The 72,089-nt window shown below is 36.8% G+C and overlaps 1 protein-coding gene across 1 annotated transcript; it reads right to left on the reverse strand.

The window, feature by feature from the left end:
* Positions 1-10,715: 10,715 nt before the first annotated feature.
* SH3GLB1 (SH3 domain containing GRB2 like, endophilin B1) lies at positions 10,716-48,736 on the reverse strand. The gene is made up of 9 exons (XM_080801342.1): positions 48,277-48,736; positions 38,280-38,421; positions 35,066-35,194; positions 32,843-32,976; positions 31,272-31,364; positions 21,922-22,011; positions 21,426-21,526; positions 15,965-16,190; positions 10,716-15,572 (listed from the first exon to the last, which is right to left on the reverse strand). The coding sequence occupies exons 1-9, from the start codon at positions 48,346-48,348 to the stop codon at positions 15,465-15,467; spliced, it is 1,095 nt and encodes a 364-aa protein (XP_080657468.1). The 5' UTR covers positions 48,349-48,736; the 3' UTR covers positions 10,716-15,464.
* Between the last annotated feature and the right edge of the window lie 23,353 nt (positions 48,737-72,089).

The following is a 72,089-nucleotide window of genomic DNA, read 5'->3' on the forward strand; positions in this document are numbered from 1 at the left end:
TGTGGGCTCTGTTCCTGGCAAGATAATACTCTGAGCGTTTTCACTTGCTCACCAAATTACTCATTAGTAATTACCTATTTAATTGGTAGAATCAGTAAAATGGTATTACATTTCAGTTTAGTTTAATTGCTTGCAATAATATTTTGGGGACTGTCATTACTCCTTTTTACTGTTTCTACAGGTCTTTAAAGTGAAAGACAGAAAGAAGGTTTAGTCCTTTTGGTTTATTTAAATAAGTGGTTCTCAAACATGTGCGTCAGAAACACCTGGAGAGCTTGTTGAAACAAACACAAGAAGGCTAGATTTCACCCCCCCCAAGATTCCAAGGACTGCACTTTGAGAACCCCTGATTTAAGCCAAGGCTGATTTCTTTGCACTTTCAGGTGTGGTGTTTAATGAACGATCCCCACTTGGCTCGATGAACTTTGTAGATATTTCTTGAGTTGTTTAAGCAGTAATTTATAGCTACTTCATGTCAAGAATTTTTTTTTTTCCTGCCCCAAGAAGTTACCAACCTAGGGGTAATGCAGGAAATAATAAGGTATTGACCATTTTTGAGACACATTTAAAAAACAAAACAAAACTGGTGTCTGTGTTACACACTGATTAAGAACATGGGCTTTGGGGTGGGAGACAAGGAATGAGGCCAGCTCTGCCACTATCTGACTATGTGTCTCTCTGAACTTTGTTTCCTTGTCTAAAATGGGGTCAAGAATACCTTCTTGCCAGTTTAAAGAAGTCAATGTGTATACACTGCTCAGTAAATATTAGCAATATTTTTCAAAGCAATGTAAAAACTCAATAATGCCCAACAAAGACTGTTAGTACCACTGTTCATATTTGCTCATTAGAACCCTTTATAGGGGCGTCTGGGTGGCTCAGTCATTAAGCGTCTGCCTTCAGCTCCGGTCATGATCCCAGGGTCATGGGATGGAGTCCTGTATTGGGCTCCCTGCTCAGCAGAGAGCCTGCTTCTCCCTCTGCCTCTGCTGCCCCCCCCTGCTTGTGCTCTCTCTGTGTCTGGATCTCTCTCTGTGTCAAATAAATAAATAAATAAATAAAATCTTAAAAAAGAAAAGAAAGGAAAAAAGAAAAGAACTGTTTAGAAAGCCTGAGGACAAAATGAGTTCTTTCCCTCTGAGGTGACAGTTAGGCTCTGTCAATCCAAGTAGAGAGGGATTTCCAAAGGAATCTCTCACAAATTGTCATTCAATCTTTTCTAGAAAATTCACACTGAAGAGTTTTGTTCTCTAAAACTAAATATAGGGGTTTCTGGGTGGCTCAGTCATTGGGCATCTACCTTTAGCTCAGGTCGTGATCCCAGCGCAGTATCGTGGGATCGAGCCCCGAGTCAGGCTCCCTTCTCAGCAAGGAGACTGTTTCCCTCTCTCCCAGTCCCCCAGCTTTTGTTCCTTCTCTCGCTGTCTCTGTCAAATAAATAAAATCTTAAAAAAAATTAAATATAAATAAATCATTCCCATTGATTACCTATCAATAGAACAATCTATTTAAGTTAGTTGCTGTTTAAATTAATTAATAATTTGGAGTTTAGCTCAGTTACTACTAAAACATGAACAAGTTTGCCTTGTTTAGAGTATCTTAGGACTCAAGAGCTAGAAGGATGATAGAGATCACCAGGCTCAATCCTTTCCTTTTACAGATAAGAAACCTGTGGGTCTGCCAGGTTAAATGAATAATTTGCCTGAAGGGTACATAACCATGAATTTAATTTTTACTGGACTTGCTATCTAAATGCTCTCAGAAGGAATGAACTCAGAAGGATGAACTCTTCTAAAACCACAAGTATTTTAGTCTCCTGCAATATGTAATTGGGTTTATGTCCACACACCCTAAGTGGAAGGTAAATTAATTTAGTTTCTCAGGGCTGCATTATGAAACATTTATCTTGAGACATTCATCAGGATGTTACATGGAATAAAGTTAGCCATTTTATGATCACATCATTGAAATTATTTCATTTCCACAACATGCAATTGGCAACATATGCTTTCAAAAATATCAGGTCAAAATGATTTTGGGTGTATTCTATAATACAGAACATTGGAGCTTCAGTGCCTCTGTTTTCTATTCATATAAGTACACGTTGGACTGTTTTCCAAGAAAAATCTTGACCCTTTCTCCAATTGATCCCTTTTGCAGAGATAGACTGACTTTCTGTACTTCCAGTTGGTTAATTTTTGGTAGCGAAAAATTCAACTCGTGTTTCTTTCTCTCTTTTTTTTTTTTTTTTTAAGATTTTATTTATTTGTTTGACAGAGAGAGACAGCGAGAGGGAGGGAACACAAGCAGAGGGAGTGGGGGAGAAAGAAGCAGGCTTCCTGCTGAAGGCAGGAGCCTGATGTGAGGCTCGATCCCAGGACCCTGGGATTATGACCTGAGCTGAAGGCAGATGCTTAATGACTGAGCCACCCAGACGCCCCTCAAGTCATTTTCTACACAATTGGTTAACGTATAGGGATTTGTACTCCATATTTTCATCCAAGAACTTAGCTTCAAACGTTTAGCTGCTGAACTCTCATGAAAAGCTTGGTAATGAAAACATATATATGGAACTTGGCTTGAAGCGAGTGTAGTTCATTCATTACTTTAGAAATTCTGTTAGTGATAACAATAATAATAGTAATAAAAAGAATAGAAATTGTTATTTACCATGTGCCAATTACTAAGTCTTCTCATGCACTGTTTTTTTTAATCCTCATCCTCATAATCAGTGGTTCTCCAACTCCAGCATGCACTAAATCACCTGAGGGCTTGTTAAAACACAAATTGTTTCTGATTCAGTTGGAGTCTGAGAATTTGCATTTCTAATACATTCCTAAGTGATGCCAATGCCCCTGGTCTGGGGACCATGTTTTGAAAACTGCTGCTTGCTATACACCTATGACATAGGTATTTCAAACTTTACGGCTGAAGAAACAGGAATTGAGGTTATGTAACCTGCTCTATTCACAGCTAATAATTGGCAGGGATGGGATTTGAAAATTTATTTCTTTAATCCCAAAGTCTACATGTAGTCTTAATTTCTGTGTTAGGTGGTTTTGCAAGAAGACATACTGTCTGGGAAGAATGGTAATAGTAACATTTTTTAGCTTAGCAATAGGATAGGGAGAGGACTCTATTGCTCCCAATACTGAGGTTCAAATACAGGCACACTTTGGACATATTGGAGGTTTGGTTTCAGACCACTGTAATAAAGCGAATATTGCAATAAAGCAAGTTAAATGATTTTTTTTAGTTTCCCAGTGCATATAAAAGTTATGTTTCCAGTATACTGTAGCCTATTAAATGTGCCATAGCTTATGTCTTAAAAATGTACTTACCTTAATTAATTACCTTTATTGTTAAAAAAAAGCTAACCGTCACTTGAGCTTTCAATAAGTCATAATCTTGTTGCTGGTAGAAGGTCTTGCCTTGTTGTTGGCTGCTGAAGGATTCGGGTGGCAGTTGCTGAATGTTGGGGTGACTGGGTAAATTTCTTAAAATTAGGCAACAACGAGTTTGCCACGTTGATTGACCTCTCTTTTCAAGAACAACTTTTCTGTGGCACGTGGTGCTGCTTGATAGCATTTTAACACAGTAGAACTTGTTTCAAAATTGGAGTCAGTCCTCTTAAGTGCTGTTGCTGCTTAATCGAGTGTAACATTCAAAATCCTTTGTTGTCAACAATCTTCACAGCACCTACACCAGGAGTAGATTATATCTTGGGAAACCACTGAGATGGTTCAATGCTCATCCCTATGAAACAACTCCTCACCCATGAAAGTGGTTTTTTTTTTTTAAGATTTTATTTATTTAAGAGAGAGAGAAAGAGAGAACAGGCAGGGGGAGCAGCAGGCAGGGAGAGAACCAGACTCTCCATTGAGCAGGGAGCCCGATGTGGGGTTTGATCCCAGGACTCTGGGATCATGACCTGAGCTGAAGGCAGATGCTTAACCATCTGAGCCACCCAGGCACCCCTCATTCATGAAAGTTTGATCAGGAGACGGCAGCCGTCCAGTCACGTGTTCAGGCTCCTCTGCTGCTTCTAGTCCTCTGGCTGTTTCCACCACATCTGATCTTCTGGCCTCCGTTGGAGTCCTGAGCCCTGCAAGTCATCCATGAGGGCTGAGATCAACTTCTTCCAGACTCCTGTTCGTGTTGATATTGTGACCTCTCCCCATGAATCACGAATGTTATTAGTGGCATCTAGAGTGGTGGATCTTTCCCAGAAGTTTTCCCTGATCCATCAGAGGAATCACTATCTGTGCCAGGGATGGCCTTATGAAATATATTTCTTAAATGATAAGACGTGAACGTTGAAATGACTCCCTGACCCATGGGTTACAGAACGGATGTTGTGTTAGCAAGCATAAAAACATTACTCTCATTGTATATTGGCATCAGAGCTCTTGAATGACCAGGTGCGTTGTCAATGAGCAGAAATATCTTGAAAGGAATCCTTTTTTTTTTTTTTTCCTGAGCAGTAGGTCTCAACAGTGGGCTCAAAATATTCAGTAGACTGTATGGTAAACAAATGTGCTATCATCCAGGCTTTGTTGTTCCATTTCTAGAACACAGGCAGAGTAGATTTAGCATAATTCTGAAGGGCCCTAGGATTTTCAGAATGATAAATGAGCCTTGGCTTCAACCTAAAGTCACCAGCTGCTTTAGCCCCTAACAACAGAGTCAGCCAGTTCTTTGAACTCCAAACCCGGGCATTGATTTCTCCTCTCTAGCTAAGGATGTCCTAGATGACGTCTTCTTCCAATAGAAGTCAGTTTCTTCTACATTGAAAATCTGTTGTTGAGTGTAGCCACGTTCATGAATTCTTGCAGCTGGATCTTCTGGAGAACTTGTAGCAGCTTCTACATCAGCATTTGCCCTTCTCCTTGTGCTCTGTGTTATGGAGAAATCTTTCCTTCAATTTCATGAACCAACCTCTGTGAGCTTCTAACTTTTCTTTCTCTTTCTTTCTTTTTATTTATTTGAGAGAGAGTGTGTGTGAGCACAAGCAGAAGGAGGGGCAGAGAGAAAGGAGAAGCAGACACCCATTGAGTATGGAGCCCCAGCATGGGGTTCGACGTAGGGCTCCACCCAGGACCCTGAATCGTGACTTGAGCCAATGGCAGACGTTTAACCAGCTGAGCCACACAGGTGCCCCAGCTTCCAACTTTTCTCCTGCAGCTTCCTCACCTCTCTCAGCCTTCACAGAATTGAAGAGACTTAGGGTTTTTTTCTGGATTAGGTTTTGGCTTAAGGGGATGTTGTGGCTGGTTTGATCTTCCTTCTAGATCACTACAACTTTCTCCATATTAGCAAGAAGGCTGTTTTATTTTTTAACATTTATGTGTCCTCTGGAGTAGCACTTTTAATTTCCTTCAAGAACTTCTCCTTCGCATTTACAACTTGGCTAACTGCTTGGCACAAGAGGCCTAGCTTTAAGCCTACCTTGGATTTCAACATGCCTTCCCCATTAAGCTTGATCATTTCTGGCTTTTGATTTAAAATGAGACTCTGCCTTTCACTTGAACATTTAGAGGCCTCTGTAGGGTTATTAATTGGTCTAATTTCAGTACTGGTTGTGTCTCAAGGAAATAGGGAGGTCTGAGGAGAGGGAAAAAGACAGGGAAATGTCTTGTTGGCAGAGAAGTCAGAACAAACACAACATTTATTAATTAAGTTCCCTATTTTATATGCATGCACTTCATGGTGCCCCAAAACAATTACAATAGTAACATCAGAGGTCACTGATCACAACTTGACAGTTACCAGAGAGGAAGGTGATGGTGGGACAAGCAAAATGGGTGAAGGGGGGTGGGAGGTACAGACTTCCAGTTATGGAATGAAGAAGTCACGGGAATAAAAGGCACAGCATTAGGAAGGGAGTCAGTGTTACCGCAATAGTGTTGTCTGGGGACAGAGGGCAGCTACACTGGTGGTGAACACAGTATAACGTATAAACTTGTCGCATCACTATGTCATGCACCTGAAACTAATACAACATTGTGTGTCAACTATACTCAAATAAAAACATTTTATCGGGGCGCCTGGGTGGCTCAGTGGGTTGAAGCCTCTGCCTTCGGCTCGGGTCGTGATTCCAGGGTCCTGGGATCAAGCCCCACATAGGGCTCTCTGCTCAGCAGGGAGCCTGCTTCCCCCTCCCCCCCTCCGCCTGCCTACTTGTGATCTCTCTCTCTCTCTCTCTCTCTGTGTCAAATGAATAAATAAAATCTTTAAAAAAAAAAAAAACATTTTATCAAAAGTAAAAAAAAAAAGGTCACTGATTGCAGATCACCATAACAAATACAATAACAATGAAAGAGTTCAAACTCTTGCAAGACTTAACAGAATATGATGCGGAGACAAGATGGGAGTAAATACTTGTTGGCACGGACAGACTTGTTCAATGCAGGGTTTCCACAAAGCTGCAATTTGTAAAAAATGCAATACCTGTGAAGCACAATAAAACAAAGTACAACCCAAGAAGGTATGCCTGTAGACCGGGGAGCAGCCCCTCTCTACCCCCCCATCCATCCAAATGCTATGGGGTGAAGAGGAGCCTTGGTTCCAGGTGGACACTGCAAAGTGTAGAGTAGTGGAATTTGTCTTCCTCCACCATCCTCACCCGCGCTTGTTCCTGAAAGAATTGTGTGTATAAACTGAAATAATGCTTGAACTCAGGGAGGTTGCTTTGAGAGGTCCTCAGCTGAGCATAAGGAGGAAGAAATGGCTTATCAGGCCATAGCGCTCTGATTTCTACCTCTGAGGGAACAGGGAACCTGGCATGGGGGACTGTAGATAGCATTGAAGAGGGGGGTGGATTCGGGCTTAACGAGAAGCACAAGTGTCTGGGTAAGATCCCTGTCACCGTGTGTTGCCGAGGTAATGGGCCCCCATGAGCCGTAGAGGTGAGGGAAAAAGCTCTATCATGTAACAGCTAAGACTTCGCGTCATGACGACCAACTTCATTGCCTCCAATGAAATTAAATTAATTAAAACAGCATTCCCTACTCGATTCTGTAGAATGTTACACCAGAAGCCAATGGTGACCTTCCAGGTTTACCAATTTACAGCCCGCTAGACCGCTGCCACACTGGCTGCGGCCATAGTTTTCGAGGCAACTGGAATGGGGTGTGAGGCGGATAGAGTGCCGGAGCTACCCTGGAATGAGGCAGGAGGGGGTCCCTGAATCCCTTCTGCACTAGCAGCTAGAAAGATCAGTCTGTGGACATTCAGTGTCCTTAGAGAGGGCTTGAAATATGTAGGGACAAGGAATCCTTGACAGGGGAGGGCTCAGAGTCATTGCATTTCAGGGAGTTACATGAATCACTTTGTGCTCATTTATACTCCCAGGTTGATGAAAACCACAATATAGCAGTCCCATAACATTTAACTTTATTTAACTGCTTTGGTGCTTGATGTTGTCTTTGGTGTCACGTTGTTGGCTTTCTGAGCACAGTGTATTTCTATCGGTGAATGGTCGATTTGAAGTTTGATCTTGCTTCCTTCTTTTCCTTGGCTGCTAAGATCTGAGTCAGATTTGCCACTCAGGAAGAGTGATTGAGCATAATCTATCATACTTTCTAAATATTTTAATCATTTTTCTTTCCTTTTTTAAAAGATTATTTATTGTAGGTAGTGAGAAAAAAAGAGAGAGAGAGAGAGCATATGTAGGGTTGCAGAGGGAGAAGGAGAGACTCTCAAGCAGACTCTGTGCTGAGCAGGAGCCAGTCACAGAGCTTGATTCCCAGAACCCTGAGATCATGATCTGAGCTTAAATCAAGAGTCAGATGCTCGACTGACTGACTGAGCCACCCAGGTGCCCCTGTTCAGTCATTTTTCTTTTGTCCATTACCTTTTCTCTGTTATGTGGTATACATTTTCCTAACATCTAATCTTTTTGAAAGAAGGAAGAAGGAGTATGCACAGAAATAGAAAGAAAGGTAGGATGAAAAAGAGGCAGAGGAGAAGAGACAGGAAGGAAAGTTAACCCATTTTACAGAGAACATTTACATGGAAAAGTTAATGACATAAATAGCTCAATCTTGACTTGAGATGACTAATCCTAAATTTAACTTCAAGTATAGATCTAACAGCGAAACCTCCATTCCCTAATAAATTATGGTTTTGCAAAATACAAGTTAGTGATGAGCGTTGTTTAAGGTGAACTAGAGGGGCACCTGGGTGGTTCAGTCAGTTAAGTGTCTGCCTTCAGCTCAGGTTATGATCCTGGGGTCATAGGTAGGAGCCCTGCAACAGGCTCCCTACTCAGCGGGGAGTCCGTTTCTCCCTCTGCCTTTGGCCTTACCCCTGCTTGTGCTCTCTCCCTTTCTCAAATAAATAAAATAAGATAAAAATAAAAATAAAAATAAAATACCGGGGGTGCTTGGGTGGCTCAGTGGGTTAAGCCTCTGACTTCGGCTCAGGTCATGATCTCAGGGTCCTGGGATCGAGCCCCACATCGGGCTCTCTGCTTAGCAGGGAGCCTGCTTCCTCCTCTCTCTTTGCCTGCCTCTCTGCCTATTTGTGGTCTCTCTCTGTCAAATAAATAAATCAAATCTTTAAAAAAAATAAAATAACGTAAAATAAAGTGAACTAGAGTCAACCGGAAATAATAAAGATGATCAGTTCTGCAATTTATTCTCAAAGTAGACACGCATTTTCTATGATATTGATGTGCGAAAGGAGCAATGCTTCTTAGGGCAAAGACACACATAGTAGCGCTAAGTCTGAATCATTAGTACATCTTTTGTAGAAATTAGAATACTGGAAGCAGGTATGGGGATTGCTGAAACTCAGCTTCAGGTGTCTAGGTGTTAGGGGACACAGAATCCCTGTCCTTGAGCTCAGCCAGGTTAGCAAGTAATTGTAATTCAAAGCAATAAATGCCATAGTTGAGTCACACGTATATACATGGGTAATTAATTCTGCCTGAAGGAGTCCAGAATATCTTTGTAGAGTAGGGAGCCTCTGAACTTGCTCTTAACAAACGAGGGTCTTCAGACAGGTTGAATGGAGGAAACCACACAGAAGGCAAGCAGCCATCAGGGTATGTGGTTGCTGGGGACTACTTACCACTGCTCGAGTTTCAGACAACATCCCTACAACATGGGACTAGGCAGAAACATCTGCACTGTACCCTGGTGCATCAGACTTCCAAAAAATTGCTTGCAATAATAGCTCATTGTCTTTGGCCTCATAATCATTTAATATCTGCTTTGTTCTCACAAACCTGGAGCCTCCTCTAGGCTTCCTTCTTTACATCCCTCTTCAGTTCTCTTACTACTCACTTTTTATTGGCTGAGTGGCTCCCAGTTATAATCAACAAGCCAGAGGCTAATTTAAACTTCCTGGGGGTTCATCCAAATGTGATGAGTTGGTTTCTGGGGCTTTGCTATTACTAGTTGTTAACCCTGAGATACCTATCTTTTGGAAATACTGCTGAGCAACTTTTAGAGTTCAGATACGTGTCTAGATGAAGTTCTTTCATTAGGGATCAATTCTGGTTTCTTGTTGTGGAGATGCTATTGGGACTTTGCTAATTGCCGTTACCTTTCTTGAGCTGAGCCTTCTGTGCCAGCTTCTCACAGACAGGTGTGGGTTAGTTTCAGGTAGAAGGGGAGGTTTGGCATGGTTGGCATGTCCAGCTCAGCATTTTAGAATAATATGATAACCACTTTGATACATGGCCATAAAAGCACAGCAGTTGAAATCTGTTATACACCGTTATACACCTTGTCTGGGAGTTTTATCTGGTTAGATACTTGAACACCTGACTGTGGAAAAATTAGGCAGCTTTTTTTATGAACCAGATTTTGAAGGTATAGTAGGATATACCAGGCCATATCCATTTATTATGACAGATTCTGGGGAGATTTGGTAATGGCAGTGATATTTACTCTATAGAGGTTAATAACTGCTCTAACACTCAACTGGAAATCCTAATAAATTGTCTACTAGGTGCCAGCCACTTTGTCCATAACATGGTAATCCTTTCAGTCCTACAAAGGAGGTTTGTATTATTCTCATCCTAGAGTTGAGTGAACAGGCTCAAAGAGGTTGATGGACACAGAACCAGGAAACCAAGACGGAGATCAATGTTCTGCTTACCTTCCCAAGTTTCTACTTCCCCTATGATGGTTATGCTCTCTAAAACCAGTAAGAAGCATGTATCAGAGGGGCGCCTGGGTGGCTCAGTGGGTTAAAGCCTCTGCCTTCGGCTCAGGTCATGATCCCAGGGTCCTGGGATCGAGCCCCGCATCGGGCTCTCCGCTCGGCGGGGAGCCTGCTTCCTCCTCTCTCTCTCTGCCTGCCTCTCTGCCTACTTGTGATCTCTCTCTCTCTGTCAAATAAAATAAAATCTTAAAAAAAAAAAAAAAGAAGCATGTATCAGAGTTATCACAAGATTCCGGTCTACTTAAGATTGTTCTCCTACCATTTCAGCAAAAGTCAGAAATGTGATTGTGCTTCCAGGAGGCTGAATTAAAGTAAGGAGCAAGCTGGTAGGACAAACATTCCCAAAGGATCACAAAACAACTAAGATAAGGTAGAACAGTAAATGTCATGCTGGAATAACTTAAGACTGATCTTGTTTTAATTTTGTAGGGTCTCTTTATCTTCCTCTTGCACTTTATTTTTAAACTGAAAGCCCTAAGAATGTTGGATTGGAAGCCCTTCAAAAAAGAAACAGTATTTTTTTTTTTTTTTTTAACATACTACTGATAGAAGTGTAAACTGGTAAGTTTTCCAGGGGACAAACTGGCAATAACAAAAGCTTTAAAAAAAAAAAAAACTGGCATATCCTCTCCACTAGCAATTCCATTTCCAAGTATTCATCTTAAGGAAATATTAAGAACACACAAAAGATTTAGCAACATGAAGTTCTTTAAAGCGGTTTATTAGTGAAAAACTGGAAACCTAAAAATCAACAATAGTTTAATAAAATGTGGCACATATGATGGCATACCATGCAGCCATTAAAAAAGATGTAGAAATATATTTGACACAGCAGGATATTTATGGTATTGTCAAGTGAAAAAAAGTTACAAAACAGTATGTACAACTTGATTCCATTTAAAAAAATGTATAAATGCACAGAAGACTCTGGAAGGCTATACACCTCAATTACAGTTCTCCCAGATGGTGGGATTATAGGTGATTTTTCTTTAAGCTAAATTTTTATTTTTTTTTCCTTTTTACCAACACATCTATGACTTCTATTATTTGGAATAAAAAAAAAAAAAAAGCCTTAACAATTCTTAAAGAGTCTCCTGTGAAGTAGAAATGAAAGAGCTTAGCAACCTGAGGCACAAGGATGTAAACGTTAATCTGAAACCTTACTCGTGGTTTGCCAGGATGCTTTGATGTCAAATTGTCACTGTGTTAAGTGGAAATGTGCTTACCCTTCTTCAGACTACAGGATCCATTCCTAAGAAACCCTCCACAGCAACCAAGTCCTGGCATTCCAAGTACTATTTCCCTTGCTTACCCTAAGCATACCCTTATTCTGTCACAAGCACTCATAATACAGCCCAGCAAGGTGCCTCTACACTTGAGAGAGCAGTGCTGGGTGATGGTGCGGAAGCCAGGGAGAATTTCTCCAGTGATGTCAGGTAGTACCTGAAGGTGGAAAGCAAGTTTTTGTTTTCTACTGAAGTGGTTCTCAAACTTGTAAAAACAGATGGCTAAGCCCTACCCCCAGAGTTTATAAAACTCAGTAGATTTTGGATAAGGCTTAGGAATTGCATTCCTCCCCTTTCATTTGACAAGTATTTACTGAGTACATACAATGTGCTAAGTCTTGTACTAAGAGTTGGAAATTTAATTGTGATAAAAAAAATTATAAGCTTTACTCTAATCAAATAAATTATAGAACTATATAATTATGACAGTGTTAGAATACAGTAAAGATGAGAAGACAGTTTTTGTCTTCAACTATTTTTACAATGTTACATGGAAGAACTAAGACTAGTTCTATAGCCTCAAGACAAAAAAATTCAGTACAAATAAAGGTAGAAAGTACTTGGAAATATGAATTAACATTTGAAACAAGTCCCTAGGTGATGTTGATACTGCCTTTCCTCGGGTCTCACATAGAGAACGCTGCCCTACTGAACAGACTTTCTAATTAGGATAATGTGGGAGAAAGGGCACAACTCCCTCCTCCCCTTTAGAGTCTCACCACAAGGTAGGGGCCACTTAGTCATCTGGAGGAGAGGTTGAGGCAAAGCTAGCTAGCTATTATAGCTCCTTATTCAGGCCTTAAGTGCTACATACTAGGCAAGATATTTCAAAATTTCAAGCACTTGGGAGGTAGGGAAGAGATTTTTTGAGGAATCCAGTCAACGCATGGAGGTAAGCTGGGCCTCTCTGGGTAAACAAAGCTGTTGATTCCTGTCCTGCACTCTGTCATCTTTCCCACAGTGTATCTCAGAAATGCCCTCCCACACCAGCTCCTCCGTTCACATTCTGTTCCTTTGTTCTGGTGGAGAACGGCAGACTATGAGGATGGCCTCTCAGCCACTGGCGACCCCAGCCTCAGGTCTCTTAGCTCTCCTGTTACTCAAAATGAGGCACATTCCCATTTATGGGACCTAATGTCCTACGATATGAATTTTTCTGACTAGCACCATAAAAAACAATTTAACACCATGACCTCTTACGTTAGATTATTTTGAGAACAAATGTAGAAACAATCCCATCATTTTTGTCTGTCTACAAAAGTGCCTATAATTATTTCCAAGTTTATTATTTCATTCATATGTGCATCCCTCAAATGTTACTAAAATTTTAGGTTAAGCTCAGGGGCACAGAGCTTATTTAAATCATTTTAAATTGCACCATGTTACTAGCCTTCCTAAGCTTTTCTTCCATGCCTAAGAATCTTTATAGGTTTTTACCTGAGTAAAAATTAAATCCATGACTTCAGAAGTCAAAACCAAAATAAAAAAAAACCAAGCTAACCCCCCCACCCCCACAAACAAAACTCCTTTAAAGTAAAAAGCAACAAACATAAGAACAAGTCCACTATTATGGTGGATTTGTGGTAGACAAAGGCACAAGAAGCATTTCAATCTTAGTATTATTGAAGGCTGCTGCACATAGGGTTTTAATCAACATTCATTTGATGGAAAACAGGTTCTGATAAAAACTTATGCTGGCTGCAGTGAGGTTAAACCTAGATCTAGGTCTCCTTTAAAGTGGGGTGGAGGACAGCGTCGATGAGCAGAATAGAGCATGGGTATAAAAGGTATCTCTGGTACACAGTCATAAATAAGGCCTATGCTCTGGTTGGTCAGGAAGCTATAGGGGCTAACGATGGGAAACTGGTATTTACAGAATGTTTCTACCATGTGTCAAACCTTTCCCTAAAAATGACTTACCATACAAGTTAACATTTGCTACAGAATCCTCATAGTAACCTTAGGTGGCATAATTATTATCCCTATTTTACTAATGAGGAAACAACAGTTGATACAATGTTGGAGTCGAAGCTCAAAGAGCACAGGATGTGAGGAAGATTGGATTTGAACCTGCGGCCATTTCACTGCAGTCCTCTTACTTTCCCCCACTTTACTACTCTATTTCCCATAAGCCTAATTTATAGTTGCTGTTTGAGTTGACCTGGATTTTTTGTATGATCTTTTAATACCTAAACCTGAACTCATGTCACATGAAAGACAGTACTCCAGGCTGGCTCTGGAACTTCCTTTCTAGGAAAATAAGCAACTCACTCATTCACCTGGAGCTATAGCTAATTAACCAGCTTGAACAGCTTTTAAGGTTGAGTATGGTGATTCACGGTGTGAATCAAAGTGTCTTTGTACAATTATAAAATTGCAGAGGAATGTGTCTCAGCACAGAAATAAGAGGGTAACAACTACGGTTGAAGTCTGGACTGTGAACTAAATTATTATCAACATGTTTACAAAGCTCTTACTAGGAGCTCTTAAACACATTTTATAATACCTTTTTTGTGTTAAGTGTTCATCATTTTTTAAAGTACCAAAAAATATTTCAATACATTAACATTCTCTGAAGAAATCAACTATACTTTTGTACTTCGTGTGTAAGCCAGACTGAAATACTACTTGTAATTGTCAGAATATGCTACATTCTCTTGGCTCCAAGCCCTGCACATCTTTTTCCCTCTGCCTGGAACACTTCCTCTCCAAACCATCTCCTACTCCCCAAATCCGATTTAGGTGACTCCCAAAGTTCCCAAACACAGTACCCTGTATTTCTTCTATCATGACATGGATTCTGTTATATGGCAAAGGTTTATTTTTCTGTATTCTCCACTGGTCTTTAAGGTTTGCCGGGGAAGGACTGAGCACCTAAGTAGATCAGTATAGTGCCTGGCCCTCAACAATGAATGAATGAAAACGAATGCAGAAGTCCTAACATGGAAACAATCTATTTGGACAAATTGCTATTGTCCAAATAGCAATTTTCTGACTGCAAGTGTGGCACTAATGATTTCATTAGTGTGTTTCATAACCAGAGATCCTGATCAAGATAACCTAAGTTCATTAATAAACATTCAAAATTAGTAGGCTTAGAGTAACAAAAAATGTATTGTTTGTATACAATTTTTCAACGATGGGTGTAGTTGTACTAATCTATATTTTGATAAGGACTGTTGTTCCATAAGAACAAATTCTCTTTACTGAAGTATGTTCTTAACATATCTGATTCTGATTATGCATTACATTGTTCCAACTGAACAACCTTAAAAAAACATTGCTTAGCGAATTGAACTTGATCCAGATGTTTTAGAACCTTAACTGAAAATACACCAGAGTAATAATGCTTTTCAAGGACTAGTTTTTCTTAACTTTAGAAGAAATCATTTAGTAGTGTTTAATAAAAACCCCAAAACCCCCTAACCACTGAGATACAGTATTGAAATAATTCAATTTCTGTTGGAAAACAAGGTAAACATGGTATAATTGCATTTCTGTTTATGGAAACATTCAGAAATATTCTATTTTCCACAAAAGAGGATTATATCCTAGAGCTCTTTTTAAAACAACAGCTTAAAACAAATTTTAGTTTTATTCTTTGGCTATTAATTATACCTAATAAATGAGTCACTGATATCAATTCACAATAAATTTATTTTACATAAAAGAAAAAGCTTGCCATTAATGAAAAATTCAGTAGAAAACAGTTCTTCTGCTTTAAGTTGGAGCTCAAAAGTAGAAGCTGCTTATTAGTGAAACCTCAGTAGAAAGAGAATTTTGTAAGAAAACATTCTTGGCATGAAAGCACTAACATAAATTCTGTAATGAAATATGTACCATGCAATTTTATTGGCAGAAAGGCTGGCTTCTGGTGGTTGGTATTTTCTTTTCAGTCTCCTAAGAACATTAACATGGAAGATACTTAAACCTGCTTTATTTAGAGTTAATTGTATATAAATACTGGTGTCATGATGGGTAATCTTTCCAAAGTCCACCTATTTAATTGAGCAGTTCTAAGTAGGTAATTGGCACCCTGCCCTTCTGATTTCCCCTTTCCCCCATTAGCCAGTCTGAATCCATTCCAACGACACTGAACACAGTGATCACCTACAAAATAAAATATTTCCAGTTATTAACTATGTTACAAAATAAGCAAATAGAAGAGTAATCAGATTTGTAATCTGTTTATTCATTACTAAAGTTCTTTAAACATTTTCCTCAATTTTGGTAAAAGATAAAGGATTTTATTAGAGGTAGTTTTAGAAATCTTCTAGTTACTTAGCAGTTAAAAGCTTTAAATATTTCTGTGATATTCTATTTTGTTAAAGAATAGTAGTTAAATTTTTTTTAATAAAATGTTAATATAACCATCTTAAATCTATGAAAGTATTCACGATAAACTATTTCCAAAAAATTAATGAGGAATTTATACTTTATTATAATACTAGAAAATATGTCAATCTATGATACAGGTTTTCTTATACCCATATATTACTCACCTCATCTGCCAGAAGTGATAATTCACTACTGTTTGCAGCATCATAATCATACAGAACCCTGGCCTTCCTGCTGCCACTGCACTCCTTAAGGTCAATGAGGTTGGTAGGAGAGGCAATTACTAGGCCACTTGTTGAAGACAAGGCAGAAGAACCAATCACATTTGATGAAGCAGATGGCACGGGTGCCACAGAAGTTTGATTGTTGTTACAGTAACTGGATGGAAAACTGTTGAAAAGAAAATGTCCAATAAACCAGTTTACTAGAGCTTCTGAATACCACCACTTGGTGGCAGTGTTTATTTTCTACCAACTTCTACTGGATAAAGATTTACAGATGTCAGTAATATTTTAATGACAAAGGTTGCTAGCTAACTTATGCCTTTTGGGCCAGTTATACTATAGAAAATTCAGGTGTTTTCCAAATATAAGTCCTTCAAAGTTTTTTTTTTTTTCTCCCAAAGCTGTCTTTACAATTATAAAGTTAAAAAAAATGCCATTTTTTTCCTGAAAAAATTGAGTTTATCCTTAAAACACTTCCAAAAAACTTTTACTAGTATGTTTTATTAATCTTTTCCTGCCTTTAAGAGTTGTTAAACACAATGAAAAACTACTTCTATATTAGATACTATCACAAGAGTGAAATTTTTCTCAAGTTAATTCTTCGAGAAATATTTCAACAGCCATACTCTTTTTTTATAAAACTGATCCAATCACATTTTTCTACTTATTCAAATGACAAATATTTATGGAGCATCCACATGTCCAGAACCACTACCACAAGCTGAAGATACTAAGATGAAACAATATCATTCCTTAATGGGCATACAGACAGGTGATGACATGGGCATTCAAATATTACGCTATGACTAATAATTATCATAATGAAGACTCAAAGTGAGAATAGGGCAAATTTCACAAGTTCATTCTGTCTTCTATTTTTTAGGGGATAAAAATAAAAGTTTTATTAGAAATTCATAAAATCTCTATGATTGATGTGCTATAAATATATCTTAAATTTTAAAGATAATTAAAATTTTCATTCAATGTTTCTCCAATACTAAATGGAAAACAGCATAAAATGGCTGGCCTATATTCATTCTCACCCAACCATTTCTAAGGTTGAAAATTCATATTTAAATCTTAATAAATATAAAAAGACCTCACCTGGTAAGGTGGGTGAAATTTATCTCTCCATAAAATTCAATTTCCTTCTCTTTATGACCACTGTCCCATCTGGAAATCACAGTCAGCCAGCAGCATAAAGAAAGTAGTTAAATTCTAGCAATTATCCCCTAACCTTTATAATCAGCCAATGAGCTGTTTCCTTTTGAACTGAGTAGAAAAAGAACAATCAGCAAACATCTAAGCTTTTGTGATCATCTGTCCTCTTACTAGATGAGCTGTCTACACTTCTATGGTTAATTTCTTCACCTCTGCACAAAAATCTCACTTTCTTTTTCCTCTCAAGGACATCACACTAGCAATCTTCCTTTTCTTTCCCATGCTATCTTATTTCTCCATGTACTGTATCATTCTCATCAGCTTACAAATATGCTAATTTCTATCTTAAAAAATAAGAATCTGCTAGACACACTTTGACCTATAGCTACTGCTTCATTTTTCTGTTCCTCTTTACACTAGAACGCCTCTGAAAGACTTATCTAAATTCAACATCACAGTCCCTCTCCTGTTCTTTTACATTATAGACAAGCTTTTGCCTCCCCTGTTCCACTAGAACTACTCTGGTCGAGGACAGCAATGACTTTGGCGTTCTAAATCCAGCAGTCTATTAATACTCCTCATTTCACCTGGCCTATCTAGTGATCACAGTGGATCCTTTCCCTCCACTTTCCTCTATCTTCTTCACCCCACTTCCAGGTCACACTCTTGGTTTACATCTTACCTGTTACTCCATTCCACTGCTTCCTTAAGCTGTGTTGGGAGTGCTTCAAGGCTCAACCCTTAGCCCTCTTCTTTTCTCTACCTATACTTAGAGCCAGGCTTTCATTTGGTCTCAGATTTAAATACCCTTGATAAGCTGACCACTCTCTAATTTCTACCTCTAATTTATCCCCCAAACTCAAAAGCTGCATGTCCTACAACTGGGTATCTCCATATCTCCACTTAGATGTCTGATAGGCATTTCAAACTTCAGATGTCTAAAACTGGGCTTCTGGTATAAACCTGGGGTGATAAACCACCCCAACCTGCTCCTCCTGTGGCATTCCCTATTTTAACTAACTATAGCTCCATTCTTTTAGTTGTTCAGGCCAAGCACCTGCAGTAATCTGGACTCCTCTAAGCCCCATATAAATGAAGTCTGTCAGCAAATCCTGCTGGTTCTACCTTTAAAATACACCCAGGGTTTGACCGCTTCTACCACATCTACCACATCACCCTGATCCAAGCCACTATCATCTCCTGACTGGATTTTAAGTTCTAAACAGGTCTGTTAGCTTCCACCCATGCCCCCTAACATTTACGTTTAACAGAGGAGCAAGAACGATTCTATCAAAGGTCAGTGTAAAACCCTCCAAGGGCTCCTCACCTCTTGAGTAAAGGCCAAAGCCCTCTCTCTCCCAGCTTCCTGTTTCCTCAATTCATCTCCAGCCAAGCCCTCTGTACTGCTGCCTGAATGTCAGGGCTATTTTCCTGCTGCAGGGCGTTTCTACTTACTATACACTCTCCTGGAGTACTTTCTCTCAGATGCCTGCCTGCCTGCTTTGCTTCCTCTCATCTTTCAAGTCTGTCTTCCCTAACTAGTGTAAACCTCTACTCCTAACCAGGAAGTATTTCCCTGCTTATTTTTCTCTGCAGTATTTACCATCTTCTAATACCCTACGCAGATCACATACATATTGATTTTCTACTTCCCTCTGCCCCCAAACAGAATGTAGGTTCAGTGAAGATAGGGATTTGGTCTGTTTTGTTTACACTGTATCCTTCCTGACTGGAATAGTGCATTTTTAAAAAATTAAAGCAAATATTTCTCTGACAAATAACAGGGTTCTAATGACAAGAAACCCTAATTTCTAATTCAGGTTTTACTCTAAAGTTAGGAACACCTTTCCTAGCATCTCTTCCTCAGTGAACTGAGGAACTTAGCTGTGACTAAATATATACATTTCTGAAGATTAAAAAAAAAATAAGCTCTCATTCCCCACATATGTGGGGTTTTGAAAGTCTCTAACCATGGAATTTTACTTTCAAATTTACTAGTATAATTAGCCTTTGTTTACCACTGAGGTCCACCTATGTCAATTTTGAGGAATTAATGGTAAAAACAAAAACAAAAAACCCCAACCAAACAACAAAACCCTGAAAGACCATTTTTACCTTCTAAGAACTTTTACTGATATATTTTAAAAACTACAGACTTTTTGCCACTGTAGCTTGATATAGTAAAACCTTCTGATTATTTAAAAATAAAATACATTTACAAATTTTGTGACTTCTGTTTCCTCATCTGTAAAATGCAGATACTAGTACCAATACCCTTACTGGTGTGAGGACTATCACATTACATATGAGGTGTCCAGAGGAGTGCCTGAGGACAACTGGAGCCCTTCCGAAGTGACTGCCACTTACGACTACTACTACTACCAACACTACTATAACCATTAACATGACAACCTGGTTCTACTCTTTAGAAATAGCTTCTGAATTAGAGTGTAACTCGATGATTTGTCCAATACTGCATTTGAATATTTCTATATACTCTCTTAAAAAGCATAACTTGCAACATTAAAGACTTAAAAATTCCCCCCACACTCTATCATTGGTCCTTACCAGTAATCTAATTCTTTGCAGGTAGCGAGATAAGCCAGACTTCTTCCCTAGAACAATAGTACCCATTTCAGTCTGTAATGTTTGAGCTTATCCAGAAGTGCAATTCTAGCATTTTGTTTGAATGGCAGAGTTCCAAGCATTTGTGTGGCTTTAAACGGAGTACAGGTATGAATGGTAACAACAGCTATCCCTTTGCTGCACTCCCAGAGTAATAGGAAAAGTGAAAAGGAAGTACTAAGGCTTCCTGGGCTTAAAATAGTTGTAATGAAGTGGAGATAAAGTGGTATTCTGCTTTCAGATACTGAATACCATTAACAAACTTCAAATACACAGAAGTATGAATCTTCTATAAATCTTATTGGAATAACCAGTGGTATCAGGCTACAGTTAATCTTTAGGATCTAAAATTGGTTTTGTGGATGTGCCTAATTTTGTTCTAGGTCTAGTTTTAAAGGATTAATATGCAGAAAGGAACATCAAAGTGGTTTTTAAAAAAACTTATTCCTTGAAAATAATTTCTCTTTATATTTCTCCTTAAATATTGTATCACTCCCTTGCCTTAATGGCTCTTCACTATGTAAGTCTCAAACTCCTTATCACTACTTATTTTACATGGTATTGGTGACATGACCCTGCTTCACTCTTGTAGTCTTATCTACCATTCCATTCTTAACTCAAACACTTTGTATGCTCCAACCAGAACAAACTACTGCCAGTTCCCTCAACTTGCCACTATCTCTTTTCTCTGGCCTTTTCATATATGTGTTCTTTCTTTGTCTGGAAAATTTGTCCCGGCTACTTTTATCTAGATTATTCCCACTAGAATAATTTCATCTGTGAAATTTTGTCAGACCCACCTGAGTCACAGCTAGTGGTCCTTCACAGAAACCTGCACTTCTACTTTCCACTTACTGCCTGGCCTATCTGCCAATGGCCTATTATTTCTATCCAGACTTTAAATACCGAGGTATTTCTATCTAGACCTAGCAGAGACCATGTTTGTCCTATACATCGTTTTATTTCTAGTGTCTCCTTACAATGTGAGCTCCATAATGGAAAGCAATTTTGCCTGTTCTGTTTGCTGATATAATCCTAGAGTACAGAACAGTGCCTGGTATATGACAGGTATTCAATAAATATTTGATGAACGAATGACCAAGCTATGCGTGTTTCATGCTATCATTTTGCTTTAAAGTATATTAAAATATAATTTTTAATAATTACATCATGGGCTTGAGGTCTTATAGACTATTCTAAAAAATATTTTTTTTTTAAATAGTGGACAGGTAAATAATGATGAAGTATAAATTAGCTTATCTTTAAGGGCAAAAAAGTGTCAATGTAATCTTCCTCAACTAACTGGAAGGTATTTTAAGAGAGAAGTAAACTTCAAACACTTAAGTTTTCTCTACATAGCACTAAAAAAGTATTCACCTAAACTATGTTCTCATCCCTGTTAAGTTTTTGGGTGCCAGAAGAGCACACAAAGTTTTTGTTACCTCACGAGTTTGTTACCTTACTTTCCTTAAAACAAAATAAAACAAAACTGATTTTAAGTAAGCTAATAAAAGCCTTTAATTCTTCTAATCTTCACCTCTATTATTAGTTCATATGCAAAAATCTGAATTTCTTCTCTTATCAGGAGTTTCATGTGTGAAAAGGAAATTACAACCTTCCCAGTTGTTTCTGGAGGTCTAACATGTACTGGTAACATTGTGCATAGTAAGTCATCTGGGCTTCCACAAAGTCATTCAGACAGCGGAGATGATGGGCCTGTAAAGGAAAGTTACAGTTACTTCTTAAATCTATAATCTACTTAAACCTGTTAAATTCCAAGGGGTAAACAGAGCACATATACTCAGGGAAAATCATCAGTATCTAGCATTCTACTACAAGGCTTATCAAGGCTGACCTCATTTAATAGTGTAAGAACAAATTAAGGAGCTAACAAAAACCAACAAATGGATTTGATGATGGTGGGAGAACTAGGCCATGAGGTGTAAACAAAAATTTAAAATATTTCTTTAAATATCTTGGAAAGCACTGCAATTTAAATTTCCTTGATAAATGACTGAAAAAGTTTTGAACTTCAGTTTTTCCCCCTCACAGTGCCTTAGGACTATCAAAGTCTTCTGTTTCAAATGAATTCCCAGTGAATAAACACTCACATGCGTACTGCTGATTCCCTCTAGCAGAAGTCTTGTAATCTCTGCTTGACGATCAAATTCACTTTGAGTTATTCTCAATTCCTGTTCAGACTTAAATTGGAACACAGTTTTAGAATTTTATTAGAGGACTTAGTCCATTTTATGTACACTCGTTTAGACAGTTTAAAAATCCCCCAAGTAAACTCTAAATGAGAAGGTGGCAATTCCCTGACTCTCCTGTGTTTAAATGTCCCTGTTTTCGATACTTTAGCTTTTCTACATTATCCAATTCCCTACTAGTACTTCACTCAAAAGAACCTATTAATGTCAAAGCTTAACGGCATATACATAAAAGCCTAGAAACAATACCCTGAGACAGTCAATACTCTGTCAAGACATTTTAAGAATATTGGTTTATATGTATAAAATAATATTTCAAAAAATTCTCCTGGGTGGCACAGATGGTTAAGTGTCTGCCTTTAACTCAGGTCATGATCCCAGCATAGTCCATGTCTGGCTCCTGGCTCAGCAGGGAGTCTGCTTCTCCCTCTCCCTTTCCCCCTGCTCATGCTTTCTCTGTATCTGTCTCAAATAAATAAAATCCTTAAAAAAAATTGTTAAAAAAATTCTCAATTATCACTAGAGCTACTTTACTTGGAAGTTAAAGATAGTCTTTTTTATTTTATTTTTTTGGCTTCTTTGTAAGACAAATTCAACATATAATACTTTTTTAAAATTTAATTTTTTTTAAAGTCTTTAATCTCAAATGAAAAAACTTCAAAGTGAAGACATAGGATTTTAACCTCTTCTGTTTAGTTACCAAACATATTGTTTCTAGGCACACAGTTCTTAGCTTCTTTCGAAGGACTCTTTCTTGTATAAATGACTTTTTTTTTCAGTTTTCTTTTCAAACTTTATATAAAATGTGCCTTAAGTATCATTATTATATACAAGATACGCTAGGGTTTTTCTGCAAGTTATGGGGCACACCTTTAATCAGTGGTGTGCTGGGAGTGGGGTAAGTTCTACTGTGCTGATTTTCATGGTACAAATACTCCAACCACAGCTCGTTTCAAGCTTACCAAGGTGAAGTCATTGACCTCAGATTTGGAAAAAGGTGTATGTAATAGCACACCACTACCACTAGCTTTGGCCCTCTGATATAGGTTCAGTGCTGGGACAAAATAGTTCACTAAAAAATCAACGGGACCTAAAAATAATAAATACTGGCAAAAAATATCTTAAACCTTTAGCTTGGTTGGTGCTAAATGAGGAAGAGAAAAATAAAATCTCACACTTGCGTAAAAACGTTAGCTTATCCCACACAGGGAATCATCACTGATGATAATGTCATTAATAATGCTATCTTCTTCTACCTCTCCAGAATAAATAACTCCCCCCACATCCAAGTAATTAAAATATTTCCAAGACTGTAGTAAGTATAAAAATTAGGTCTAAGCATTTTCCTTGCAAGCCGCATCTCCCTCTCCTTCACCTTTTGGTGGCAACAGTGAACTGGTGAACTAGTGAAACTGGTCAAAAAGGAAGTAGCAGCAAAACAAATCATCGGTTGCTGTAGTCATTCTCATCCCACTGGCAACAGATCTGGGAGATGTGATTAGAAGTGACCACTAGATTGGATTTATGGATATAAGTTTGAATTACTCAACAATTCAAGATTAAATTTTACTTGACTGAAACCAGAATGCAAGGCTGAAATAAGCTTCATCTAGAAGCTAGTATGAAGTAGAAAATCAAGTCCCAGGAGAAGAAAAGAATCAATGATCTTCCTAAGTAAAATGTTAAGGAAAACCAATCACTTCAGTGTTACATTTGCTTTATTTACTCTTCTGCTTGGTTGAATAGGAAGAAGTTTTGATTAGTAGAAGTAACCACAGTAAACCAAAAATAAATGAACTTTAAAAGTAAATAAGACTAGTTCCATTTGGGTCTCTATGAAAGTACAATTTCATTTAATGACCATTAGGAGAAATGGCAGAAGAGCCTTCGAAGTGGCATTATTTCTGTATAAGGTGTAAGGAACTGAATTAGGTAACATATTAAGTGACTGGGAAGTTTGAGTATGAAGTGGAAAAAGTTATAAAATGATCTCATGTTTGAGCAAAATATAAATTACTTAATTATGAAGAAAGGCACCGTATTACAAAGCCTAGGAAGTCAACCTTTGCACAACAGACTGTATTTAGAAAAGGTAAATGACAGGAAGGAAATGAATCTCGCTTCCTAAACAAGTTTCAGTGTATACCTGGGGTAGCTGTAGTCTAATCTCCCAAACCATCTCTACTTTTGACACACATAATGATCATAACTAATCTGAGCATCAGAGGTAACTGAAATAGGTTTGGCATAGTCAATTTACTTAGGAAGAGAATGATCCATATTAGACAGATAAAAAGGGTTTAAAGAAAGAATGAATTTTTATTTTTATTTTATTTTTATTCTGTCCTCCAGAAGATCTCATTCCCTGACTTAATTTTATAGTTAAGACATAAAGTTCTAGGGAAGATACCTTCTCCTGCCAGATAGGAGAAGTTGGGTTAGGGAAGCAAGAATTCTTTGAAGCTGTAATGTGGGAAAAGGGCAAGAATTTGTTGATCTGTGATATCAGGTCTGGGTCACTGTAAGTTAGAAATTTTGGTCATGCTTTTGAGGCATTTGCTGTGACAATCTTGTTCTGTCACCCATTTTTTTTTCCTATAGGCCTAAATCTTAAAATATTCAAGGAATATGAAGTTTTAAAATTATATATATTTTAAATTATAAAAATGGCAGAAGTGAGAAGTACAGAAGAAAAAAATCTTCCCCAATCCATTTTGATATATTCTTAAGTTTTACATACAAAATGTAAATACGTTTCATGAGCTTCTTCCCATAATATCACATATTTCCTGAACTTACAGAGACTGAAGAATCAGAAATGTTTTGGTGTATCTACATGATAATAAGAGAGGAAGAGACCCTGGTTTTATTGTTCAACCTATATTCTCTTCCATGCTACTCTGTCCTCTTTTCAAGCTAGAGGTTTAGGAAAAAAATCGAAGGCCAAGGAAGAACTGTCACTAAGTTGATAAATGGATTCTACAAAGGGGGATGAGAGTGGGAGTCAACAACTTCACACTGGATTTCCAATTCATAGAATCAAAGCCCCCACAACCTATGCACAGAATAGACCATATAAGCGGTAATCCTACAAAGTCAGAAAATAAAGAGTTAACATTGGGGGGTGGGGAAGAAAAGAAGAAGTCAGGGGCCACAATTACCACCTGCCCTCAATCTTAAGTACTGTCCTCATCTGGAGATCAAATTTTGGTAGGCACAAACATGAGGAGTAAATAAAAAAATGCTTCTGAAGACTTCAAATAGCATTTGAAACAAATCTACACTAATGTCATAATTTATTCCTTAAATTCTTGCTTAACTTTACATCCCATCCTAGAAAAGATTAGAAATGGTAACACAGAAAGAGGGACTACTAGTAGCAGTCACATGGACAGCTTCTAAGTGACAGTCTGACATTGAGGGAGGAGACAACATACTTCAAAAACAAACAACAGATCTAATTGTTACATGGTACAATAATGTACATTCATACCCTAACTGTAAGCAAAATTAAATATATGCTATCCTGTATTTAATGGAGCAGTAAAATATTATTTTACAAATCTTTTCAACTAAAGTGACAGAAGACTTAGCTCTGGTGCTGGAGAGAACAAGCTTCAGTTATCTAAGAAATTCATTTGTGTGACATACAATACACATATTCAATCACTGAATATACATATTGAATCACTGAGTATATAAGACATGGTATAAACTGTATTTTACATAATTGTCATGTGAGTAAACCAAGTATTTAAACTGTCTCCTGGCAAGATTACTACTTAATGTAACACTGTATCAGAGCACATGCAAAGCACATCTCTGTAACATTGTTCCACTGCTTTGTGGAGCTACTATTAGCCAAACAGTTCTGACCTTTCTATGATAATTTCCAGATTTTATAAGATATAGTAGCAAGGACTATGACTGGCCCCAGGGCTGTTGTCCAATAAATATTTACTGAATGAATAACAACTGTTTCATAATTCTGCAGTTTAATAATTTACTTACTTTTGTCACTTCCTCTGCCCAAATCTAGCCAGCATTAAAAATTAGAGAAAAATAGAGCATGAAAGAAAGTTGAATTTAACGTTTTCTACAACTTAGTATAGAAAAATGTAATTCTTTTAATTCAAGGGTATACTCTCCTTTTCCAGAATCACATTAACATAGTAGTAACTAAATCAGTACAGCTTAATGTACTGTGAAAGTATGCCTTCATATGTATCAATACTATTAGTTTTTGAATCTTATACTAATTTTATAAGTTACTAAGTAATAGTTTTCTAAAACTGGGAATATCTTAGTTGTAGTTCTCTCATCTGTAAAATGAAAAGTTTGGACTAAACAATTTTTAATTTCTCATTTAGGTCTAAAATTCTAGAATTTTAGGAAACTAAAATAAAGCAGGGATAAATAGACATTGATACAGCCACCAGAGGGGCACAATAAACTTGAGATATAATGAATTCAAAATGACCAGAATTAAACACATCTTATTATAAGTAGATGACATCAGTAGCAAAACAGATGCCTAATAAGTGAACCAAAGTCTTGCTAATTGTTTAGGATATTCTTACCTAACATAAAACCTATGATTTATATATGAAGTTACCAATGACTGAAATAGCTCACACATTTTCATTCACCTACAGCTAGGACAATGGAAATAAATGAATGCATTCTCTTGCTATCTAAGGAAAGCCTTAATTTAGCCAAGGCTTCAATAATTAGAGTAGTTTAGAACAACAAAAATGCATTTTAAGTATTCCGTATATAAACTTTCCTATTACGTGAATTTTTCCCCCTTTTAGCTCAATACTAATGGAATAAAATCAATTAACTGTGAATTTATATAACTGTACTGCAGATTCCATACCACTTCTACGAATGTAATATATCTAGGAGTATAATGCCAAACACTATATGTATAAATCTTTATTGGCTAATGTTTATGAGTTTTTGGGCTATATTCAGATTTTACGAATTTCTATTTTGTTAAAAACTAAAAATTGCTAACATCTCAAAAACTTCCTCAAATCAAGCTCAATATATATATTGGGTACTACAGAACAATTCTCATTTCTGATTCTTGCCCAAAGCTATCACTATTCTGCAACTTTCTTAAGTACATTAGTACCAAATAGGGAACTGGCCTTGCTACTACAGAAATATGGGGGGTGGTATGTCTTGGCATGAAACTGCAGAAGAAATTAATTCTATGTTGAGTTTGGGTGAATATTAAGGTAAACATCAAAGATACTGAAAAACAAAGTCAATCTGTAAACCTTACACTTTTCTCTAAGTAAATTTTGTTTTCTTTGCCAAAAGTGAAAATACAAAGTGCCAGTTAAATTAATGTCTTTCACTAGGATAAAAGGCACTATCTATTTATATATAAATTTATTTTCTAAAATCTGAATTTGGCATAGCTAATATAGTTGGCAATTAGAACACAAAATTTCTTTTCCTCAAGTTCCAATATTACTTCAGCTAATATTCTCTGTAGTTTTTGTTGGACTAATGAATTCATGGCTTTGACTACTTTAGACTTTTACATGCAGATAATAGCAAGAGAAGGCACTTTACTCAAGATGTAGAAAACACAGTAGGCCAACAAACCTTCAGCCATTTTACATGCAGGAAGTTGAGCATGTAAGAGAAATTTACCATATTGTTATCTCCTTCAAGGCGAGCTGAGTTAAGTTGCTTAAGTGCATAGGTAAGAGACAAAGAACACATTATACCAATGAACACAGTGAAACAAGTTACTTCTTCACAATAAAGAACACACAAACAAGTATTAAGAAAGCTGATAAAATGGTTTTCTACTTAAAAAGAAAACTATGTTGTTCTATGGGATTTCACATTGTGGTGCCTATTCAACTTTTCCAAAAGACTCAGATTTTTAAAGACAAAAAACATGATGCTTGATTGATGCTTATTTTAAATTAGAATCATTTAGGAAAAATGCATCACTTTAAAAACTGCCAGTTACCTACAATTTTTATTAAATTTTCATCTGTGAAAGCCCTTCTGCCTATCCACAACTTCCCTAATCAAAGATCATTTCTATTTTATGAATGTATGATGCCTTCAACCATGTTCTCTCTCAGTCAGCCTCAGCCAGGTCTTGGCATACCCTGAAGAAATATGAAAGGTATGTCAATCCTTGTATTTTTAATAAGTTTTAAATTCTTGTATGTGTACATTAAGGTTAAGTTATATGATGGTGCTAAATTTACAGATTAAATATTTAAACATCTGTGGAAATGCTCAAGTGGGCAGAGGGACATTCACAATACTGTGTTACTTGAAGATGTATTTTCCACATCTGTATACCCAAAACTGAGGTCTAAACCTCTAAATATGAGAGAGAACTTTGAAACTAGATGATTTTTTTCTTCTCATTAACAGAAGTTTAAAATAATTTTTAAAAATTTATATAAGACTAAAGGAGGGTTAATGAATGTCAGTTCCTTATAATTTAAATGCAGAAATTTTGTCTTTGCTTCTTTGACAAGTTTCACACTATTTTCAAAATTGTGTTTTTGTTCAGTGTGAAACTTTCAAGTACACAAATTTTGTCTTTGCTTCTTTGACAAATTTTACACTATTTTCAAAATTGTGTTTTTGTTCATTGTGAAACTTTCAAGTAAGTAGGTTTTCTTTCTGTTCAATTGGTGTATTTTTGAGAAATGCCTTTGATGTTGCCTTACCACTCTTCAACATGCTAACTAATAAAATACAAGCTAATAAAATAGTAATACTGGATACAGGCATAAATATTTTACTGGCAGGGTTAAATCATCAAAAAGTTCAATCTAGTATACTAGACTGTGAACTGAGGGCAGTAGAGATTTTGCATTTATCTCTGAATTCCTCAGCAAAGTGCCTTGTACAAAATAAGCATTTGATAAATATAGACTTTAAAAAGAGGTCACAAGAAACTAGTAAACAAGTTAAAGAAAAAAAAGAAGTGCCGATACGCACAGGTCCCAAACTTTACTTGCAGAGAAATAACTACTCACAAAACAATCCAAGGAAATGTATAGAGTGAATTCAAAGAAATTCTGAGTTTAGAGTAAGCTCTTCAAGCTGCCAACTAGGAACGAGGAAATGTGTCAAAGAAGAAAAAAAAGCAAACACAAACTCCTAGTGGTTTCTATTTTTCTGTATTCTTCAAATAAACAGAAAAGAAATACAGAAAAATCCTCCACCAAAGATCACAAAATAATAGGCATGCCTCAAGGCTTTATGTAATAATAAAATAAGAGGACTTTTCCTTTCTAAAGTATTTCAGACTTAGTGCTATAAAGTTTGAAGAAAAATGGGTTGGTTATTTAGGGGAAAAGAACACAACTATAATCAGGAAATGTGAATTTCTGCCTAAACTAATATTTTAAATATTTGGCTATATTTAAATTTGTTTTATGCAATATATAAATTCTAGAAAAGCTGTGTATAAATGAAATTGCTCAATAAAGTCATTTGTATAATATTTCATTTTTATTTTAAACGTAAATTCTCATGGAAAAAATTTGTCCTCAACAAGATTCAGCACAAAAAAACCGTCAAGAAAAGATCTGGATATATCAAAAGGATCTTTCAAAATTTGTCTACTATTTGATTCTTACACATTCTTATAGCAATGGTAAAATAATTAAGAATAACCAAAGGACCTTATAAGGTGTGAAATCTATAAATTTTCTGGAACTTTTCTAAGTAAAAAAGATTACATTATTCCGTAACAGTGCTTGTTAAACAAAATTTTGTACTGATACTAGATGACAGTATTCTCATTCCACAATCATTATTGGGCGCATACAGGCATTTTGAATGAAGAGATTTTGACTTACTTCCAAATGACTCTTATTTATCTTAACATTTTTTCCTGATTATGAAATTAGTATCTTAAAAATCAATTTCTATTTTACACATAAATCTACTATTAGCAACTAGAAACCAATTCTAATTTAGAGTCCCTTGCCACCTATAGTGTTCATTTTTAAAGTTCTGATTCTGTGAAAAGTCTGTTTTGGGCAGTTAGGGTGATCTTGATGATGACATCATGATAAATCCTGAGGTGAAATAGCCAGAGAATTTGGATTTAATGTCTTGTCAAAGCAAGCTCTCCTCCAGCAGTAACTAATACAGAATCTCCAAAAGGCTGTTTAGAAGAAAATATTTCTATAAGCAATTTATTCTGCTTATATAAAGTGTTAGGGTACTTTCACAAGACATCACTGTCCAATGCCAATTTTACCAGTTTAAAATTTCACTGTGAAACAAGTCTGAACCTCTTTTTTTCCCAAACAAGGGAGCCAAAGTTGTCTTCCACCAGCACTGTGGTGTATATTCCTTAAGGCAATGATTCTTGATGATGACAGTGGTAGCGAGTTGGGAAGAGAAGGCAGGGGGAATGTCAGGCTTCTTGACAAAATATATCCCTTAGTATAAATTAAGAATTAACTTGTTAGCCTCCTCTAATAAATTCAGACTTGTTTATATTGTACTATATGATCAATGTCTTCAATCTTTGGAATGAAAATATAAACTATATAAATAACAGATCAAATAAGTTTATAAATAAAACCTTTTAAGAAACTTATAAATACATATATGGAAATCATTAAATTATTATATTTAATGTTTAACCAACTCCATTTAAAAAGATTATTCTGAGGTTGATTTTATGAAAAATATACCAGGAGTTATGTATTCAAATGGTTTTCCTCCTCTTTAAAATAGTCACCTGTGTGTCCATGCTGCAACTATTTGAATTGTTTTGGAACTATTCTTGGTGACAATGCCTTTAGTCAGTTTGACTCACATGTGGAAAAGAAGTAAAGTTTAATTTTTAGGTCACACATGCGCAATCTCAAACTTGGTTCATTCTCATCTTAATTACTGTTTTTCTATTTCAAATATAATAAACCTATCTCCAAAAGAATATTTGCCATCATCACTGAGGATATTTAAAGAACATGACAGAGGTTTAGGAGCTCTTGTAACTTTTATTTTTTAGCAACAGGTGTATCACTGAAATAGTACTGCCTGTGGATATGACTACTTTGCACTGATTCGGAAGCATTAAGTTCTGATAAGTTTGTTTAAACATAAAACAATACCCTGAAGTCATATTATAGTCTTAGTAACAGACTGTAGCTTGCATGGTATGGGAGTAAAATACTTTACAAATTTTAAATTTATCAACATAAGACGTTTTTCTATGAAAAAACACTACTTACTGAAGCTCTACTTTCTGCAGCTTTTGCCTTTTTTAGTCTGGTTTTTGCAGCATCCAAATCCAGTCTCTTATTTTGTAATAGTTTCCTCTCTTTCTATAAATATAGGGAAGAAAAAAATAAAGGCTAATGATGTTAAAATCCAGTACGAGCATGCACATTTAAAGTATCATTCTCCATTAAATACATGAATCACCTGATAAACAAAGATCAATGATTACAAAATTGGCTATGAAGTGACGCTTGACTCTTTTTTCTTATGGCTTTCAATTTTAAAATAATGGAGATATTCTAGATGCCCAGGAAATCTGGGAAAATGGCAGGTGATGGCAGAAACAAAGGAATGCCAATTTTAATATTTTGCAGTTTTGCCATTTAGGGAATGTTTTGCTCTATCTTCTTGGTTGTCACAACTAGGGGGTGGGAGATGTTACTAGGCAGAAGCTAGGATGCTTCTAAATATCCTACAATGCAGTACAGTTCCTACAACAAAGAACTATTCTACACAAAATGTCAGTAATGCCCAGGTTGATGAACTGTTTCAAAGAGATTATCTAGGAAGTGTCTATGGTAAAGGAGGTTAGGGTTAGGGCCTTGGTTAAAGTTCCTTGACACCCCAAGTGATCTACATCAAGGACTGGGCAGGCTCCTTTAATGTGCCATAGCACTGAAAGCAACTCTGCTACTCCAAAGGAAATTTCAAATTTATAGAATGAATAATGAATAAACAGTGGTAAGGTATCTTGGAATTCCTCATGGGAACTTAAACATAATAGGTAAGTTTATAAAAATTCACTGCTTGCTTTATTAATTCTCAGATTTCATATATCACATTTCATCCTACTGACAATCTAAGATCCTTTAAATCATATTTCAACTTGGTGGTTTTTCCTCTGTTCTCAGGCAAAATACTTTTTACCCAGAGACAAATTCATTGTAAACATACTAAGTTTCTAGAATATTTTATAATAAGGAATCTGCAAATTAAAGTTTAAAGTAGTATTCACAATAAAGAACAATCTTGCAAAAATCTTAGGGAAAAAAAAAAATCCACCTAGATCTTAACTCTCCATTGCTGGAAAAACAAACAAAAAAATAGTATTAGGCTTGGGAAAGCTATTATTTATTTCTTCAGCAATAACACACAGCTGTGTGAAGAGAAGATAACAGACTGCTAGGGATGCAAACAACAGAAAGCTAAACAGCCAGAACTATAGTAACTAGGTTTTTGGCTCCCAGTTTATATGAAAAACTAACATGGCTATACTATGGAAATATTTTGTGCCATATTTTTATAATCGTCCCAGGAACTTCTCTATAAATTTTAGTGCTGGTAATGAACAATGACTGATGTAATCTCAATAACACTGCAGGGACACAAAGATGACATACATATTTTCAATAGTTCATTTTGATTAGCTTTGTGTCCCACTGAATATGTACCTAGCTAGATTATTTAAATTTTCTAATCTGCTACATCTACACAGTCAGTAGGAGGGCAAATTATTCATTAAAACTCTAGTAATATATATAAATTATTTTACTACAAAAAAAGGGAACATTTTCCAACTCACAGCAATTGTTTTGTAATCTCCTTCTATAAAGTTTCTTAAAGGAGTGAGAAAATTTAAAGCTGATGTTTGAATCAGCTCTCTGTCTGCTGTTCCAATTCGTTTTTGTGTTTCTCCACATTTAATAAGGGCATTACCTGCAAAGGAAAAAAGTGTTTTGTTTTGTTTTTTACCATCTTCTGGTAATTTCAGAAAACAAAATCAGCAATCTGATTTGCTTTAAAGTTAGTTATCACTTGTTTACTTAAAAAAATCCAAGAGAATTAGCTGTCATTAGTTTTATTTTAAAAGTAAATTTAAGATTATAAATATCTAAATGAAAATGACAGATGTTCATGAAGTCCTTATCATATCATAGTTAAATGTACCAATTCAACCTATGGAACAAAAGAGGATAAATCATTAAAAAGTATTTATGATCACAGCTCAAACAGTGGAGACACATTTAGAAAAGCATTATGCTAAAAAAATATTTTCATAAGTAGATCAAGTCAAAATTTGTCTACTATTTCTATAATATGCATGGGCCTCAAGCATCTTTAAGTGATATTGTTTATTTGTATCATAAGTTAAAGAAAAATCCATATTTTGCAACACATATACCTTAATGTTTAAGTAGGACAAGATCAATGCAAAATAGAGCAAAAAGTGGACAACAAGACCAAAGTTCTACTTCCAGTTCTACCTCTAAAAGCTTCAATTCTGTGGATCTTAATTCCTCCGTGTTAGGATGAGATTAGATCTGATTGGCAAGGAAGATAAAATAACATAGACGTTAAGAGCTCCACCTCTGGATACAGATCTCTCTTTGAGTTACTAGCTGTATGATCACTGATAAATTATGTAATCTAAGACCTGGTTTCCTTGTCTTCAAAATGTAGATAACAGACTTTATATTATAAGCAGGATATAAGTGAAGACTTATAGAAATAATACATTTACTGTATAGTGTTCAGCCCAATGCCAGAAATACTCAATTGTTAGCTCTTATCAATTATTATTAGATTCACAAAGCCTAATTCCAATAATCAAGTTACAGTCAATAGAATTACTACAGGTGAAAACAGATTAAGCATATTAAAAAAGGAAAAAATTGAGAAGCCTTTTGAATGTTTATGCTCCACTAGGCCTTCAGCTTGGTGAAGGAAAGGGCTAGGTGTCTTTCATGTACCTTTATGACCTCCAGGATATAACTGCTTCTGGTACAAGCAGGCACAAAAAAATTTAATGTGTAAAATTTTCCTAAAATAGTTAATATTTAGAAATAAAACTATGGAAATTTTAAGCATTTTCAGACTTCTCAAAGAAGTATCTTTTGAAGGCCACGATGTGAAAGTTTGCCATTCATTTTACAGTATTTAGGTTATTACCTTCTGACATAAAGGTAACTATTAAAACTTGATGTTCATTTTGTTCCAGAATTTATGAACTATTTTATAAATCAGTACTATATGTAGAAAATCATTTAATTTACCTACATTTCATACCCACATAAGGACCAATTTCCTGCAGAAGTCTTAATAAAGAGAATTATTTGCCATGAACAATAGGAAAAGAAGCTATAGAAATTTGAAATAGTCTTATATTCTGAGAAAATTAGATTTGAGGGATAATGAGCTTCAGAGTTACACATTTAAAAAGTCAGTACAGCAACTAACAAAGCAACTAACAAAACATAACTGTAAAACATGATTATAGAAAATTTGAACTGCATGAGGAAAAGAGAATGAAATATAATCCAAACATCCAAAGATAACCACTGTTAACATTTTTGTGGTACTGACATTATCGTGTAATGAAAGCATTAGTGGTGTGTTCAAACACTATGTGCCAGACATTTTATTATAAAAATAAATAAAACCTCAAGAAAACTTAAAATCACCTAGGAGACATATGTAAACAAAGTTTATAATACATCAAAAGAAGTACTATAACAGAGGTTGCAAGAGTCGATGGGAGTACAAGTGAAGAATTCATTTAACTTTTTAGATATAAAGTGATAAACATGAATTATCAGAGTAATATATACTTAAATATATTAAATATTAAATTGAACTGTTCATATTTGCTGGGCACCTCTATTTCTCACTTTATCCAAAACTTAAACAAAAAATTTGAAGTTAAAATTGATTCTACTAATGTTAGATAAATGTTCATGATGTTTCTAAGTAGTAAAAATCTGTAAGTAAAGCTAGTTTTTAGCAGATCTTTTTGTCTTTTGCTTACCATACGCTGTTCCTGGGCCAAACTCAGTCCCTGCATCAATCATATATTGTCCCAAAAGTTCTGGGTTGTTTATACGACTTGGAGCTTTTCTATCCAGTTTCTCATAAACAAATTCTTCTATCCTGGCATCTAGGAGAAAGGTTTAAAATTATAAATGATTTCAAAAAGCAAAACTATTTAAAAATTTTTTTACCTACTACCATTTATCACCCTGTAAAATAAGATGACGTTAGCATTTTTAAGTACATATCTTCATACTTAATTTTTAATTTTTATATTAGAATATTATATAGCTCTATGAAACTTATACTTTAGAAATCTGATAAAATATTTTGGCACAAAAATATTTACTTAAATTAAAACTATCATATGATGAATATTCTATGAGATTCTAAAAGCGTTGTTCACCCAATGTCTAATGAAGTTGCTTTTGCCTCTTTGTACAGTCTGATTTTTAACTTTGAATGTATGTTCATTTCAATTTCAAAACCAGGGATTTCCAGCTAAGAAAATATGGATATTTAATAATATCTATTAGAACCAAAGAGTCACATACTTCTAATATCTTTATCATGCTTTTGCTTGCTCACATGCTCGCTCTCCTTCCTAGAGTCTAAATATAGGCATGGGAAATTAAGGAATAGAACCTAGGTTTGGAACAGTCACAGACCGACATCAGTAATATGAAGTCATGGCTTAATTTTATTTAATCTTGTTTAAAGTACAAGATATATAGATACCTCTCAGCACGTATTCACTCAAAAGTTTTCGCCATTAAAAATGAGGTCAAAATATGAGATAGGTTAAAAGAAATAGCAGAATGCTAGTATACATGGAAAGGAAAAAAATAATCAGTAAAATCTGAATAAATGCTTGGTTAGTGCAATATACAAAATATTCACACCTGCACACCTGCCTAATAGGTATGACAGAGACAAATGAGAAAAAGGTCACTTTCCAGAAGTAATAATTAACTATAAATCAAATTTATCCTCCAAAGAGAAGTTGAAAAAAAAAAAAAAGGCACCTTCTAAACATCTCAGATAATTCCTCCACAAGTGGAAGTTTCACACAGTGCACTGAAAACTTAAAAAGTGAACAGAACCAGTAATAGAAACACTTGAAGAGTCAGCATAAGCATTAATTATAATACATAAAATAGGCTACTGGAATAATACTTGTTTTTGTGGTAGACTCTGGAGCAGCATCAGAAGTTTTTAAGCAGGACTTTAAAAACCTTTAAATCAGTTCAAACCAAAATGAGTCAGTTCAAAACATAACCATTTAGAAGATGCTAACTACATTTCAGAATTTCATTTTCTGACTAAGAGAGTCATTCTTAGCTTTGGTGCATTTCTACTTATTTGGTCAAAAGTTTAAAGTTGAATCCTATGTTGACTTCGTTCAGTTAGTAAAACATTTGGCATATTTTAAGTAAATGTTCATTTCAATAGGGCATCAATAGACCATAATAAAATCTTAAAAGAATATGTGGGCAATACTGCTATAATGTGATAGATATTTTTGAAAAACGCTAGGTTGTGGAAAATCACACCCTAAAAATTATAGCAGTCACAGGTAAAAGAGGTTTGGGCCTGACCACTCATAATCTATGTAACTTTATAATCAGAGAACAAATAAAAATATCTAAATTTGTTTACTACTTTAGACTTAAAAAAACACTAATGTAAAACTGTATTACATGAGCCACTATAACTTTATACTAATGAAATTCCCATTTACCAGTTGTGTATGAGTTTGTCTGCCACTCAGAAAAATATGTAGAACAGACTACTTATGTGAAGAACTCTGGACAGAGCAAGGAACATACAGAAAAATGTCTACTACTTTTTTTCAAAAGGTTATTTATTTATTTATTTGACACAGAGAGAAAAACAGTGAGAGAGGAACACAAACAAGGGGAGTGGGAGAGAGAGAAGCTGGCTTCCCGCAGAGCAGGGAGCCCAATGTGGGGCTTGATCCCAGGACACTGGGATCATGAGCTGAGCCGAAGGCAGACGCTTAAGGACTGAGCCACCCAGCCACCCCATGTCTACTACTTTTTTAAGGTGCTCTGGTACATAAATTAAGTAGCCTTAAATAAATAAGAAATACCACATGGTGCCCAAAGATAACAGGCCTCACTCAAAAGTGTAGAAGGCCTATTTCAAAAGATTACCATGATTTAATTAAAATGGTACAGAATTACTCATGTTTTGTTTAGGTTCATAGAATAGCAACAAAGATTAAAGCTTGGAACTTTAGTATCTAAAAATGAGCTTATGGCATTTCACAACATGGTCACAACACTGGGGAAAATGGGGAGGAAAGCAATTGCTGCCCTTGTTCTTCAGTTTTGATGTGTAAAGCTCAGAGTGAAAAGACTGGATTTTGATGCACCAGATTCTAGTTCCATTTCCACTTCTAATTAGCTATTCTACACTGTATAAAATGCTAACTTATGATTTGCAATTAATAAACAATCATGTACCTTATTTGATAAATTATTGAGATGGGTGATCTGAAAAACCTTGTCTGAAAATCAAATGTAATAATTTATGTAAAAACATCAAACTTAACATAAATAATTGGTAACTATGTAAGTTTCCATATAATTTTCCCTTAATTATTTAGGGACAATTCTCCCCCCTATGAAAAGGAAGATTAATTTATTGCCATAGCCCTTCCTGACTCTTAAAATTAATAGCCACTTCTAGGGTGCTTAGGTGGCTCAATTCATTAGGTGCTTGCTGACTGTCCTGATGCTGATTCTCCTGACCCTCGACTTTGGCTCATGTCATGATCTCAGTTTTTTGAGATCAAGCCCCACGTTGGGATCCACACTGAGTTTAGGATTCTCTTTCCCTCTTCCTCAAGGTGAGGGGGGGCACTTGTATTTCTCTTTTTCTCTCTCAAAACCAAAATTCATTCCCTTAAATTTTCAAAAAGATTCTACAAAGGCATGGAAAACCTAAGCAGTCAATCTGTTAGAGGGTACACAAAGAGGTGTGTTTTCTTCACCAAAAGTAAACACACACACACACACACACACACACACACACAACCCATACACCTGAAAGCCATAAACCAAAAACTCTGTTTTCCAATAGCCATCAAAACCTGTTTTTTTTTTTTTTTTAACATTTAAAAAAACCTAACAGTATCCTTTAGTCAGATTAGTCAATAAGGCAGACAAAGGTAAAAAGTTTCTTACTTGGATTTGGCTGCAATAACACTTCAGTTTGTTTCATTATTTTTTCTGTCCATATTTTGGTACATTCAGCTTTGCTAAGAAGGTTCTCTAAGTGAGCATCCAATTCTGTCTTCTCTGCCTGGCCAAGCTTTTCTTCTGTGAACTGTTATTAATTACAAAAAAAATTAAATATACCTCAAATACATTTTAGGAACCTATATCAATAATTAATAACTCAAACCCAGAGTCCCGAACATACAAATAATTGTAAACCATTGCACCGAATGCTTTTTTTTGCCCCTATGGAAATTTATCCGTACCTTTTTTATGGCGCTTACGCTGACCTTCTCTTAAGGTTACATCTGCTAGAATGGATGGGGTAAACTCTAGAAAATCTATATGCTGCCTGGTATATAAAGTATGTAAATATTTCTTACATATAAAGTAGGTTAGTATAGTGGTAAGTAGTAAGAACTTTAAGTCAGTCAGTACTAAATTCAAATCCTGACTGCACTACTAATTTTGTGACCTAAACAGGCTTTTGAATATTTTTTCCTTAGGTATCTGATACATAACGTACAGTACCTTGAGAATTAAGTAAGAGTATGTATGTAAATCACTTTGTTCAGTGCCTGGTAATTATTATTTTGAATTTAAAAAGGGCTGCTTATGTTTAATATGGTTTTATATTAGTGGCACTTTAATCACACCTAGTTAGATAGGCTTTTATGGGATGTTTTGGGAAACTATCATTCAAGTTGTTTCTTCAGGATATGTTCCAACAATTGATTCACAGACTAACTTCTGGAACATACACTATTCCTACTATGGAAGAGCATTTGTTAAAGATCATAATATGTAGTTAAATATACTCAGTGTATCAATTTTTATTACCTTGAGTGTGTTGGTTTTTGAGGGAAGGCAGCATTACCCATACACAAGTAAAGAGATAAAAGGATTACCATGTAAATTTTATGGAGACTTTTGAAGACTTTTAATTAAATACCAGAAGTGATGACTCAGGCTGTTTATAAGTGTATATTTTTCCTCTAGAATAGGTGGCTTTCTCCCATTTTAACAGAGGCATATTGCTAGCACTAATTCTACACTCATTAGCCATGACTCATTTCTGGCTAAAAGAATATAATATTTACCTTACTTTTTTTCTCCCCTTTCATTTCTTAAAATATCTTCTGCTGCTCCATTTTTCTGAGTTTTATTATGTTTCTTTTAGCATCCTTATTGGCCTAATACTTTCTGATTACCAGAACTAATATATTTAGTTAAAAAGTCCTCTAGAATGTTATTCTTAGAGTCTGGTTACAAGCCCCCACTGAAGGTCTTGTTCAGGGGCTAGAAATAAATGCTTCAATAGCTTTTGTAAAGCCTTAGGTCTTTTTGAGACTGGCCTGTAGCCAAGCCTTCAACCAGTGGGTGGAACGGAGAATATCACTTCCAAAGCTATTGCCTAAGCCCACAATCTTGCAGTGTACTGTAACTGAGGAGAGGAATAGGAGATGCATTGGGCAAAAGATCAAAACCCTGATGCCAAGGTCAGTTGGATAACTACTGCAATTTCACTTTTAAGAGAGAACTATGGTATTCTCTACGGATCCCTGAAGATTTGAGGCTATAGACCTTCTACAGAGGGATAGGTTAGAATTTCACATGTTCAAAGTCTACCTCTAACAGTTAAATAGATTATCTCTCAGATAAAGCAAGGAACAGAAGGGGAAAAAAAGAGGGTAATTTACCCAGGTGAACATCACCTATAAAAGATGATCTACCAGTAGAACAAATTATTAACACAGCACCTTAATAAGAGAGTATATCTATTTATTTGATTCATTCCTTCAACAAGTATTTATTAAGCATCTTCACGTGTGCCAGGCATTATTCTAAGCACAAGGGTTTCAGCAGCCAGAAAAAACAGACAGGTTTCTGCTCTTAGGAGGGCAGACAACAAATAATTTGATAATAAGAATACAAAGATAAAAAGACAGTGGACAGAGGACTGACACAGGTGGTCCTATTATTTCTTGAGCAAGTGACTGAACAATTAACTGAATTAATGACTTTGAATATAGAGGAAGAAGAATGCAATCTGCAGGGAGGGAAGGAAACAGGAGAATCAGTGAAGGCTTGAGGGGGAGAGGGATATGCAATCTTGGTCTGGACATGGGGAAGAGGAGTCTGAGTGTGAGATGTAGGTGGTTAGACAGACACCTTCTCTGAGCAGGTAACAATTGACCTGAGAGTGAACGATAAGAAATGAGGGATTCTAAGGGCAGCATATAGAGTTCTCTGATGATTTATCTTCCAGTTGCATTTCTAGAAGAATCATTAGCACCATTTTTATACATACTACTTTTTTTAATGGAAGTCCTTAACTTATATTTAACAACCAAGAATGAATTAAAACAATTCATAGACTCATAATTTAAAAATCAGTATTAAGTAGGTCAGTTTTTGTGCAAGGCACTCTCGTAAGAACTAGAAGACATGGTTGCTGTTTACAGGAGAGCTAAATGAAAACTATTATATAAACAATACAAACTTACAGGCCTATTTTCTTCAGTACATAAAATCATGTTAAACTTTATCTAACACACGGTTTAGAAACAATGGAATTAGAGGTATAGGCTAGAACTTACTTAAAAATGTTTATAAACAGCAATTTATAAACAGTAGTTCATCAGTAAGTTTATCTAACACAAGTTAGGATTCAGGGCAAATCTTCTCCCAATAATATTTCAGAGAACCAACAACTAGAAAGCTAATTATTTGGAAAATAAAATATTTCAAACTTTAGGTCAGAAGACTCCTTTCCTTAATTATTTAATATCTCCTTTATGATTCTCATTATACTACCTTTCATTAAATACTTTGCTTTTTAAGTGAAAAGACAGAAAGTATAACTGCAAAGCTCAGTATTTGCAACAAGCCATTTTTTGTATGAGTCTGAGCAAGTAATAGAGTAAACTGACTTATAACGTAAGATCCTATAAACACGGTAAGCAGGTTTTTAATATTTTAGCTCAGAAGAGTAAAAAACAAAACCCCAAAAAATAAGGAATGCTTAAGCATGAGTGAGGTAAAGTCTGATTATAGAAAACCAGTTTAGAAAATAGCAGTTCTGTAGGAAAGCCCATGTGAGCAGTTTGTTAAGTACTAGTAATAAAGTCTGATATTTACTTGCATTTTCTGGGAGTAAAAACAGTTGCTATTCTTTTACTCTACCTAACTCTGTGCTTTGAATTCCAGTATGTTATATATGTTCTTGTTTTATCTTTTGTCTTTAACGTTTTCTTTTCTCAGTAAGATCATTTATAAGGACTTTTTTTTTTAAACTTCTGTGTTTTTAACAGTGTCAGGGCTTAGTATATTAGAAAATGCCATATATTAAGCTGTACATTTTATATCAAATATTCCAGAAAACTCCTTTTAAATATATAGGTAAGAATCAATATAATGTATAGGTAGGAATCAAAACTTTATTGATAAACATTTTGCCTAAGGTGTCAGTATCATGTTTCAATTTCACATGTTTATTCAATCATAGTCTCATTACACTATAAGACTTCCAGTAAATATTTGCTGATTTTAAGATATTAATATTTTCTACTACCATTATACAAATATATTTCAGTTCTTCCTAGCCCCTGTGTCTTTGCTCACAGCACTCTGGTCAGCTGGATCTTACAGCCCACCTCGACTTCCTACATGTATTCAATAATCATCAAATTAAGAGTAACTTTAATCCTATCTGGAAGGAATAAAAAAAGGCAGGAGTACAGAAAAACACTACTAATGTTATCATATATTTAAGTTGAAATCATACATTTAAATTTTATTAAATATATATTTAATTACATTAAAATATATTTACTTTATATATTATATATTCATATATAATTACATAAAAATTATATTTAATTACATTAAAATAATTTAATTACAAGATATATTATCTCCCATGATTTTATTGTAGGGGTTTAAGGATTTTTTTCCATCATTAACCAGAAAGTATGACATATTAGCAATATAGTATCATTTAATACATTTTTCCTTAATACATTTTAAGAAAGCATTTACTATAGAAAATGATGAGTTATATCAACTAAATTTAGGTTTAAATGGTTAATGAAAATACTTATGGCTTATATATTTTCTTCTATTGCATGTGAGATGTGTAATCAGCACATGACATGGTTCTTGCCATCAAGGATTTTATGATCTTAAGAAACATAAAATGATAATAACGGTTTGCTTCTGAGAAAGATAAAAGACCCGTTCTTTCTTTAAAAAAAAAAAAAAAATCCTTTTCCCCAATACCAAAAATCTAAGTCTAACATCATTACTGTTTGTAGTCTCCTACCAGCTGTTAAAAACTATAGTTGATTTTAAGCATTTTAATGAATGTTTAGTAGTTTTAATAAAAACCTTTGTGAAAACAACCTACAATGAAAGTCAGAATATATCACAGAAATCCAAACCCAATGTTCTCCTAGATATTATCTGATGTACAGTTCTCTCATAATTATTTCATTAGTAATACAGTAAAATGACATGAGAACAAAAAGCTTAATCCCCTCTCTTTATACATTTTCTGTAAACATTGCTTTAAGGAAAGGACTATGATTCAGCCACATTATGCCAAGCACTGTGATCCTTTCTTTATTACAGGATAGCCATATAGCCTACAGTATGAAACATGGAGCCTGGATTTCATACCATGCTTTACAACAAAGAGAAAAGGACAACAGGTAAAAAGGCTTTGTGATGAAAGGCATCTATTTAGTATGAACTCTCATCATCAATTCTTTGGGTAAAGTAATGTTTTCAAAGTTATCTAAACTTCTTGGGGAAAAAATGTATAACATGAATTTTGATTATAATGTGTTAGTAAACTGTAAAGTGGGTCCTTCTCAACTCATTCTCAATTTTGGCTGCTCTTTGGAATTACCTGGGGAAGCTTTCAAAAACAATGATGTCAAATCCAATCCCAAGGATTCCACTTTAACTAGACTGGGGTGTATTCTGTAAAGATTCCTCAGGTAATTTTAAGTGCAGTTAAGACTGAGAACTACTGTTCTAAGCTCACAGGTGATTATTTTAACATCAGGTTAACCGTCTTCTATCTAGTAGTTTACTAAATTAAGACCAATAATACCAAAGGATATGATGTTTTAGGTAACAGTAAATATGCAAAGTTTTTACATAATAAGAAAATGTATGGACTTTGAATGTGACAAGTTTTATTAGAATTTGAGATACATGTAAAGTTGTTACAGTTTAAATTCCATAAAGGAAAAAGGATTTCAAAAGGGCTTGGACCAATGTTTAGCCAAGTTGGAAATCCATCCAGATAGGATCTAACAGGAGTTAGTTGAGGGCAGTATCGTATTCATCTTTAACTCTCCAGGTTAGACACACCATTATTTGTTAAATTAAATCAGAGATGAAAGCCAAGCTTGCAACTAAATTTTAAAGACTTTTTTCCCCCCTCAGAAAATAGCATTCATGAAGTTCATAGTATAACTTCAGTCGTTAGGTCAAAGGAAATGTTAGAAAATTAAAATGAAACTCCTAAGTAATTAAAGTTGAAAACTTTGGGGGGGGGAAGTATATGGTGGTCTTATTTTAAAGATGGTGAGCATAAGTTTTGCTTCAGTATCAATTTTGAAGTAAAAATGTGTCCACTTGGAACATTTATCAAATGAAGTAACAGAACAATACTTCAAAAAATGGATATTTATTACAAAGAAAAAATAATTATGACAACTTTTATATCATATGCATGATATAAAAATAATTATGACAACTGGGGCTATGAAGTCTTTGAGGGCATCAACTAGGTCTCACACATCTTTGTACTTCAGTGCTAAGCACCTAGGAGGTACTCAATAAATACAGACTGAATTAAACAGTTTAATATTTCAGACCGGCATTAGTCAACTCCAAGTTCAGCAGATATGTTAGAGAAATACTAATAAAAATAACAAGATCATTTAACATGCTGAATGATTCAAAGAGTAAACTTTGCATATGGATACACTGCTTGGCTAAAATGATATAAAAAATTTAAAAGAACAATGTTGGATACTGTGAGAGGGGAATAAGAAATGGTTGATTCCTCAGGACATACAAACTTAATAAAGATGTGAAAGTCAGAGAGTAACAGAATTTTATAGCTCCAAGGGACCTTACATAACAGTTATTAGATCATGCCACATGATCGTACAGAATTAAAAATGACACAGGAGTTCACATCAAGCTCTTGTGGTCTGAGATGGACTTTAAGATTTATCTTGAGGGAAGGAAAGAATACACAAAGAGGGAGGGGGTGGAGGGCATTCACAATGCGTTTAACTGTATGAAAATAAAAGAGTTAGAAAAGTACAAAGTATTTTGGGAATTAAAAAATAATTTGATAGGAATACAGTGTTTATATATGAGTGAGAGAAAAGAGAAGGCTGCTCAACTAAGGAGTCTGTACCAAAAATACAGTAAGAATAAATAGCTTTTAAGACACTAATAAAGTAACAATTCATGGAGGTCAAATTACTTGAAGCTTTTGTATTTTTTTATTTTGAGGGGATTAAGAATAACAAAAGCACCCAAACATACTGTTAAGGAATGAATATTCCTATTGATTATACATTTTTACCTCAACATTCTTTCAAAGTTGCAAGACATATAAACAGATTTTATGAGTGAGAGTAGAGTGGTAAAACCCATTTGTATGTTTAATAGTTTTTGTTTTTTAAAACAGGGAATGTTTACTTGTTAACCTAAAAATTTTTAAGTAAAATGAAAAAAGATATGGCAGTTGGTCACGCAAAGAATGGCCTATTCCTTAAGGTATAATTTGAATAGAAATTATTATTTAGAAATGTGAAAGCTGAATTCCATTCCTACTGTTCTTATTGCTTATAATGAGTAACTGGCATAGCTCTTACCTATTCTTAGTATGAAACTTGGCACCTGACACTATGCTGATGTCAGTGCAATCTGACTGGAAATTCAGTTATTGACTAAGTACTAAAATGACAATGCAGTGTTTTTGCTGAAAATTACCACACAACATTCCAAATTTCACGTGTTATGTTTTCGAATGAATTTTTTTCCCTTACGTAATAAAAAAAAAGTACTGTGCAAAAAGTCAAACATTCTAAATGTTTTTAAAAGATTTTATTTATTTATTTGACAGAGATCACAAGTAGGCAGAGAGGCAGACAGAGAGAGGAGGAAGCAGGCTCCCTGCTGAGCAGAGAGCCGGATGTGGGGCTCCATCCCAGGACCCTGGGATCATGACCTGAGCTGAAGGCAGAGGATTTAACCCAGTGAGCCACCCAGGCGCCCCAAATATTCTAAATTTTAATAGTATACTGAAACTTGGCTTTGTAACTGTCAACATTCTGTCAATGCTTCAACTTTTCTCTCTTCTGAAATATTTTAAAGCAATCCTCAGACATGATATAGTTTATACATAAATATTTCAGATTCTATTTCTAACAGATTTAATACAAAAAGACATATTGAAGAGTCTGTTTCTGCTGAATTTTTTCCCTTCTCAGTAAATGGCTCAAGCCAAAACCTTATAGACACCCTTAACTCACCTTTCCTTCCTAACCTAGAGCCAGTCTGGGAAGGAATACTGAATAGATTCCGAACCTTCCCTGCTATCACTCTCACCTAAGTTTTATCACTTTTTGCCTATCCTATGGCTATACCTCCCTAACCAATATCCCAGGTACCCCAGAACCTCAGTCTTCGTTCTTTTTCCTTCTGCCTAAACTGCTTTTCCTCCAAAAAACTGGAACTGTCACCTCCTTGAGGTCTCTTGGAATTTGATCCTATTGGAAAGGCTTGCCATGATTATTATGCCTATACAACATGGCAAAAACTGCCATCCCTGCCATTAACTTACCACCTCTCCTTCACTTGATATATTTACTGTTAGATTATAAGCTCCAGGAGGGCAGATGTTTCGTTAATTTTATTCACTGCTCTGTCACCAGTGTCCAAAATAGTGTAAGGCAGACGTGAAGTAGGCATGCAAGTATTTAATACTGAAAATCATTTGATAGCTCAACAGATTAGGACAGACTTTAAAAAATCTGAAACAACAAGTAACTAAAATCCACCTAGGGAGTATATCTTTTGAGAATTTTGCTAGATTTTTTATATCAAGCCTATCGACAATTTAAATCAAATTCCAGTACACGTGTCTGTTCCATTTAAGCACTGTGCATTATGTACCTGAAAACATACCCATCTTTAAAAGTGTCATAATGTCAAATCTCCACTCTGCAAACAAAATCATTAGGAATCAGCAATAAAACAAACACCAAAGGCCTCTTTTCAGTTAACATTAAGTCTCACAAATCAAATTCATTTCAGACCTTCAACCACTCATTCTTTTTCCACCCACCCCCCGTCTTTGAGCTATTAAAAGTAGGTTAATTTAAATAAAGAAATTATTTTAACCATACAGTTCATTTGTCTTTACAATATAGCTTATAATTTCATGGAGAATGGGGAGCTGAGGGTTAAGGCTGCTAGCTTATTACTATGCAGATTTTGGAACTGAGAAATCAAGGCTCAGAAGGAATTTCCCATGCCTTTAGTGCTAAGTGTTGTTGAAATGCTCAGATTGTAGTACCAGATGATCTTTAAGGTCTCTCTAGCCTGCAATGCCTATCCTGGAAGAGAGAAGCAGCTTGAAACGAATTAGTAGATCAGAGAGCACTTGGCTATTTACTAGCCATGCAAGTTAATCAAGTTTCTTAACCTTTCTAAGGCTACTTCCTCATATATAAAAAGCGTTAGTAACATCTATCTGGCAAAATTACAGAAAGGATAGTAGGTAATCTGTCAAGTGCCTTGCAAATATTTGACAGTTTTTTCACAATATAGGCAGCTATTACCTTGCACTAGTTCTACCATTCTTTTGCCAAGAGCAGTGCAATGTTAAGATCAATTACATCAATAAAACTGGGGTAAAGGAGACAAAGGAGTAAAGGCAGGACAACTGATTTACATTTCAGTATCGGTATGGTATGCATGTTAGAAAACTATTTGTGTTTTCTCTTTACAAAAGAGAATGTTGTTGCTACTGTGACTATGCCATTAACTTAAACACCAGATTGTTTATAACTCATGTTGTGGTGAAATTTACATCTGTTCATAGATTTAACTGAGTTGGCATAACGTGGGTGATGACTATGGAAAACTGTCCAAGTTCCCTAGACTGATACTTCTTTGCGGAAAGCCGCGAGATAGCTAAATTCCCCCCCTTAAAGTGTATCTGAAACACAAAACTCTAACATGCATAAGACGAGTCTCCCCCTCCCCCTCTCCATGTCCTACAGCCGGTGCTTCCCATTTTGAGAATGAGTGGGAACCCCCAAACTCCAGACTTCCCAAGGCCTTGGCGGAGTATGTACGCCAACTGGCAATCTCCATTTCACCCGCGGACCGCCCAAGCCCAGCGACCGTCCTTCCAGAGGGAGAGAGAGGGCTGGAGAGAGCTGTCTTGGCAGCTCTTTGGGTTCAGGGGCAGGAAAAGGAAACTTCCTTCTTGGACTCGGCGGGGAGAGTGAGGGAGACGAAAGGAAAGGGTGGGGGTGGTGCCCGAAGGGTCTGTCTTCAGGGTCCTCGCCCGCCCCGGGAGGGAGGCCACATCAGCACCGTCGTCGTGGGGCCAGAAAGGAGGGCGGTGCTGTGTCTCGGCCCGGGGCCGAACTCTGGATGTCCTTCAGGGGCGGGGGACGCTCCCGGCCCCGTCTCCACCCCGTCTCGCTTCCGGAGCCGCGGCGGTTGAACGGGAGGGGGGTCAGAAAACGGCCGCCGGACCCGGAGGGGCACCAGGCCGCGCCCATCAGCCAGGCCATCTGCCGCAGGCCTGCCAGCCAGTCGGTGAGGCCGGGTGCGGAGAGCGCCGCCGCCTCTGGCGGCCCCTCCTTGGCCTCCCTCTCGGGCGCCACCGCCCCTTCCCCCTACACCGCGGTACCTGAACTGCACGACTGAGGAAGGTGCCCGCGTCGGCCGCCAGCTTCTTCACGTTGAAGTCCATGATGTTCATCCTGGGCGGCAGCCGGGCGGAGCTGCCGGCTGACCTAGCGGGGAGGCGCCGCGGCCGGGCTGGGGCGCCGGGCGACAGTGGCGGGGGCAGACGTGGTAGGTGGAGGGAGGCGGCGCCAGCCCCGCCGCCGCAGCTGTCGTTTCCGTGAAGGGGAAGCGAGAGGGTGGGGCGAGGGGAGAGAACCAGCGCCTCGGGGCGGGCCGCGCGCCCGAGCGGCGGCGGCGGCCGAGACGCAGGGCCTGCTCCGCCGGCAGTGGGGCGTTAGCGTCGGCACTAGAGACGATGGGCGTGCAGGACACTGACGGACTGGTAATCCGCCGTATGGGGCGGGGTCTCGGACGGAGGAAGCCAGCGCCGGCCGCGGGGTGGAGCCTTTCCCGAGGTTATCGCGGGAACAGCGACCCCTTCTGGACCGCCGCGGCGCAGTCGCGGGGCGGGGCGCGCCGGAAGCTCCGACGCCCGCACAAGAGGGAGGGTCCGGTTAGCTGGGAGAAGGGAATCTCGATTTGCGTTTAAGCCCCTGAAAACTAAAAGCAGAGACAACCCAGATTCCCCATGTTGTGTTAAGAGAAAATCTGAAAATTGTAGTATAGAATTACACCATCTGTGAAATTAGAACCAACAGCTACCCTGTGGTCTTCTAGCACCCGCGCCCTGCTGATCCCGGACGCCTGGTGACCCTCGGCGAACGTTTGCTACTAGAATACGGTTGAATTTAGAGTCCCCACCGAGTGTGTTCGGGCAGCATTATTGAGACTCTTCTGTGTACCAGGACTGAATCAAGTGCTGAGATACCTTGCTGAACAAGACGGTCCCTGGCCTCAAGGAGCTCTCAGTTCGGTTGCCTGACAGCCTTCGGGGATTTCTCCACCCCCTCCTGAAGCGCTGTTAACTATTTGCTGCTGCAGGGACTTCGTGACTGTCTTAAGGCAGTGGGCACACGCTGGATTGCGGGAGCAGCACTAGATGCCTACTGTGTGAAATGTGCGGTGACGGGGGACACAAAGTGCCAGGTGGAGGACGCAAAGAAGTATAAAATGGTGAGTGAGGTAGAACAACTCTTAACCCTTAGTACTCAGCCTGGGGAATTTTATTAACAAATGAGAATATGATGTGAAATCTGTTCAAGAGCCCATGATTCCAAGTAACTTCCTAAGCAAATTTCATGATACCAACCTATGCTTGAATTAAGTTTAAAACGGGCAGTAGCGCAGAGGGAGAGACAGTATTTCAAGAAAAAGAAAACACTCCATGTTATTTTTTGTCACTGGGTCCTTTTGTTATTTTAGGGCTGGGAAAACGCAGGCCCAGCAGGCAATGAAATGAGCTCATGTTTGTGCTTTAGTGTTTTACTGAAGCAGTCACAGAAGCAGTACCTGTTGTTAAAGACAGAAAGATTAGTTCCTAAAGACATGAAGAACAGCAGGTATGTATAAATGTTTGTGTTTTTAATTTTTTTTTTGTGATGGTGACAGAAATAATCACTTCTTTCTAAAGTAACTCCAAAAGAATGAGACTCCAGGACCAAAACTATTTTCCCCATGTATCTTTCATCTCAACTTACTTTCCTAGAGATATATAAAAAGGAAATATGTATATAAAAAGGAAATATGTAATCAGAAACCTTGTTTTTCATTTATTGTTCATTTTAGATTTTCATGTAAAAAAGCACTTTCTCTCTTTCCAGACATCTGTCTTCACAATAAGTGTATTTGCAATAATCTATGTCCATTCCATTTTAGCATCACAAAACTGTGTCCACCATTAATAGAAAAAACTCCAGGGGCACCTGGGTGGCTCAGTGGGTTAAAGCCTCTGCCTTCGGCTCAGGTCTGGGATCGAGCCCTACATCGGGCTCTCTGCTCAGCAGGAAGCCTGCTTCCCCCTCTGTCTCTCCGTCTACTTGTGATCTCTGTCTGTCAAATAAACAAATAAAATCTTAAAAAAAAACAAAAACAAAACTCCAAATCCTCTTTCTCAAAAACGTAGATTTTCCTAACTTGGAAAAAAAAAAAAACTTAACTTCTTCCTGTTGAGCCCTTTAGAGCTGTAATACTGTTTCTCTTGTTTCACTGACAAATTCATAAGACTCGTGTATCACCTCTGTTCCCTTGTTATCCATCTCCTGCCTGTTTCAATGCAATTGACTTCTATTGCTATAACTACACCTAAATAGCATTCTTGAGGTTGCCAGTTAACTTCTTGATAAACTCATCAGCTTTTTCTCAGACTTCCACAGTGACTCTACTCACTGCCTTCCCAAAGACACAACCCTTTATAGGTCCTTATTATTTCCTGGTTTTCCCTCTTCCTTTTGTCCATTCTCTTCTGCTGGCACTTCTGATGGCTTTACTGTAGGTATTACTTACGTTCAATGTTTAGCACTTTTTTGAGTTCTCTTTTATTAGTTAGTTTCTTAATCATGACTTCAATTATACCACTTCATTCTTTTATGCATTCATTCAGTAAATATTTTTTGGACATCTACTGTGTGCCACATGGTATTTTTCTTGTGGCTAGGGATATAGCAGGCAAAAAGAACAGCGCTTGCTCTCTCTCATGGGATTTTATAACTAATCTGGTAAGACAGAAGTTGGATAAAGTAAAGTGTGATGAAATATCAAGGAGGAATCCAGAGTACTTTTAAATGTTCACTTCCATCCTGTACCCAGTAACCTGAATTCTAATTTGGAGGTTTGATCTTCCTGTAAAGGTTCTAGATCACCTTTTTAATGCTTTCTTTCTCTGTCTCCGAAACTAAATTCTTATTCCAGCACAGAGTATTATGAAAGCAGTATTTTTAAGATCAAAGTGCTGAATACCTGAAATCTTCCCCCAAATTTTTAGCTTAAAAAAATAAACAAAACCTTTATAAAAATAGTATTGTAGATAGTATGATATGCATTTTAATTTTTTTTTTTTTTTGCTAGTGTCTGACAAGGTGTTCATTACCTCATGTCTAGACCAATGACACCTAAAGTGGTGGTATATGTACTTCATTGGTGTGTGCAATATGACCCACTGGAGTGCAGAAAAATATTAGAAATTTAATTTATATTTTATCTACAAACAGGAAAAATTTGTTTCATTAATTTTTTTAAATACATGAATTGACACTGATGTCCTTACTTTGCATTTATCATTTAGACACATGTCACAGATAGTAAATGGGGTATCCTAAGGGAAGAATGGGAATTCACAACTTGGAAGAGTTGAAATTAGTAATTTCCTCTAATTATTTGCATCAGCATATGGTAACATAATACAGTGTGGCTGGTTAAGTGTATTTGTAGACGATATTATCAATCCAGTTTTAACTAAATAAACCTCCACAAAAATGGGCAAGTAGTCTAAAGATTGTCCCCACCCTCTTGTACTGTTGGTGGGAATGCAAACTGGTGTAACCAGTCTGGAAAATGGTATGGAGGTTCCTTAAAAAGTTAAAAACTACCGTATGACCCAGAAATTGCACTACTAGTATTTACCCAAAGGATTAAAAATACAGATTGGAAGGGGTACATGTACCCTGATTTTGGGGGGAAGATTTTGTTTATTTATCCAAAGAGGAGAGAGAGAGAGAGATTGCACACCAGTGGTGGGGGGAGGGGAAGAGGGGGGAGGGAGAGGGACAAGCAGACTCCACACTGAGCCCTGAGCCCAATGTGGGGCTCAGTCTCACAACCCTGAAATCAAGACCCCAGCTGAAACCAAGAGCTACCCAGGTGCCTCCCACACTGATGTTTATAGCAGCAGTATCAATAATAACTAAACTATGATAATAAGAGCCCAGATGTCCAATCGACTGATGAATGGATGAAGACGATGTGATTTTATATAAATATATCTCCCCATATATATATGGTGGAATATTACACAGCCTTCAAAAGAATGACATCTTGCCACATCTCCATGATGTGGATGGAGCTAGAGTGTGTTATGCTATGCTAAATAAGTCAGTCAGAGAAAGACAAATACCATATGTGGGATTTAAGAAACTTACATGTGGAATTTAAGAAACAGATGAACATGTGGGAAGAAAAAGAAGAAAGAGAGGGAAGCAAATCATAATGATTCTTAATGATGGAAACCAAAGTGAGGGTTGATGGGGGGAGCGTGGTGGGGGATGGGCTAAATGGGTGATGGGTATTAAGGAGGGCACTTGTTATAATGAACACTGGATATTATACGTAGATGATGAATCACTAAATTCTACTCCTGAAATCAATATTACACTATATATTAACTAACTAGAATTTAAATAAAAAATTGAAAAGGAAATGAGTTTCTCCAAAGAAACCATCATTAAAGGTAAGCAAACAAGAAATGCCAGAGTCGAATATATTAGGAAGGCTGATGAAATATGGATTAAAAGATGATGAAAACTTGGTTCCAACTTTCAAGGAACTCAGAATCTAGTGGGGGAGACACTTTTGTAAAGTAAAACACAATGTGAAAACTATAACCATAAAAGTCTGTATAAGATTGGGCGAGGGGGGCGCCTGGTTGGCTCAGTTGGTTGAGCATGGGACTCATGGTTTTGACTCAGGTCATGATCTCAGGGTCCTGAGATCAAGCCCTGCCCTGTGTCAGGCTCTACCATTAGCAGGGAGTTTGCTCAGAATTCTCTCTCCCTCTGTCCCTACTGCCTCTACTCATATGTGTGTGTGCTCTCTCTCTCTCCTCTCTGTCTCTCTCTCTCTCAAACAAATAAATCTTTAAAAATTTAAAAAAGATTGGGGGAGAGTGAGAGGAATGGGGCATTAGCTAACAGGAGAATAGAGGTGATAATTAAGTCTTCTGGCTGGGTTTTGATTGAATTCATCTGGAAGATTGAAGTTTGAGGGTGGGGAGAGATGATCAGACTTTTAATTTAGAACATGTTTTGGGTAGTGTGGATAATGAACTGGGGAAAGGCAAAGACAGATAGGAAGACCAATTAGGATTCTGTTGCTATAACTCAACCCGTACTGTGCTATCTTGAAATTTTTAATTTAGAAATTTCATTTTGACCAAAATTCCTTCTCATTTGATCTCTCTCATTCCTTTGTTCATTTAGTGTTCTTACCATCGTCAAAGCCTGCAGGCCATGCCTCATTTCTGTTCACTAGCACTTAGTCCCCTCTATCCTTCTGACCCGTCAACCTACATTCCCAAATGAATATTTTCTCTGTTCATGCTCTCAAACTGCCAAACATTTTTAAGGAAAATCGCACAACCTTGTAAATGGATGCTACTACTAATGTATGATTGCCCATTTTCATTGAACCTTTATAATTGCCTAGAAGTGCTTTTACTTCTTTCTGATTAACTCCTTTTCACACTCTCTGCAGACTCTACTGTAAAACTTTGCCATTCCTGTTAAGATGCCTGCTTTAATCTCATATGCTCTTATTTTCAGCCTTTGATACTTTTTCTTTACAGAGAAACTATATATCATCAAGCTATTTGGCCGGAGCTCCTTCAATCAAATTCCCATATTCCCACATTTTGTCCTTTCCACCACCCTGCACACCCATTGTTATTGCCAAATGCTTCAAAGGAAGAGGTATCCCAGGTGTTCTCTTCTGAGCCAATGTACTGCTTTCTTAATCTTGGCTGTTCATTGGCATCACCTTCTAAGCAACCACTCATGCCTCAACCCCACGCCCAGAGTGTGGACCAGGCACTGGGATGTTTAGAAGCCTTCCAGGTGATTCTGATGTGTGCCCTAGGTTGAGAATGAACCCATCATCCTCTGAAAACTTCCTGCCTGGTTTCTAGCCTACACTTGTAGGCAGATTCCCTTTCTCTTACTGGATCGAGTCCCTCAAGGGCAGCAGCCATTTCTTATTCATTCTTATAGTTTTATGGTCTACATTCCTGGCAACGTAGTGGATTCTCAATTTGTTAAACGAATTAAGTAATCAAATCCAGATGTATACAGTTCTTTTGTGGCCCCTTCTCTCCAATCTAAATGTGCAATGACAGATTGAATATTTCCAGTGCTGAGCCTGTTTAGTTTGCTTTTCTTTTTTGTCTTTTTTTTTTTTTTATAAGATTTATTTATTTGAGTGAACGAGAGAGCGCACCAACAGGGGCAGCAGGAGAGGGAAAAGCAAGCTCACCTGCTGAGCAGGATACTGACCTGGGGCTTGATCCCAGGACCTCAGGGTCATGACCTGAGCCAAAGGCAGACGCTTACTGACTGAGCCCCTCAGGTGCCCCTAGTTTCTTAAAAATTGTTTTTCTTCTTGGGTTTCCTGTAATGGTAAACTGAATTATATGCACCAAGTCACCTGAGATAAAAATGTGAGTCCCCTATGATTATTTACTCTTATTTCTCACATGCAATTGATCAAGTCCTGCTAATTTTTTTGCTGAATATTTCTCATCTTTATCTTCCTTTTTTTTTAAATTGAGGTATAATTGACATACCACATTGTATTAGTTTTAAGTGTACAACATAATGATTCACTGTGTTGAATCAGTTACAAATTTTTTTTCTTGTGGTGTGAACTTTTAAGATCTATTGTCTTTGCAACTTTCAAATGGGCAGTATTTTTAACTATAGTCACTGTGTTATACATTAGATCCCCATTACTTATTCATTTTATAACTTGAAGTTGTAACTTTTGGCCCCTTTCACCCATTTCTTCCCCCATCCCACTCTGGCAACCACCAGTCAGTTCTCTGTATCTGTAAACTTGGGTTTGTTGTTATTGTTGTTTTAGATTTCACAGATAAGTGATATCATATGGTATTTGTTTTCTCTGTCTGACTTATGTCACTTAGCATACTAAGGCCATCCATGTTGCCACAAATGGCAAGATTCTCTTTATGGCTGAATAATATTCCACTGTGTATATGTGCCACGTATATTTTCTTTATTCACTCATCCATTGATGGACACTTAGGTCATTTCCATATCTTGGCTATTGTAAATAATACTATAAAGGAATGTGGGGGTGCAGGAATCTTTTTGAGTTAGTGCTTTCAGTTTTTTCAGGTAGATACCCAGGAGTAAAATTCCTGTATCATATAGTAGTTTTTTTTTAAATTTTTTGAAGAATCTCCATACTGTATTCCAGAGTAGCTGCACCAACTTACATTTGCATCAGTAGTGCATAATGGTTCTCTTTCCTCCACATCTTCACCAACACTTGTTATTTCCTGACTTCTGAAAATAGCCATTCTAACAGGTGTGATGTGGTTTTGATTTGCATCTCCCTGATGATTAATGATGTTGAGCATCTTTTTTGTGCTTGTTGGCCATCTGGATATTTTCTTTGGAAAAATGTTTACTCAGATTTTCTGTCCATTTTTTAATTGGATTTTTTTTTTTTTTTTGCTGTTGAATTGTATGAGTTCTTTATATATTTTGGATATTAACCCCTTATCAGACATATGACTTGCAAATATTTTCTCCCATTCAGTAGGTTGCCTTTACATTTTGTTGATGTTTTCCTTGCTATGCAAAAGATTTTTAGTCTGATATAGTCCCACTTGTTTGTTTTTGCTTTTGTTGCTTTTGATGTCAGGTTAAAAAAAAATCGTTGCCAAGATCTATGTCAAAGAGTTTACTGCCTATGTTTTCTTCTAGGAGTTTTATGGTTTCAGGTTTTATATATAAATCTTTACTCCACTTGAGTTAATTTTTGTGTGTGTTGTAACATAGTGGTCCAATTTCATTCTGTTGTATGTGGTTGTCCAAATTTACTATCACCATTTATCGGAGAGACTACCCTTTCCCCATTGTTCTTGACTTCTTTGTCATAAATTAATAGACCACATATGTGTGGGTTTATTTCTAGGCTATCTATTCTGTTCTGTTGATCTATGTGTTTGTATTTTGACAGTACTATACTGTTTTGAGTACGATAGCTTTATAATATAGTTTGAAATCAGCATGCAAGAGCTTTATTCTTCCTTATCAAGGTTGCTTTGGCTATTCTTTTGTAAATGATTTTTAGTTTTAGGGGACATTGTGTTCAGAAAAGATACTTGATATAATTTCAATCTTCATAAACTTATTAAGACTTATTTTTTGGCCTAATATATATCCTTCCTGGAGAATGTTCCATGTCTATTTGAGAAGTATGTATATTCTGTTGCTTTTGGGTGGAATATTCTATATAAATCTGTTAAGTCCATCTGGTCTAATGTGTCATTTAAGGCCAATATTTCTTACCGATTTTCTGTCTGGATTATCTATCCACTTATGTAAATGGGGGTAATAAAACCCCACTATATTGTATTGGTGTCTGTTTCTCCTTTTAAGCCTATTAGTGTTTGGTTCATATATTTAGGTGCTCCTATACAGGATGCATAAATATTTATAAGTATTTAATTCCCTTGTTGGATTGACCCCTTTGTGATTATGTAATGCCCTTTATCTCGTGTTAGAGTCTTTATTTTAAAATCTAGTTTGATATAAATATAGCTATCCCAGTTTGTTTGTTTTTTGGTTTTCATTTGCATACAATTCCCTTTTCATTCTTTCACTTCCAATCTGTATGTGTCTTTACATCTAAAGTCTCTTATAGGCAGCATATAAAATGGGTCTTGTTTTCTTACCCATTTATTCTGTCTTGTAGTTGGAGAATTTAGTTAATTTACATTTAAAGTAATTACTGATAGTTACATACTTATGACTTATGACTTATTATTATAAGTACTTATTTTGTTAATTGTTTTCTTTTGTAGTTCCCTTCTGTTCCTTTTTTCTTGTTGCTCTCTTACTGGTTTGATGGCATGCTTAGATTCCTTTATCTTTTGTGTATCTATTATAGGATTTTCCTTTGGGATTACATGAGGCTTACATATAACAACCTGTATCTACAGCAGTCTATTTTAAGTTGGTAACAACTTAAGTATGGTTGCATTCTAAAGCCCTACATTTTTACTCCACTTCCCTATCCCCTTGTTTTATGTATTTGATGTCACATTTTACATCTTCTTTTTTAAAGATTTTTATTTATTTATTTGACAGACAGAGATCACAAGTAGGCAGAGAAAGAGGAGGAAGCAGGCTCCCACGCGGGGCTCAGTCCCAGGACCCTGGAATCATAACCTGAGCCGAAGGCAGAGGTCTTAACCCACTGAGCCACCCAGGTGCCCCACATTTTACATCTTCTTATCCTGTGTATCCCTTAACTAATTATTATAATTATAGTTATTTTTACTTTTCCCTTTTAACCTTCATACTAGCTTTATACATGTTTAATCTATTACCTTTACTATATATTTACCTTTCCTGTGAGATGAAGTCTTACATATGTTTTCTTGTTATTAAATAGCACCTTTCTTTTCAACTTGAAGAAGCCCATCTGCCGTTTTATGTAAAGCCAGTTTAATGATGATGAACTTTTTAAGATTTTGCTTGTCTAGGAAACTCTTTATCTCTTCTTCAGTTCTGAGTGATAACTATTCATATATTCATGGTTGGAAGTTTTTTCCTTTCAGTACTTTGAATCATGTCACTCCCTTCTGACCTGCAAAGTTTTTAACAACAACAAAATCTGCTTGTAGTTGTCTGAGGGGTTCTCTTGTACATAACAAGTTGTTTTTCTTTTGTAGGTTTTAAGATTCTCTCATTATGTTTGACTTTTGACATTTTAATTATAATGTTTGTTAGTGTGGGTCTCCTGGATTCGTCTTTTTTGGGACTTTCTGGGCTTCCTGGATCTGGATGTCTGATTAGTTGTCCAGGTTGAAGAAGTTTTCAGGTATTATTTCTTCAAATAATTTTTCACCCCTTTCTCTCTCTTTTCTTTTGCTGGGATCCCTATAAGAGGATGTTAGTCTATTTGTTGTTGTTCCATAAGCCCCATAAGCTCTCTTGCTTTTTTTTCCTTCCTTATATTTTCTTTGTGCTATTCTGGTTGGATGAAATCCACTGTCCTTAGATTAACTGAGCCTTTCTTTCTTCATCTAGCCTGCTTTTGAAAACTACTAGTCTATTTTTCAGTTCAGTTATTGTAGTGTTAAGCTCTGTGACTTTTGTTTGGACTTTCTGTCTCTTTGTTGAAGTTCTCACTGTGTTCATTCATTCTCCCAAGTTTGGTGGGCATCTTTATAACCATTACTTTGAATGCTTTATCAGATAAATTACTTATTCCTGCTTCATTAAGGTTTTTTTTCTGAGGTTTTACATTGTTCTTTTGTTTGGAATATATTCTTTTGTTCATTTTACTTGATTCTCTTAGTTTCTCCATGTTAGATGAAACATCCACCTCTCCCAGTCTGAAGTAGTGGCCTTGTGTAAAAGATGAACGTTGTCATTCAACCTAGCCCTAGCTCTTGGTTGTCTCTCAAACCTTTGTAATTGTCTAAGCAGCCCATTATATTTTTAATTGCTCCCAGTAGCTGAGGGTTTGCGAAAACCTTTCAATGTCCCCAAGGGAAGAATCTCAATCAGCACCTAGATTCAGGCTGATTGGAATATAGACCTTTTGGCAGCAGCTATTAAAGTATACACATGTACATAGTCCTTTGGGATTGCAAACATAAGCCCTGCGGGCCACCAGAGCCAGGCCATCTGGAGGTGTCCTCTGGGTATTAGTCACAAAAATCAGCACTCCAGACAAGTATATAAGGTGGGTTTTGCCATGAGAGACTATGGACTCTGAAAAACAATCTGAGTGTTTTGAAGGGGTGGGGGGGGTGGGAGGTTGGGGGAGCCAGGTGGTGGGTATTAAGGAGGGCAGATATTGCATGGAACACTGGGTGTGGTGCAAAAACAATGAATTCTGTTATGCTGAAAAGAAATAAAAAACAAAAATAATAATAATTTACAAGCGAAAATAATAATAATAATTTACAAGGAAAAAAAAAAAAAAAGAAACGTGCCCCAAGTCACCAGACTGGTTAATGTCAGAAACAGAAGTAGAACGAAGGCTCCCTGACCAGAGGCTTTTTGTAGTCCTTTCTGTTTGTAAGCAGCCATGAAATTGTATGGGTGGGCTTGGTTCAAGACCAAAGAAGAAGTGAGTCCTTGAAGGGTAGGGTTTGGTTGTGGACAGAAGAGCAGATGTTCCATGATGGAGTGACACTGGAAGACCCTGGGAGAGCGAAGAAGGGAACAGCCTAATGAGAGTAGAAGGCACAGAGTAGAGACTGTTGGTCACTGGGGGTTGGATTAAGGAGTCCTTTTAGACCAGGTAGATTTTTACATTGTGGGCCTTGGGGTACTTTCATGGATTTCTCAAATGGAAAGACTTGGTAAAAATTTTATTTTGGGAAGATCAGTCCATGTGGTGAATAGGAAGGATGGAAGTCAGAGAATTCAAAGGGCAGGAAGACGGGGTAAGCTGGGGTATCAGGTTGTGGCAGTAGGAATGAAGCAGAAAATTCAAACCCACAAGGCACTTCTAGGAGGGGAAGACAATAGCCGTAGATTATAGTTTTATAAAGAGATTAAAGGATCGAAGAGTGTAGAAGAATGGTATTCCCATGGACAGAAATAAAATAACTTGAATGAGGAAAAAAAATAAAGTGGGTTTTGTTGTTGTTGTTGTTTTGTTTTGTTTGTCTCTCCCCCCCGCCCCCCCCAGAGATGCTGACAAGTTGTAGCAAAGTAGAGGGAGAGTGCAAAGATAGCATCCATTGGCTTAGTTCTGTGAGATTAGCTCCATAGGCCCTAGGTGTATGCCATACCTGTCCTTCAGGCTGAAACTCTAGGATAAGCAAATAAACCTCTTTCATAGGAAGACTGGGGATGTGCTTCAGTCTGTTGAATATGTAGTGCCCTGGGGTGGTATCCTGCCAAGAACTCTCTCTCTGATTGTTATAGCCCCATGAGACCCAGGAATGCAAGCTCCCTTGGGCTCCAGAGCCAGGCAATCAAGGATCATCCCATGGGTTGGTAGCTGCACAAATAAGGGCACTAGACATCTGTAAAAACTACCTTTTGGGAGTTACTGGTGTGCTGGTGTATGGCAAGATAGTGTGACAATGGTGTTCATCAGCTCTAGGAAGGGAGAGAAAGAGTATAAAGATGGCACCTACCAGGGGTTCCTGGGTGGCTCAGTGGGTTAAAGCCTCTGCCTTCAGCTCAGGTCATGATCCCAGGGTCCTGGGATTGAGCCCCGCATCGCATCGGGCTCTCTGCTCAGCAGGGAGCCTGCATCCTCCTCTCTCTCTCTCTGCCTGCCTCTCTGCCTACTTGTAATCTCTGTCTGTCAAATAAAAAAAATTTAAAAAAAAATCTTAAAAAAAAAAAAAAAAAGATGGCACCTACCAGAGAAAGAAAAAAGAAAGTGGTTGTGCCTGTTGGCTAGAGAAAGGCAGTGGGAGAATGTGGCAATGAAGTCCTCCAGTTTCTGTCCCCAGAGCAGGTTTTAGCAGGCTCTTATGTGTATGTTTCAAATTAGATGTCTGCCCCTCAGGCCAATACTTTTATATAAGCAGGTGAGCCTTTCTCACTTAAAGTCTAAGAGCTATCAGCTGCTTCTAAGCTGGGCCCTGGTGTGGGTGAGTCCAAGCATGTGAGCCCTATGAGAGCTGTTTCTTAGATTGCTACAGTCTTGTAGTGTGAACCCCATTGGTTTTCAAAGCTGCATGTTTTGGGGGCTCATCCCTTAGATGCAGATCTTAAAAGTTGGAGTGTTGGATATGGGTTTAAACCCTTTGCTTCTCAAGGACAAGCTCCAGGTTTTGAAATTCCCTCCTGATTATAAGTCTCCACACTTCAGCTGAGGCTTATGGCAATTTATGGCAAGATTGTGTACAAGCCTCTTTTACCTGCTTTGTTGTGGCTTTTTTCTTGTTTCCTCAAAGAGTTGTTGCTCAGCCAGCCTTTAGGTTTTTTCAGAGGAAATTATTTGGTATGACTGTGGAAAGAGGTGAGTTAAGAATCTTCATCACCCTGTTGAACTGGAACCCATCTTCTTATTTTTAAAAAATGATTGTTTTATATTAAAACAATTTGAAGCCAATAAAAAATTGCAAGAATAGTACAAAAAATTTCTGTATATCTTTTGCTAGAAAGCTCTTTCAAGCTTTGCCAGTTATTCCAATAATGTCTTTATAGCAAAACATCCAAGCCAAGATCAGGTGTTGCACCCAGTTGCCATGGTACTCCATCCTCCTTGAATCTGGATCAGTTCTTAATCTTTTTCTTTTTCTCTTTGACACTCTATCCTTATCTCTTTCTTTCTGAAGAGTTAATCACTTTTCTTAAGTTGGCTTGATTAATATTGATTGTGTCTTGTATTTTCACTGATCATATATGGAACAATAAATGATACTAGTTTATATTTTAAACTACATAAATGATATACAGATGCATCCTTTTGTGATTAGGAATCTAATACTGTTCTTTGTCATGTCTGTTGCCTCACTGCTTGTAGACTGATGATTCCTTTTTTGTCTTGAAACAATTAATTTGTTTTTAATGTGTTTTTTTTTTTTTAAAGATTGTTCTTTCTATGACAGATCTTTGTGGTTATCACTGGCCAGACACCAATTTTTATATGAATTTCTTTCTGGACTTAGAAGTTCCAAGATTATTTAGATATTGTAAATTTGAAATGCTAACCAGCTGGAGCATGTATCATGATTACAAATACTCTTGGGAGACCATTTTCCCCTCTTTTAAGAGTTCATGCCATGACAGAAAAGTTTCTTTGTCCTCTTGCTAAGGGTTGCTATAGGGTGAATTTTGTCTAATTTACTTTTTCACTGAGGGTACAGAACTTACCAGACTTTAATTTATGTATGTAGTGAGACAGTAGGAAGAAGGGCTTGTAGTTTCTAATTTCTGCTTTCAGCAATGGCTCAAAGTCTTATCTTTGGGTACTATATGGGTTTAAATATTCCAGCACCTTCCTCACCAATCCTCTCCCTGCTCAAGACAGGGTAATATTGTGTGCTCCAGGCTCTGGTATTCAGTTCCTTTTTTATTTCTGCCACTTAAGTATTTCCCTTCATTTTTTGTAAGCTCAAGCATGTATTAAAAGTTGTGTTTGTTTGTTGTGGTTTTTTTTGTTTTTGTTTTTGTTTTTTTTTTGCATCTCACCAAGTATGTGTAGTGGAAGAGTTTTCATGTTACCTAGTCTGCTGGTACTAGAGATTGATTGTAATCAGGTCAGTTAACAGAAACCTGGGTACAGTGATTTACCCAAATAGGGATTTATTTTATCACTTACTAAGAAGCTCAGGGGCAGGCAGCTTTTTGTGTTTCTATTTTGCTATTCTTAGCATGTAACTTTCATCCTCTTTTCATGAGATGGCTTCTGTATTTCTAGGCATTACATATATCTTGAAGGCAGGAAAAAAGGGAGAAGGGTGAGGCAGAAGGTACTTGTCAAATGAGGCTGTTTTCTTTTCTTTCTTTCTTTCTTTTTTTTTTAATCAAGAAAATACCTTTCACAAGCTTCCATCTAGTAAACTTTTGCTTACATGTCATTGGCCAGATCTGGGTCATTTGTTTCCTTGTTACAGTAGAATTTGTAAATGTAATGTGCCCTGTTTAAAAATATTAATATTTAACAAGGTTCATTATTATCCTGAACAAAACAGCAAAGCTCTTGGCAAGGAAGAAGGTGAGAATAGTTATAGAACAAACAATTATCAATATCGGCCATGCTACTGAAGGGCAAGAACTGAAAGTCTCTTGTGCTCTTTCTACTACACTGCAACTTCCTTTCAGTTTAGAATAATAAACAGAGTCAGCAACAAAACTTGAAGAGCTCAGTGCAAAATGAAACTATGAAGCCCCTTGTTCAAGAAGCAGGAGGAAAGTGCCATTAAAAGGTACTAAAATAAGAAACTTTTTCCTTTCTTCCATGGTCTCTTTCTCAACTTTCAAAAGTTTTTGTTTTTTATTTGCTGTTCAATGTCATTCTAAACAAAGAAAAACTAAAAATTTAAATTGTTAGCATGAATTTACCCTACATTTTCATATTGTGCAATGCCAGTTTAAAAATGCAAATATAAAAGCATTTAATATGTATACATAATTAAAGAAATGACACAATTTGTATTTCATAGTCTGTATGCATTGTATTTCATTCTTACCAAAATAATGGGAATGCTGCACAAATCTAACTTAATTTCTAAAATTTTGTTTCTTGACATATGCACATTCTACCATTATTCTCTACCTTTGGCTTCCTGATGAATGAGGAAAGACTGAAAGGAAGAGGAACTATGGATTACCATTTCCTTTTGTCATCCTTTTCAGTAACTTTTTAAGTGGTTGGCAGCTTCCATGCACACTTGCCTTTTACTCTGGTTGGTCTATTGGAATTTTTTCTTCATGGAATATTGAGAACACTGTGTGAGTAGGGCAGCAAGGACCTGCAGTGGACATGTGTATCTGTGGAAAGATCTCCAAGGTGTATTTAAAACAAACAAACAAACAAGGTGCACAACAATTTGAGTCCTTCTGTGTAAATAAAAAAGGAATGTGTGTGCTATTCTTATATAAGTACATTGTATATGCATAACTTCTTAAATAAAAATATAAAGAGACTATAGGGGTTATCTTTGTAGGGAAGGTACAGTGGGGTAAGGAGTGAGAAGGGTTTGAGGTTTCCATTTTTCATTTTGTATCTTTCTTTACTGCTTGGATTTTCAATCTGTGCATCTGTGTATGTGCATGTATAATGTTTCATATTTCTACTTTTTTGATTTTAGAATAGCAATTTTACTGATTTTATAAATACGATCCCTACTCATTAGAAATATTCAAGGAGCGCCTGGGTGGCTCAGTGGGTTAAAGCCTCTGCCTTCGGCTCAGGTCATGATCCCAGGGTCCTGGGCTTGAGCCCCGCATGGGGCTCTCTGCTCAGCAGGGGGCCTGCTTCCCCCCTCTCTCTCTGACTACTTGTGATCTCTGTCTGTCAAATAAATAAAATTTAAAAAAAAAAGAAATATTCATTGGCAGGGGCAGCTCAATATCTTAGTCAGTTAAGTACCTGCCTTTGGCTCAGGTCATGATCCTGGGGTCCTGGGATCTTGCCCTATTTCGGGCTCCCTTCTCAGTGGGGAGTCTATTTCTCCTCTCTCTCTGTCCCTCCCCACCCTACTTGTACTCTCTCTGTCTGGCTCACTCTCTCTCTCAAATAAATAAAATTTTAAAAAAAAGAATAGCTAAACCTCATTTATTTCTTCTACATGAGAGATATTAGATCCTTAAAGATCCCTCTTGGAGTCATTAGAGTCATTTTGTGTGAGTTTTCTTTTTTTTCCTTCTTTTTAAAAAAACTATCTGTTTCAACCTTAGACATTATCTGTTAAATTATTACATCAAAGGTGAGATAATGGGAACCCACTTTTTTTTTTTTGCTTTTCCCTTGTTTTTTATTTTTATTTTTTTTAAGATTTTATTTATTTATTTGACAGAGAGATCACAAGTAGGCAGAGAGGCAGGCAGAGAGAGAGGAGGAAGCAGGCTCCCCCCTGAGGTCATGGGATCATGACCTGAGCCGAAGGCAGAGGCTTAACCCACTGAAACACCCAGGTGTCCCTGCTTTTCCTTTGTCACCCTACAACCTTATATAGCTTTTATTATTTTTACTTTTCAGTCAGGAGTTAAGCAGAGAATCAGCTTTAATGTCCAGTGTTATTGGATGTTGTAGGAAACCAAGTACTCTCATACACTGCTGGAGGAAGTATACACTGATAAAGACATTTGAAATGGTAATTTGCATGTTTTTCAAAATTAACAATATATAAGCACTTTGAATCAGAAATTCTACTTATAGGAATCTATCCAAAGACATGTTTACACGGAGATAAGCATACAAATATTATTTTGCAATACTGTTTTTTTTCCCCCAAATTTTTATTTAAATTCTAGTTAGTTAACATGTAGTGTAAAATTGCTTCCAGTAGTAGAATGTAGTGATTCATCATTTACATGTAATACCCAAGGCTCATCATAACGAGTGCCCTCCTTAATACCCATCATCCATTTAGCCCATCCTCTACCTCCCTCTCTCCATCAACCCTGTTTGTCTGTATAGTTAAGAGTATCTTATGGTTTGCTTCCCTCTTCTCTCTTTTTTTCCCCTTCTCCTATGTCCATCTGTTTTTTTCCCCTAAATTCCAAATGAGTGAAATCATATATTTTTCTCTGACTGACTTATTTCACTTAGCATAATACAATACTGTTTTTAATACTAAAAAGTTGGAAAGAACTTAAATGTTAATCTGTAAGGAAATGGTTTTATGACTTGTAATGTATCATAATGAGGAACACTATACAGTTAGAAGAATCATGGAGACAAGTGTACTAAAATGGAAAAAAATCTCTGAGCTGTATTCTTAAGGGAAAAAAACCAAATCATATAACATACCTACAGTGTGATTCCATTTATTTATTCATACACCTACATAGGTAGTGAATGGTATACATAGAGAAAGAGACAAAGAGTGGAAAGGGCCTGGGAGGATAAGGGGGTAGTTTCACTTTTAATCTTATATACTTAAAAAGAAATTATATAAATTATATAAAATTTATAAATTATATAAAAGTTAGGGAGGGAACAAAGAAAAAAAACAAAATTCTAGTCTCATCTCAAAAACTTATTATGTGAGAACAAGGAATCTAGTCAATTTTGTTGGTATTTCTTGGTTAAGAATTAATATAATAATTAAATCTGCATTACATTTCAAACAAAAAATTTTGATGCAGTCCACATGACTTGCCATAGATATTAAGCCAACAAGCTAAAACTTTCCCTCACATTAAAATGACATAATTTCTTTCCTACTATGTTTGGATCTTGGAATAATTTAGTTCACCACACCCTTTAATCCTGAATAAAAGTGCTAGGTTACTGGCAAAGTTACTTTCTTTCAAAGCATTTGTAGAAATATCTTGCCCATTATGCCCATGTTTTCATTGGGAGGATTGAATACTTATTCCACTATAAAATAAGGCCTAATTTTCATTTTATTTTGTACTTTAGTGATATTACTTGGGATATGACTTGGGAGGAAGGTAAAAAAGGAAGAGTAAAATAACAAGTTGGCCCACATTATTGTAATTTAGGTTAATGTGACTCACACTAGTAATAAACTTCTTGTCCTGAAAGGTACATATAGTTATTAACTAATGCTTTGAGGTATGGGAGGAAGGAGACACTATTATCAAAGTGGTATAAGTTTAAATTCTTAAGCTGTTAAGGAAGATTTCAAAAGGACCCACTCACCTGTTGCTTACCAAACAGATGAACTAGCAAACACCTATTATGAACAACCCCTATGATAAATTTGGTGGATACCAACCAGTAAAAGATTGTTCCTTTTGTCAAAATATTATGGAAGGTCAAATATAAGAAAGTCTGACTTTGAAGGCATTCAAGTGGTCAATGGAGTTAGGGATTACAGAAGTCTTGCTAAGAAGTACAAAACATGATCCTTGTTCTCTGGAGGCATATAATCTGGTTTTATTCACATGCAAAGAAAACCTACATGGTGAGGCTGTATATTGCCAAGTATTAACTGAGAAGAACAGAGAAGTGCTATGGAAAATTATAGAAGGGACACGTTATTACTTCACTACACATGAAGTAGTCAGGTAAATTTCACAGCATGAGACGTGAGATATCTAATAATGTCTAGAAGGCAATTAGAATATGTAATTTGGGACACCTGGGTAGCTCAGTCAGTTGTGTCTGCCTTTGGCTCAGGTCATGATCCTAGGGTCCTGGGATTGAGTTCCAAATGGGACTTGCTCAGTGGTGAGTCAGCTTCTTCCTCAGCCTACTGCTCCCCCTGCTTGTATGTGGTCTTTCTCTTTTATGACAAAAAAAGAAAAGAAAAAGGAAGAAAAGAAAAAAAAAAGAAATACTAAAAAAATATAATTAAAGCTTGGGAAAGAACACTGGATTGAAGATACAGACTCTGGAATCATTTGCATAGATGTGATAGATAAGGTTTCCATCCAGAGATATCCAGAGTGAGAATGAAAGGAAGATTAAAACCTAAAGAAAATAGTAAGAGTGTGGGAAAATAAGGACAGATTAAAAAAAAAAAAGAACATCCAGAAATTTAAAATACATTTAAAATAAAAATTTTATGAACTGATTAATAGCTTAATGGATGCAGATGTGGAGATATTAGTAGATGGAAGATAGTTCTTAGAAAATTATACAGAAGGCGGCATGGAGAAATGGGTAATGAAAAATATGGATTAAGAAAGCTGAGGAGAGAGTGACAAAGTTATTATCCAACAAAATTTCCAGAAAGCAAGATAAAAAGGAGAGAGAGAAATTTGATGAAATAATGGTTGATAATTTCCCAGAATTGATGAAATAATGTCTCAAAGTCAATAATCAGAAGTCTTAAGCTGAATAAATAAAAAGAAGTACACGCTAGGCATGTTGCAGTGAAATTGAAGTGCAGCAAAGATAAAACGTGGAAAGGAATCATATAAAAGATTACCTATGAAAAAATAACTATTAGATTAGCAACAGAGCAGCAACAAATTTCCCAAGAACAGTAGTGGAAGCCAGAAGTTAATTAAACAGTATCTACATTTTTTTGTTATTTTTTTGTTTTTGTTTTTTTATCAGTATCTTCAAAGAGCTGAGGAAAAACCAATAAATTTATAATTTGATATGCAACTAAACCATCATTTATAAGTGCCAAGTTAGTGGCACTTCTCAGACAAAGGCTGAGAAAATGTACCTCTCCCAGACTGTCACTGAAAGACTAAAATAGTCATGTCAATGCTATACATTGTTTAAAGACGTATTCACATATATTGTGTACATATGATACATATGCAGACAGTAAGTGGTAAATGCATAAAAACAAGCACAAAAACAAGCTCAGGAGTGAGGAAGACCTAGATCAAAATAGTGATTATCGAGGTGCCTGGGTGAGTCAGTGTCTGCCTTTGGCTCAGGTCATGATCCTGGGGTTCTGGGATTGAGTCCCACATTAGGCTCTCTGCTAAATGGGGAGCCTTCTTCTCCTTCTCCTCCTTCTGCCCCATCCCCCATTATAGCTCTTTCATGCACGCCCTGTCTCTCAAATAAATAAATAAAATCTTTGGAAAAAAATAGTGATTATCTGTGGGAAAAGGGAAGAGAATAGAATTGGGAGTTTCATTTGTATTTCTTAAGCTACTATATATGGGAAGTCATTACATTCTTATTATTTTTTTTGTGGGTTTTTTTGGGGGGGATTTAAGAGAGAGAAAGCGAGAGAGCTTGAGTGGGGTAGGGGCAGAGGGAGACGGAAAATCTTATGCTTAGCAGTGTGGAGCCCAACAATGGGGCTCAGTCTTACGACCCTGAGATCATGAGCTGAGCCGAAATCAAGAGTTAACAGACTGAACCACGCAGAGACCCCTCATTTTATTATTTTTAGACTTTTTTTGGGCCTATTTGAAATATACTTAAAAAGACAGGAGAGAGTTTTAAGAAAGATAATGATCTACAGTATCAAATATTGCACCAGAAAATGAGACCAGGAAATTCCACAGTTTCGTGTTCTAAGAGGCCACTGATTATGTTCCAGAGAATTGTTTTCCTAGAGAAGGGAGAATGGAGACATCCTTTGCAGCCTGCCTACATCTGCTTCTACTCTTTCTCCTTCTCTCCTGTTACAGTAGAGGAGATGTCCTTCTGCCTACTGAAGATCAGTCCTTTCTCTGTGTGTTCTGGATCCCACCTTTCCCACCTTTTTAGGACTCACATATTTATCCCTTGTCTTTCCTAATATTTTTGTTCTCTCCCTTTCTACAAGTTCCCTACCAGCATTTAAACATGTTTAAGTCTCTCCTATCTTTGAACTCCTCCCAAATTGCCACAAAACCAAATACTGCCTCTATTCACTCTCACAATGTTATTTCAACTACTGCCTTATTTATCTCCTTCCTGTGTCTGCTAAACATCTTAAAAGAATTATCTCCAATTAGTGTCTCAATGTCTGTACCCCCTATTTACCTCTGAAACCTCTTGAAATGTAGCTCCTCCCTACCCACCCAACAAAAATTACTCCTAAAGATCACCAGTGATTTCTTTGTCTTGTTCTTTTACCATTACTTAGTATTCCGCACCACTTCCTTCTCATTCACCATCAAAATAAATGCAGTGCTCAGTGAATATTTACCATATTCCAGACACTTTATGTGCATTATTTGCCTTTTCAAACCTCTCTTCCTTTGGCTTCCATGACCTAATACTCCTCTGATTTTCCTTCTACTTCTTAAGTAGGTACTCTTCAGTTTCTTTGCTCATCCTCATCTCTCTGGCCTTTAATAGATGAAGTTTCTCGAAGGCATCATCCTTATTCCTTTACTCTTCTCACTTTATACCACAGATAACTGCCTCCATTCATATACATCAATCTGTACAGAGATGAGTCCCAATTTTATTTTCATTTCATCTGTTAATATTTTAACATGTAAATCTTTTCATTTATTATTTATTTATTTTTATTATTATGTTATCTTAGTCACCATACAGGAGATCATTAGTTTTTGATGTACTGTTCCATGATTCATTGCTTGTGTATAAAACACAGTGCTCCATGCATTCCGTGCCCTCCTTAATACCCATCACTAGACTTACCCATCCCCCAACCCCAACCCCCTCCTTACCCATCCCCCGTGCCCTCCTTAATACCCATCACTAGACTTACCCATCCCCCAACCCCCTCCCCTCTAAAACCCTCAGTTTGTTTCCCGGAGTCCATAGTCTCTTACGGTTCATCTCCCACTCCGATTTCTCCCCCTTCATTTTTCCCTTCCTCTTCTAAAGTCCTCCATGCTATTGCTTATGTTCCACAAGTAAGTGAAACCATATAATTTACTTTCTCTGTTTGACTTATTTCACTTAGCATTATCTCCTCCAGTCCCATCCACATTAATGGAAAAGTTGGGTTTTCATCCTTTCTGATGGATGAGTAATATTCTGGGTATACAGACCACATCTTTATCCATTTGTCTGTTGAAGGGCATCTTGGCTCTTTCCACAGTGGCGATTGTGGATGTTGCTGCTATGAACATTGGGGTACAGATGGCCCTTTTTTCACTACATCTGTATCTTTGGGGTAAATACCCAGTAGCTCAATTGCTGGGTCATAGGGTAGCTCTATATTTAATTTTTTGAGGAACCTCCACACTATTTTCCAAAGTGGCTGCACCAACTTGCATTCCCACCAACGGTGTAAGAGGGTTCCCCTTTCTCCACAACCTCTCCAACACTTGTTGTTTCCTGCTTTGTTAATTTTTGCCCTTCTAACTGGTGTAAATTGGTATCTCAGTGTTGTTTTGATTTGGATTTCCCTGATGGCTAATGATGATGAACATTTTTTCATGTGTCTGTTAGCTATTTGTATGTCTTCTTTTGCGCAGTGTCTGTTCATCAACATGTAAATCTTTAAAAGATAATCACTCTTTTTTTTTTTGGTAAAACATAACCATAAAACCATTATTGTACCTAAAACAAAGCTAACTGTAATTCCTTAATATTAGCAAATACCCAATGAGCAACTTGTGAAGTATCTTATAAATATCATAACATTTTCTATTTTTTAAAAATTCAGGTTCTAATCGAGCTTTTGTCTTGATTGCAAATCTTTAATGGTTTCTTAATATTCTCAGAATAAAGAAGAAAATCTGTAGCCTGTCCTATAGATTCTGCATGATTTTTTTTTTCCTGGCTTATTTATTCAATAAGGTCAAATCTGGAAATCTAAAATGTTGTTTCATATCCAGTATCTTTTTTAAGATTTTATTTATTAGAGTTAGAGAGAGCACAAGCAGCAGAGGGAGAGGGAGAAACAGGCTCCCCACTGAGCAGGGAACCCGATGAGGGACTCAATCCCGGACCCTGGGATCATGACCTGAGCCTAAAGGCGGATGCTTAACAACTGAGCCACCCAGGCTCCCTTCACATCCAGTATCTTGAGTTGACATACAGCTAATAATATTAAGCCAAAAAGGGAACTGAAACCCTCTTGGTGAAATTTGCATCTTTTGAAGTTTGTTTTGACCAAAAGGTGGGAGTTAAGAAATACTGATGGGGGAGGTGATGCAGGCCTAGCTCATCTAAAGCAAGGGGAAGGGCCTTAGCAGACATTGCCCTGACAGCCTGCCACTTGTGCTCCACAGCAAACTCCCAGTGTTTGGGGAAAATCTAACACAACTGGAACTCTTTTCTGTGTTATGCTTGGACAATCTTCACAAGCACACACTGCCTAGACAGATCTCTTGCTGCTAGCTAATTAGTTTACCTCTAAAGATGTGCAGACAAAACTTGGTTTTCCTAAACTGTCTGCGTTTTTCCCCCCCTCATAAGTATGGTTCTTTGTTTTTTCCTTGACAACAATAAAATGACTATCTCCCTCTATGTCAAAAATTTTGTTTGTAGATAAATAAATGTCCCTAAGTTATTCTTTGGTAATAAAGGATTGGTCTTATTCTCAAATCTGTTCTTTCTTTGCTGTTTCTCTCCTCAATAGTTCCAGGTGGAAATATGGAGTATTTTTAAGTGATTTCTTGTCCCTCACCCATGGCTCCTTTCCAATTGCCAATTCGTCACCCAGATCTGAATCTACTTTTAAAATACATCTTGGGGCACCTGGGTGGCTCAGTGGGTTAAAGCCTCTGCCTTCGGCTCAGGTCATGATCCCAGAGTTCTGGGATCGAGCCCCACATCAGGCTCTCTGCTCAGCGGGGAACCTGCTTCCTCCTCTCTCTCTGCCTGCCTCTCTGCCTACTTGCGATCTCTACCTGTCAAATAAATAAATAAAATCTTTAAAAAAAATAAAAAAAATAAAATACATCTTGATAGCAA

Source organism: Martes martes (genome assembly GCF_963455335.1).
Source record: "Martes martes genome assembly, chromosome: 4".
NCBI classification, from domain to species: domain Eukaryota; kingdom Metazoa; phylum Chordata; class Mammalia; order Carnivora; family Mustelidae; genus Martes; species Martes martes.

Coding starts and splice junctions, on each gene's coding strand:
- SH3GLB1 (XM_080801342.1), bottom strand. CDS start 48,348: ATGAACATCATGGACTTCAACGTGAAGAAGCTGGCGGCCGACGCGGGC. Junction 38,422..48,276: donor TCCTCAGTCGTGCAGTTCAG/GTACCGCGGTGT, acceptor AATTAATAACAG/TTCACAGAAGAAAAGCTTGG. Junction 31,365..32,842: donor GAGATTACAAAACAATTGCT/GTGAGTTGGAAA, acceptor CTATATTTATAG/AAAGAGAGGAAACTATTACA.